Genomic DNA, 71378 nt, shown 5'->3' with positions numbered 1-71378 from the left:
ACCTTGTCGTCTGCTACAAGCTCTGCAGCGGGGTCGTAGATTTCGCTGCTGCCGTCGCAAGTAGACCCCTTGTTGCTGGCAGGGCTGGCGAGGCTCTGTGATGAAGATGGTATTGTTGTTATAATGGGGAGTTATAATGAGTAGTCTCGATAACCTGCGAGAACAGCGCTGGATGCGCGCCACCCCTTCTTATGGTTTTGTCCGTAGTAGCTTTCAGAGCAGTTATTTCCAGTCACCCACCACGAATTCCTTGTGGAGTGTAGTCGACAGCCGCTTTTTCCGCAGAAACAGCTCAGTCAGAACTTTAGAAACGACGCACCGGAACGTTTTCCTTTCGCGGTAAAGCAGTACGCGGCACAGCAGGCAACCGTTGTTGCACTGCACAAGCATCGAAACATCGCAGCGAGGATTTCAGCAGTCAACAATCCATCGAACCACATTCCACATCGATACAAAAATGCGCTACACTAGCACTTGCGAGGCGCGCGCATGAACCGGCCGCAAGCGACTGAACCACGCAGACGCCGTGACCATGCAGCCCTGCCGTCAAGTGGAAATCCGCCTCGACGCGGCGGCGGCTTCAACCGCGCGTTGCCGAATATCAATGTTGGAGTTCGTTATCTTTGCTGACGCTTTTCCCGCCCTTTCCACCCTGCAGTCAGTGACACGTGGCGATTTCCGAGGCCCTGTCTTGCAATTAAGGGTCGTCAAATCCCTTACGTATGCCTGGCGTGCGGCTACGCATACCCCGTCTCCGCGATCCCGTGTTTTCCCTCGGCACGTTCTAGTTCTGGTAGTAAATAGCCCGAGGTTTTAAACGTGATAACTTGGCCCCTTTTTGTCTGGTACTGAGGCACAAATTTTCCTCAGAACCTCTGCAACAGAAGCTTCAAAACATTCCGGAAGCTCTAAGGCGTGTGTTTTAAAACTATTGCTTATCTTTCCGCGAAAACAGGAAGTTATCATTTTTTGGTTGGTTAAGCTTATAAAAGTGCCTCAGTTATGGAAAGCTGTAATGTTATTCTTCGCATACAGCGCGTACGCGTAAAACAGCTAGTTCGCGTTCAATGCCCTGCGTTGAATACGTGCTCAATGCCCTGCAAACTGGCCTCCAATGTATTTTAAATAAATAAATAAATGAAGCTCAATAAAATTTCGGCTCACTCTGTTTATCAATTGAGTTTCTATTTTCCTGCTTTAATTGTGCGAAACATTTCGATGGGGTGCGTTGGTGCATAATGGAAAAAAAAGCTGCGGAAGAAGACGCGACGCAGAATAGAAAATACACACGACGTCGTGCCATAATCAACTGGGAACTTTATACAGAATCAGAAATAAATTATGTAACAATATGTGCATCAATCAGTTTGTATTATTGGGGTCTACATATTTCTGCTCCTGAATAAAGCTCACAGTTGCTAGTAGCGCGTTGTCCTGTGTTTTTCCTATTCTGCATCGCGTATTTTGCAGTGCCGTTTTTCCGTTATGTATCAAAACCAGCTCGTCCGACATTGCATCGTGCTGCTCTGGTTGGTTTCAGTGCTACGTCCGCTCCAAAATCAAAACGAAATGTCTAAAAATTGTGAAATAAATTGGGCTGTCCCAGGGCAGAAGCCGGTGTAAGTCATTGTGAGATGCGCTCATTATTTTGTGAGTATCGAACAAATGACGTCACCGTTAACATCTTTCGACATATTTTACTGCGGAGCAGTATACCAAGAGTTCAAAATTATGCTTTATGGTTTTCTTAAAACTGAGGGCACGCGAAGACAAATAAGTTATGTGGCCAGGGGGACACAAAGTGAGATGATAATTATCGCTGTCAGCAGCGCTATTGATTGAATAATTAACTTTTGTGGACTGCAGTAAGTGGGTATGTTTCTATTGAAAAGTTAGATGCAGTCGAGTTTCTACACAGTATCAGTTGGAAGGATTCTTCTAGCATGTCTGTTTTCCGAGATATCCAACTCTAAATTTTCGCATGATTACGCATGCAAGAGAATTAGTATCAGCGTCTCCCCGATGTCACGCTAGAGCTCAAGTCCTTTCAAGTTTTATTCAGAAAATTGGCCAAGAAGTACGCTCAGTCGCAAATCAGAAAGAAACGTGTTTTGTTTTGCGCACACCGTCAACTGCGTCTAGCTTCGCAGGTAATCCTTCTTGAAAGAGATGAAGGACACTAATTTTTTTTCTTCGAAATTCAGAAAGGTTTCTGAGAAAACATCGCGGAGACCGAGGACAACAACGATCGGCATATCATACCGTAAGAATTCAAATATGTCACGCCCATTAAATCAGAATTCCGGTTAGCTTGAACTTCTCCGTCTAGGCGTAAAAAAACTTAATTATGTGTTACATTGGAAATGCAGAGCACATACCGTAAATTGAAACGATCCCAAACGTTTTCATTCGACCCTGACCCGATAGCTGATTGCGCCAGACAACAATTAGAGATCCCCTGAGCCATACAAATTAAACGCCGAGTTTAAAAACGAGTATAATGTGTGTTCCAAAACGGATCTGAACCTTTTTTTGTAGCTTCATACTGCGTTCCGTTACAGTGTGTTAGTGTAAGTTGATGAAACTTTTGGAGGACGAGACGCACAAGCAAACCAATTCGGTTCAGACTATATATAAAGCATACTATATAAAGGGAGAGATAATTAGAGGGATACGAATTTGGTTGAGTGCATTTGGCAGATCTCCTCAGACAACGAATGCAGCCTACCACTGTCCCTGAAGGAGAAAGTGTATAACAGCTGCATCTTAACGGTACTCATTTACCGGCTTGAACTTGGAGGCTCACTAAGAGGGTTCAACTTAAATTGAGGATTACTCAGCCAGCAATGGAACGGAAGATGATAGTGTAACGTTAAGGGACAAGAAGTGAGCGGAGTGGGTCGGGGAACGAACGCGTATTAAGGATATATAAGTGAAAATTAAGAAGACGAAATTCGTGTGGGCAGGGCATGTACTGCGAAGGCAAGACAACCGTTGGTCATTGAGGGTAACAGAGTGGATCCCTAGAGAGGGCAAGCTTGGGAGAGGGCGGCAGAAGGTTAGATGGGCAGAAGATGAGATCAAGAAGTTTGCGGGGATAATTTGGTCGCAGTTAGCACAGGAACGGGATAATTGGAGATCCGTGGGAGAGGCCGTTGCCCTGCAGTGGGCGTAGACGGGATTCTGTTGTTGTTGTTGATGATGATGATGATGATTATTATTATTATTATTATTATTATTATTATTATTATTATTATTATGATGATGATGATGATGATGATGTACATCATTGAATTTCAAAGCGATGTATGAAGTACGGACAAACAATTTCCCGCCGCTCGCAGTTCAACGTGCTGGTGTACAACCCTGCAAGCATACCAGTGTCGCCGTACGTGAGGATACCACTGGTACATAATGACACCATTCCCCCGATCATCAAAGGACCCGGGGGAATCAACATCGTTGGCCAGGTATATGCTACGAAAGTAAAGGCGTCTTCCCGTATTTGTCCAGTGTGCGGTGAGTGAGAGACACAGCGTTTCTAAGTGAGGAAAAACAAGAGCTCTTCACCCAGGATTTTGTGTCGTTGTACACGGACATGGTGCGCTACGGGCAGAGTAGCCGCTTTACTTAGACCAGCAGAATAAGCCCTGGTACTAATACAAGGAGTACTGAAACTACAGACCTGGTTTTGGTGATGATTGTGGGTGTTTTACGTGCCAAAGCAGCACTTTGGCGATGAGGCGCGCCGTGGTGGAGGGCTCCGGATTAATTTTGACCACCTTGAGATCTTTAACGTGCACTGGAATCTCGTCACACCGGCCTTTTTGCTTTTCGCCTCCATAAGAATAGCGGGCGCAGGGGCAGGGAATCGAACCCTTATTCTTACGGTCAACAGCAGCACAACGCCTTAGTTACTGAGCCCCCGCGGTGGGTGAAACTATAGACCTTCCTTTTAAATTGACACTAAAGTGCATTCTCCAGAGTTTTTTTCTGCAAAGCAAAAGCAAAAGGACTCGTGTGTCGAGATTTCGGCGTCCCCAGGTGGTCAAAATCAATCCTCCACTTCGGCGCGCCTCATAGCCCAGGTTTTGCTTCGACGCGTTTAACCCCGTCATTTCAATTTTGTTCCTGGCTGTAATAAACGGTTTAATTCGTAATATTCATTAGTTGACTATTTAGCGGGAGAATAATTTCTTATCATCTGTAATCAGCGGCAGAAGAGGAGATGTCATGCGTCGTTCGCAGGCTCTGTGCAAAGCGCGGTAACGACTGGTTGCCCGATCCTGTTTTATGGTATCTCAGCCTTCATAACTGCTGTTTTCACCCATTACATGGGGGAAAAAAACTTTCCGCGGTTCACGAACTAGGTATACGGGTCGCACAAGGCAGCAATGCGCTATATTTACCCTGGCGGGACTCAGTGGCCTGTCGTCATGGCTGACGTCGGCAACTTCAGTGGGGACGACGGTGCAACGCATCACTTTCGAAAAAACTCTTTGAAAAATGCAGGTAAATCGGCAAAAAAAAAACATGAGGCATCACCTAAACGCACTCAAGTTCTTAATCTGGTGCGGTACGTAGTCGGCCAGCGTTTGTACACCTCTCCAAGTTTCCCCAGCAATGATGTGCCCTTGTGGTGTTCTGGTGCCGGAAGCAATGCCAGGATGCCATCTGTCAAATATTTTCAGATGTCTATGCGAGCTTGTGCCCGACTGCTTGCAACGATTAAAGGAACCATGAAGAGAAAACACAAGTTTGGTTCATTCAAAAGATTGCCTCGTTATAATCATAGTGACACCACTTTTAACGCAAACTTCGCTTAAATAAGCTGCATAATTAGGAAAAAAAGGAATGGCCATGCGACCCACCAGCTCATTTCCCGCAACAGAACCTATGAAGTCATACCAGACAGCTCTGCAATTGGCGGAGGGCGGCGAAAGCAAACGCAAATTAGGCAAAGCTTATAAACTTGCCGAACGAGATATTTGCGCTTAAATTTAGGACACATTCTTTTTTAAAGCCCTAAGAATGGTTGGACAAACAGTGGAAGCTACGAAAGCACACGTAAACATAGAAGTACCGATGCGTACTGCTGTTGGTACTGCGCGCACTATGCTTGGTCTAGCTGCATAGGACTGCGGGGCTTTGGGGTTCTTTCAGACGACACTGACCGATTGACGCAAGCGACGATGTCTTACGTGACCGTATTTGTCGAGCGAGCACCATTTTTCACGAAACGATTGTCTCCGTGAACAAAACAAGCCAGGTACAAATACGTTCACAAGCAAACCAAATGCATAAAACGGCTTGCCGCAGTGTGGTAGCGCCATCTAGGTTCACTAACGGTAAACAAGGCACTGTGATGTCATTCAGACCACGAAAGCGCACGGTTAAGCGGGAAAATCAAAATTTTAACTTAAATTATTTGATTTCTCTGTGAATAAAGCATCGTTTGCATTCGGACAAGCGCTGGGGGCACTATAAAACACGAAATCTTTCAAATAGCACAAACTTGTGTTTTGTCTTCATGGCTCCTTTAAAGGCATGACAATACCCTCCGCAGTCTAAAAATTGGGACCAAACGTATATGCACACATTATGGTTTGCAATATGATATGTAACACGAAGTTCGAGCGATACATCCCCAAAACCCTAGTGCCGGACCTCTAGGTCTTAAAGGGACCCAGAAAAGCTTTGTGAAGGTGGCAATCAAATGTATTCAGGTGGTAGAACACATAACGGGGGATTTTTGAGCCAAGTTAGAGCCCCATACGTTGTACGGATAATTTGTAAACAATTTTTGAAGATCGCCTTTCTGAGTCCATGAGCGCGCCGCCGCAGTGAGCCGACCGCGGCTGACGCAACGGCGAGGCGCCCCCCTGATTCGACCGATCGTCGTTCTCCGGCAACGTCCCTGCCATTGGCTTCCGGCTGTTCTTCCTCCTTCTTGCGCGGTCCCGAGGCAAAGGCGGGTCTGCAGCGATTGACGCGTGCCAAGGCGCAGGAATGTAGCTAGCGGAGAACGGAAGTCGAGCGTCGCGATGTCACATGGCTATTCCCAGTGTTCCCAGCTGCCTTGAAAGAAGCAGAGAGGGAGGACGAATCGATCGGCAAGGGGGGAGAGGTGCACTTAATCGCTTCTTGCGCAGCTAATACTGAATGTAGATCAATAATTCCAACGGCATTGCATCGCTATATTGGTACTACGCGACAATAAATGCCTTTTATAACTTTTACAAAAGGCATTTCTGGGTCCCTTTAAGTGAACATTGGAGGAGACACGTGAGGCCATAGCGTCTGTGTTCCAGTGTTCTCCTTCATATCGTACACCATACACTGCAAAATGATTTACACCCTCCAGGGTGTTTCTTCCTGTCTATAACGTACACCCTCACACCGCAGCCAAAAAAACAAGAAAAACACCCTTGCAGGGTGTTTTATCGTCTATGACACATTTGCACCCAAGCAAAAACGTGAGAATACACCTTTTAAAGCGCGTTTTATGGCTAATTACACCATTTCAAAGGGCATTTCTTTTTGTTGTTTGACAAGGCGTAAGGGGTTTAGTTAAAAAAGAAAAAAAGGTTGTAAATCATTTTACAGGGTAGTATGATCGACGCACAAAGTTTAATCCTTTGGTACACTGGTATAAAAGACAACTTGTAACGGCCGTGCTTTGGAGGAGCTGAATAAGCTTTCCATTCTAAAAAAAGATAGACTAAAGGAATTTTTTTGCGTGTGTGCGGTGTCATTTGGGTTTGGGGTAGGTGGTGCCCCTGCCTCCACACCGACACGGCATCCCGGAGAGCTTGAACGAGTCCGCGTCGTCGCTGGTGTTCCAGGCGAGCGTAGGGCCCCTGGGTGCCACCCTCTACCGTGTCCGAATCCCGCAAAACGCTCCGCTGCTGAAATCAGACTTCCTTGAACTTGAGGAAGCTGGTTCCTTCATCGAGAACGAGGTAAGTACATAGCATGCACGGCGCCGAGTCCAGTATGCGCAACTGGGGGTTCCGACTAAGCACCTCGGAAGAGAGCTGGGATTAGCTAGCGAGACCACTTGGAAGGAGACGATGGGTATACAGGTTCCTGTGAATAGCGTTGCGCAAAAGTGGCTAACGTTTAATACTTGTAAATCTAGCTACCACAAGCGAAAGCTGAAGCGCACGCAAACATGGCCCAGCCGGTGCGTCATACATGGCAAGACTGAGCGATCAAGCGCCGGCAAAGCGCCGGCAAAGCAGACACGTGGTACCACAGTGGCGAGGTTCCCAGCAAGCGCAGCTGCGACGGCTCTCCGCAGGGGAGCAGGTGGTTTAACGTTACTCCTGCCACACTGACCCTTCGGCGGCTCAAGGTCATGGTGACGCGATGAATGACCTCGCGAGACATGGCGTAGTAGAGCTTTCGCTTTAATACAACGAATTACGGAATTTAACAGCACACGCTGCTGTACACGAGAGGTGAACAATTGGTGGAGCACTTGAGCCCGTGCGTGTCGGCGGCCTTCATAGTATGCGCGGTGCATTTTTCGAGGTAAAGGGCGCAACGTAAGCTCTTGTCGCCAAGGGTCCGGGCAGCCGGACAGAAGTAACACTTACTGGATGTAACGGCGCTACACCGCATGGAGAATGAATGGAAGGATGGACGTACGAAATGGGGCTTCAAAAACTTTCAGTCTCGTTCGTGCGTCTTATAGGACGTGTACATTAGTCATGATAAGACAAACACATACTGTAGATGCGTCGCCCGAAATTCATTACGTTCCATGCAGTCCTCCAACATTAGGTGACGAATGTCCGGGGTCAACGTCTTCGTGCACGCATACACAAGGTGGTTGGGGTGGTGACCCTTCCGCGTGGACTGTTGTGGTGACTCCATTGATGGTATGTTCACCAGGTTATGTATCACCCGCCTCACCCGCAATGAGATGACCGCAACAATATAGCCTGAGGCTATTAGGCTACCGTTGCGCGATCAGGTCTTCCGTCAATGCATATCCTGAGCGCGCTCGATTCAAGAAGACTTGTTGCGCGCGGGGAAGACCGGGAGGTAGTCGTTCCGGGTGTGGCAGCGCAGTCACTTTCAGCTCTTGTTTTCCACGCCCTCCCCGGCGCCGATGCTCTTTGTCAGAGTCGGACTTGAGCACATCGCGGGCGGTGGATAATCGGACAGGAAGAAGCTTCGCCTGGCAGGTGATGTGCCCGTTTGTTGCCGGGGTTTCCGGTGTGCCCAAATACAACGCGGATGGTGGAAGTGGTGCTGGTATAGAGTGTAAGGTTTTGACGTGACCGCTTAGTGTTGTAAGCAACAGAGCGCAGCCAGGAAGGTCCAATAAGTCGTCTCATGGCCTCCAAGGTACGCTCAGGGTGACACGTTGTGGTGCCTAACCAATCTGGCGAAGGATCCGGTGACCAACGGAAGTTCTACTGGGTTGGAATTGCTGGTTTGAAAGGTATCTCTCCATCAGATTGTTGAAGACCCATCCTAATAAGCCTCTCTGTGGATGTACTCACGGGGCGCGAGGTAAGTACATAGGTTCTCAATAGAACGTCGACCAATCTCACGTCTATCTTGCCGAGAAGATAGGTGTGACGTAAGAAATCCTCGAAAGAACAAAATCATGGACCAAACTAAGGGTATCGGCTTCGTTGAGGCCTCGCTATTTGGTGGCAACCCGTCTGATCATGTGCGTTATTTGATCGACTGTGTCTTTAAGCAGGTTGTGTTGGTTTGAGGCGCTGCAGGGGTACGACACTCTTGCGTGATAATTTGGTAAGTATCCTTCACATACCGACATCTGCATTATCACATGCTGAACATGCCCACGGCGGTTATTCAGAAGAAAAAAATCAGTGCCCTTTAACTCTGTGAAGGATGGCCAGATGAGTTGTGCGTATTCCAAGAAGTAAGCGAAACAGACACGTTGTTTGTAATATGCGATTGGGTATGTCTTCCTAGTTAATTTGCTGAGTGAAACTTCGTCGGACTAGAGTATTTTTTTCCTAGTGGACAATCATGGACTGTCCGTTTTCATCCCGTAGGTTCACGTCTACTGACAGCAAACAGAAATTCCGCAATATTTACACCTCCAGCGTGAACTACAGAAGCATGAAATGTAGATTAAACTCGGCGTAATATTAGAGTCGTCTTCGCGGCTAATTGTAATATCACTGCTTCGGGAATTCTGATCTAATTGTCAGCTACCATTCCGTACGATTCTGTTCGTGTTTGTGCAGAGATACCGCATCGTCTTGGACCATGAGACGGGTCTGATCTCTAGCGTCATCCTGCGCGAGCCCAGAGTGTCCGTGAAGCTTGGGCAGTCGCTCGCCGTCTACCTCTTCAAGTCGAACCTGGCATTCAACGCTCCTGGCCACTACGTGTTCAGCGCCGCTCGCGAGGCGCAACGTATCAGCAATTTGGGGACCTACCGCACAGTCAAGGTCAGGGCCACGCTCCCCCGTACAGAACATACCGTATTAGCACGATCCTAACGCGCACCCGTTTGTAATGTGCAGTAGAATTCAACACCCGGAAACCAAAAAAAAATAAGTTGGCGCCGATTCTACCACGCACATGAGATAATGCCATCAGCAGACGCCTCAAAATTGCACAAAACATTTAATTGAACCTAATCGGCCCACGCTGTGGCCAACGAAAGCCCTTCCGTCAAGCTGTTAATTAAAAATGTGGTCCCTCTGTTTTCGCCCATCGCGAACACATGACTCTGGGAAGATGCACTGGACGCTTCCCTGTTCCCTTCCGTTTCGCCAAGATGATTTCTTTACATCTAAACAAAGCGTCAGTCGTTCATTGAGCAGCTTCGTCTTGGTTTCGAGTTAGCTGCTTCGGTTTTGAGGTTTTAAAGCGAAGCTTTTTATTTCTACCCCCCAAGGGTTCTTTCGCGACCATTGGTGTCAACAGAAAACTCCCGCGAACAAATAATAGAAGTTGCTGGTACCGCCACGAATCGAACCTGGAGCGAATAGAGAAACGGAGCGAGAGCCCGTTGTCTTGCCCATTGAGCTACAAGCCCAAAACGAGACGGGGGAGACTAACGGTGCACTCACCGAGCACATCTTCGGATTTACCCCCTGTGTCCTCGCTGAATGCCACGTGATAGCGTCCTGCAACTTCTCGCGCCGCTGTACGCTCCACTCACGGCACGTGTAGCGGCCTTGTGTGCGCCTTGCGCATGCGCTGTGACTTCTAACCAACGCACGCATAGACAGACAAACAGACAGACAAAGAACTTTATTCAGGTCCTGAGGAACTGCCTTGGACCGCCCCTATATAAGGGGAGTCCGTCACAGTCGCGGGCCGCTCCCACGCAGGGACCGGAAGGCCGTGACCCTCCGCCCTCTCGCAGGCCCTCTGGACAGCCCGAAGCTGAACCGAAAGGTCGCCGCTCTTAAGGGCTTCCTCCCAGTCCTCTTCTTTGGTGAACTCTGCATCGCGTAACACAGGACATTGCCAGAGCATATGTGCTAGTGGGCAGTGCGCCTCCCCGCAGTTCGGACAATGCGGTTCTATGCTGAGAAGTGGCTAAACCTTCCCCTCGAAGGGAAAGATCCCGTTTGGAGCATCCTGAATGCCGACGATTGCGTTCGAGTGAGGTGAGGGTGAGGAAGCGGAATAGTCCTCCAAGAAAGTTGATAATGAGTCGTGACCTCCTGGAAGGTGAGGAGCGAGTCCCTGTACCTCCCGGCGACCCCGCCTGCGAATTCGCCGGGACCGCCGCGGTGAGCGAAACCTCGCGCACGGTCATGGGCAAAGTCATTAGCGTTGGGAACATCGGGATGTACGTTGGCACCCATGTTGGCCGGGAACCATTTTATGGTGTGAAATCCAGCAGCGCCTTCGCTGCCGAGGATGGCCGCTGCTTTCGCGAGATCGAGCCCGAAGCGAAAGCCCTAGCTGCGGACCGCGAATCTGTAAAGATATCTGGACGCGATGGGTCTTTCATTGCTATAGCAATGGCCATTTGCTCAGCCACCGTTGCCGATACATTTTTAACTGAAGCAGGACATAGGAGTTTGCCACTATGGTCTACCGAGACCACTGCGAAGCAGTCGGAGCGCTCGTACTGGGCTGCATCGACGAAGATCGCGAGTTCCGGACTCTCCGCAACCGAGGTCAATAAAGAGCGGGCCCGAGCTAAGCGGCGCCCTACATTGTATTGCGGATGGACATTTCTTGGAAGCAGACGAAGTGTAATCGTACTTCTGATCGAGGGCGATAAGGCCACTTTACGCTCGTTAGACTCGTTAAGACCGCAGCCAATGGATTCCAGGATGCGCCTACCAGCCCGCGAGGACGATAGACGCACGACCTGAGCCGTCTTCTGGGCCTCGATCACCTCCGAGAGGAAATTATGCATGCCCAATTGCATGAACTTCTTGGTGTTTGTGTTGAGAGGCAAGCCTAGAACTCGCTTTATGCTTCTGCGCATTGGTGCATCGATTTTGGCCTCCTCTGTTTTGGACCAGTGCAGAGCCGAAGCGACGTAATTAATGGGGCTCATAAGAAACGCATGGTAGAGCCGAAGGAAATTGCTCTCGCTCAACCCCCCCTGGCGGTTAGAGACTCTGAGTATGAGCCTAAGCATGTTCTCCGTCTTGGAGGTCATGCGGGCTATTGTCTTAGAGTTCCGCCCCTTTGACTCCAGTAGAAGACCGAGGATCCTGATGGAGTCTACCCTGGGGATTCTCTGCCCATCCCGTGTGTATATAGCTATGGAAATCTGCTCTAAAGGAGTGAGGTTCCTCATCCCGTGTCGAGTGGGTCTGTAGAATAATAACTCGGACTTGGCCGGTGACAGGCTCATTCCCAAATCGACTAGAAAATTTTCCGTTATGTCTAATGCCTGTTGAAGCGCCTGCTCTACCTCAGTGGAACGAAGTATGTGTATCGGATAACGGACAGATGAGAGTGGAAGCCAAATGGAACCTCCTCAAAATATTACTTGATGAGTCTCAGTCCAAGGGTACTCAGAAATTGGCTATCGACAGAATCCTTAACAGCCAAAAGGCAAAGGGGGTGTCCGAAAAGGCCCTCCTGCAGGGGTTAGCGGACAGATATCTTCGTCTGGGCCCTTCCGGGGGCGCGGATTATCCTCGTTACCTGGGGGTAACGGTGGAGGAACTGGACGCACCTTTCACTGAATCCGAAATTTGGGTCGTCCTACTCGAGCTCAACGGGCGCTCTGCGCCGGGCCCGGATGGAACCTCAAATAACCTCTTACGTAACTTGGACGGAAAATCTATTGCGAAGTTAACTGACGAAGTCAACAAAATCTGGGAGATCGGGCTCGTTCCAGATCCCTGGAAGGCGGCTTCGGTGGTGCTCATCCAAAAAAGACAGGCAAACCTCTAACACCGGACAACATGCGGCCCATTTCGCTTACGTCCTATGTGGGCAAGGTGGCTGAACATGCGATTCACAACCGGGTTTCCCGATACATAGAAAGCCAGGAGCTGTTTCCCCACAATATGGTAGGATTTCGACCTGCACTATCCACACAGGACGTCTTGCTCCTTCTCAATAAACAAATTATTGACAACTACACCAGGGATACTAGAGGTATACTCGCGCTAGACCTGGCTAAAGCTTTTGATAATATCTCGCACAAATTTGTGCTTGAGGCGATCTCGGATATGGGCCTGGGACAACGTTTCCACGTATATGTTAGCTCCTTTCTCAGGGATCGCAAGGCTACCATCCAAATCGGTCAAATTAAATCTGACGAATTTACCTTGGGAGCGATAGTCACCCCACAGGGTGCAGTCATCTCTCCACTTCTCTTCAATATTGCCGTGAAGGGCCTTTCGGAGCGACTGGCTACGGTGCGCGGGACCAACCATGCTCTCTGGTCGATATCACTGAGTGGTGCACGGCATCTCACTTCTCCGTCTCTGCCGCCGATCTCGTCGCCTCCGAGGGCGGCGACAGAGACGGAGTAGAAGTGAGGTCGCCTAACACCGGGTTTGAGCTTCCATTAATTCCATAAAAACAGAGTTTCCACTCATGTGCTTACCCATACAACTCAACCAACCGCCGTTCATGAATCAACCATTGGCTGAACTTTAGCAAAAATATCTCCTTGAAGTAATAAAGGGTGTGGTTAAGTGCATTTCACTTGTCTCTGATTTCCCTCTTTGTAGAGCCACGTGTGTGAATTGATGTGACGTCGCATGGGTAAGCGTTGTGGGCGCCGTTTACAGCTTCGCTTTCCAACCACCTTCACAGGTTGGAATGGCGCGCATTTTTTGAGGTCTTGCGTCCGATTGTAACACGCACGTTTTTCGAGGGCCTGTTTAAAAAGAAAGAAGCGCGGTAGAATCGTGCAAATACGCTACTTGTCCAAACTATGAGTGGAGTATGCAGCTGGGAAAAAAGATCGCCCCTGCCCACAAAGCTGAATACACAGCAGACAATACTGTGGCGGTAATATTTCGAGATTTCAAGGAAGGAACGTTAACAAGCTACAGCGAAGAATGAAAGTGACACCTAGTTTCAATTTCTGTTCACTTAGCATTTCCTTTGCAATAACAAGAAAATAAAATGCTGGAAGGAGGGCTAAAAGGTGGTCGCAGTGAGCTTGCCGGGGATCTAGCTCCCTTTACAAAGCAGTGCGGCTGATAGCGAACAATTCCGAAATTATTTCTTTTTACACCGAAAAAGCAACACCTAGGGAGAAAAAAAGCATCATTTGTTGTTGTTTTTCATCCTTCTGACGTTTGGCGTAGAGATCATGGCATAGCACACTTGCAGTACAACACGAATGCAAAAAGTCGTATTGTGCATATCTTACAGCATTTTAGCATTTAGCTACGTTAATAAAAAGATGAAATTCACCCGTACAAAAGTACCAAAGTGCGAAGGAATACACAAATTCATCACATTGATACCAGGTTACAATGGCTTACAATTGACACCAGGTTACAATGGTTAAAAAAGTGCTTGAACGAGACGTTTACATAAGCAGAGCGTTTCTATTTTACTAGATCTGGAGGCAGTGTTTACACTTGTCAACATCGTTGAGGAAAATAAAAACACAAGGCATATTTGAGGCAACACACCAGTACATAAGTGATATTTTCACTGTTCTTTTACTTAAAAATGCATAAACAACTTAAAAGAATACGCCGTCGACCACAAAACAAAAAGCGCTGGCCGTGCCACCTCGTGGCAGTGTTCCAAGTTCAAAAGTAACAAAAGGCTCCAGTAAATGGCGCGAGCAGTGGAACACGGCAAAAATGAATTGGCGAGAATGGGGAATCGATCTGCTGGCGTTGAAAAGTTCTATGAAGCTTAGCCTCGCGATTAGGGAACACCAGGCAGCTTCACTGTTAACTTTTTTTTTCTTTATTGCCGGTCTTCGACAATGCAACACAACATAAAGGTACAACAGAAAACACACAATCTGCAAAAAGGCCGCCATGCCATGGTTGACTGGCGTTGTCATTTAAAATTCCCTAAGCATGGCGAGGGGTTCCACCCTTGGCAACCACTCAGGAACAGAAAACTTCGCTCTCTGAATTTCAATTAACTGGGAAACAGTTTCGCGGAAATATTGTCGCGTCGGCCGCACGTCTACATCACAGATGAGCCATGCCATGCGCGACCGCCAAATACTGTGCCGGCTCAACAACATGACGAGATCGTACGGCACCCCATCCTCCGTATTCCATGGGGGTTCAGTGGAAAGTCCTTTCGAAGTGTCCTTTGGAGGACATCCCATAGAAACACTGCTGCCCAACAATGGAGAAAGACATGCTCCACCGATTCCTGTTGTTTGCAAATAGAGCAGTCAGTTCCCCGTGGCATAGAAATCCCCTTATCCTCCATCCATGTTGCAACTGAAAGCGGGATCAGTTTCAGTTGCAACTGCAACTGAAACTGATCCTGGTGATACTTCCATTCGCTTAACCCTTTTTAGAACATCTTGTCCTGGGCCTGCACAGAACATCAGTGTTCGCTACGTTAGGCCAGTCAACAGGGGCTATTTTTAAAGACGGTAGTCTTTCTTGGGCTAGTTAAACCCAGAAAATTTGGTTTGTATGTCTGTCTGTCTGTCCGTCTGTATGTCTGTGACTCGATTCAGCCACCCGGCCAAAGTAAAACAAGGCCTGCGCAATAGTCTTATATAGTCACCGCTAAATGTGCCCGTCTTAATCCGGTGTAATGTTCATACTTGTCAATATTGTTGAAGAACAACAAGACATTACGCAAATATAAGACAACAAATTAATACAGAAGTGATATTTGCAGCGTTCCTTTATAAAAAATCATACACGTTTGATTTGTGCGAGATTAAATACTTCATCAACTACCGAAATTCACTTCGCCGTCGCTTGCTGTCGCCTGCGCTATATAACATCTGGCGGCATTTTAAGATATCAAGTAGCAACAGTTACGAAAGGTTCCACTAAATAGGTTGCACGTTCTGCTTGGAACGCACGTGGACTAGGGAAACGTGGTACTATAAACATTGAAGTAGGGCGCCTCAATTCACGCGCGTCTCACCGTACGGCAGCGCTGGCATAGAGGCACCCGGCCTGGAGCAGTGGAACGCGGTAAATTTAAATAGGCTTAAAAAACCTTTAGCGTGTTTCCCTTGGGAGGAGCGCGACGCAAGAGGAACAACATGAAAGGTGAGCGAGAAAGCGAAGGGAGGCATTTACTTAGCAAATGTCGACAAAGACTATCGTCTTGTGGCGATATTTGCAACGAAAGGAGCAGATACGCGGCCAATTTTTTTTATGGATACGCCACGTTTGGTGCGGCACCCTCTCTTCACCTTCGTGTTACACTTTACCTCGTCGTGGGAATGTGTCTGCCAGTTTCTCGTGATATGTGCTTCCGCAGGGACCCGTGGTTCAAGAGGTTCATCAGATCTTCAACTACTATGCCTCGCAGATGATTGCACTGCAAAAAGACAGCCCGTTCATCGAGTTCACGTGGACAGTGGGACCGCTGCCGAGCCTGTAAGACAACGCATGGACGATAACGTTAACACCAAGCGTGTGTATCATCATCATCATCATCGGCCTGTCTACGCCCACTGCAGGGCGAAGGCCTCTCCCACAGATCTCCAATTACCCCGGTCCTGTGCTAATTGGGACCAATTTATCCCCGCAAGCTTCTTGATCTCATCTGCCCACCTAACTTTCTGCCGCCCCCTGCCACGCTTGCCTTCTCTAGGGATCCACTCTAGTACCCTTAATGTCCAACGGTTATCTTTTGTTCGCATTACATGCCCTGCCCACGCCCATTTCTTCTTCTTAATTTCTACAAATATGTCCTCAACACGCGTTTGTTCCCCGACCAACTCCCCTCTCTTCTTGTTTGATTTTGATTTGATTGTAGGGTTTAACGCGCCGACGCAACGCAGACGATGAGACGCGCCGTAGTGGAGGGCTCCGGATTAATTTTGACCACCTGGGGATCTTTAACGTGCGCCGAAATCTCGAACACACGGGCGTTTTTGATTTTCGCCTCCATCAGAAAAGCGGCCGCCGCGGCCGGGAATCGAACCCACGACCTCGTGCTCAGCAGCACAACGCCTTAACCACTAAGCCACCGTGGCGGGTCTCTCTTCTTGTTTCTTAACGTTACACCTATCACCTTCCGTCCCATTGCTCGCTGAGTCGTCCTCAAGTTAAGTTGAACCTTATTAGTGAGCAAAGCTTGGGAGTGGGCTAGTCGATGTTTTAACATCTTGAAGTGCAGAGGTGCGCTGTCTGACACGAAAACGTAGAACAGGGGGAATTGCACAGGAACAGACGAGGTGAGGCGCAAACTACCAACTGTTTATCATGAGATAAGGGGTGGTTACATATGATGTACATAAAAAAAACACACACAAAAAAATAATCATAACAGAACGCAGCCCGTGGCATGATATCTATTCCTCACTTATGAATCATATTTCACGCTTCCAAAGCCGGATTCAAGGGCGCTAACGCATCCTCCCTCCACTCCTGACAACATTGCAAATGCTTCATAGATTTAGCGGGTAATCTTGCCTTCCGAGCCGGACAAGATGGTGGTCCCCTCAAAATCGGGCGAACAACACTCATTAACATGCGCGGCGAGATGTCCATTTACCGCCAGTTTCGCGCAAGCGTTGTGATGTTCCCGCAATCTGCCGTTGAGACAACGGCCTGATTGCCCCACGTAAGACCTAACAGAAGAGAGGGGGCTCTTCTATGCAATGCCCTCTGCGCAATTGACAAACTTGTGCCTGTGTCGTGTGCCACATTCGAAACATTTTTTTTCTTCTTCTGATTGTCAGCCTTGCCCAGTTCCTTTAGTTTTAACGGAGCAGAAAATACCACCGGGATATTATGTTTGGCGCCCACTTTTTTTAACCCTATGAATATAGTTCAAGACAAGTGGTCAAATTTTAGGTATTTCCTTGCTCTTTTCAGAGCTGTTCGCATTTTTCACCTTTTTTAGCACTTTGTCTGCAACCGATACACGGAGATGTGTCGGGTAAACACCCCTTTTCAGCCTTGTGCATTGGCAATCTAGGCTGTCCATCACTGTGTGCGAGCACGATTTCGTGATTACTTGCGTGATGCAGGAAGTTGCAGGAAGTTAGAAGTTGCTCCTCGAGGACTTGGCCTCACTTGGTGTAACAAGATGTTGCCTCTACGTTGTCGATTTTTTAGTATGTATGCCTACACGAACAAACCTAGACAGTCCGTGATTCGTCAGGATGGCGTCTTCTTCCGCCGGGGGGAAATTGTCAAAAAGGACAGGGCATTCCCCAACAAGCCAGTGCCTTGAACACATCACGCACCAGCAACAGCGCCATTCTTTTGGCATCCCGTCACCTATCATCACTTGCAGGATTCCGAAGAAGATCAGCTTGCTCCGCATCGCCCCTCACGGCTTCCTCAGTGTTCGAGCTCTCCTGTGCACCAATGAACCCCTTTACAATATATATACGTTCTCAAGGAAACGCGAGCTTCGCCGACATAAATACTGCCGCTTTTATTTTCTTCTCTCACTACTGCTCCCTTTTTGCGCGGGACTGAAGCTAAGGTGATAACGGTATCCTCAAACAACCACACAGAAAATGCCTAAGCACGTGTCAGACGGGCAACGCAAAAGAAGACAAATGAAGTCTTGGGGGAAGGCATTCGCCCGTTATTTTTATGAAATAATGGTTTTGAACAGAAAATACAATTGCAACAGAAAATCTTGCAACAGTGATGGTGCAACTGACCGCAGTCGTTCAGCTCGCACATATACGTTATTTCCCCCCTTTTGTCAAGCTTGGTAAACAATGTGTAATCGACCTCACCTTAAGTGAAAAGTCATGTGTTGTGCAGGAGACTTATATGCCAGGCAAGGCGAGGAGAATAACAATGTGAAACGTTTGCACGCAGAAACAGAAGAGCAACATTACGTGCAACGTGGATTACTTAGTGAAACTAGCGGACAGATTCCATTCTGAATTGAACACTAACAAATTTAGGCAAGGCGGCAGTACTATAAAAGGTAACTTGGTTCTCTAGCTTCAACGGTAACTAAAGACGTGGCGGCGGAAAAGTCGCCTAGGGGGACGACGGAAGGGGACACTGAAGAAAACGACGGAGTAACCACGGATCATGGAGGACGTATCGAGGAGACAATGTACTGGGAAAGTCTTCAAAATGATTCTTAGAATGGCACAGGAACTTAAGAGTACCCCTAACCTGGAAAAATGCCTACGTAATGTTTATTCGCAGGGAAGGTGATGTCAGAGATCTTAAAAGGACCATGAAGACAAAATGCAAGTTTTGTTCATTAGAAAGGCTGTCTCGTTAGAATAACACTGACACCGCTTTTAACGAAAATTTCCCGCATATAAGCTACATAATTAGGAAAAAAGAGAATGTCCATGCGACACCCTCGCTACTTTTCCGCACTGACTTATGACGTATTATGGGCAGCTCGCTTGTTGCGATTGACTGAGGCCGATGAAGTCCATCGCAAATTAAACAGGGATTGGGATCTTGCAGAACGAGCTATTTGCTCTTAAATTTAGTGCACAATCATTTTACAGCAGTAAGAATAGTGGGATAAACAATGAATGAATGAATTCATTCAGAAGGAATGGTTGAACGCCTCACGTAAACATAGAAGCACCAGTGCGTATTGCGCGCATTAAGCCAACCATAGCGGCACAGCCATCCGGCGCGTTAGGCTTGTCAACCACGACAGCGGCCAATTGGAGTAAGCGACATTGTCTTACGCGACACTGTTTGTCGAGCATACCCAATGTTTCACGAAACGTCTACTATCAACCGTAAAAAAATAACCCAAGTATAAAATCCGGTCAAAAACAAAGCAAGTGCGGACAGCTGTCCTTATCGGTATCGTAGCGCCACCTGGCACGATGGACGGTAAACAAGGCAAAAAAGACGTTTCGCCATTCGCTGCAGCCTTAGTCAACATACTAATAGTCGTTCTTTGGGTACGTGCTTTGGATACGTCCTCGCTTACGTGACAAAACACACGATGAAGCGGGAGAATTTATATTCTGGCTAATTTTTTTTAATTTCTAGGTGAATAAAGCATCGTTTGCTGCCAGACACTAAAAAACGCCACATCCTTCGAATAAAACAAGCACGTATTTTGTCTTCATGGCCCCTTTCAGATTTACACCACCATCAGCCTACTTTATCTTGTATTCAATTTGTTCACCAAGATAACAATTCAATAAATAACAGTTGAGGCAAATAAGAAAAGTTTGGGGCAAGAATGGATTCAGACACTCAGCAAGGCAGGAGCTGGTAGAAGCCCATGGATTAGACCTTCGTCTTGCAGGACGTAATTCGGTTGATACTGATGACGACAACACCAATGATGATTATTATGATGATGATGATTCAATGTTTGGATATTTTATTTCCATTCCACAGTTCCAGAAGTAGTGACATTTTGGGGTGTGACGTGGTCAGTCAGTTCGAGAGCGACCTCGTAAACGAAGGGTTCTACACTGACAGCAATGGATGGAGAGACGTGCACAGAACGTGAGTATTGGACGTTCTTTTTAAGCTAGATGTGCCCTTGAGGGCTTCCGTTAATAGATACACTTGATCCTCCAATGCCATGAAGTGCAGTGCTGTTAAGACTTAAGTTACATACGGCGAAGTACGGTCTTCCGAGTCCTGAACAAGGGTTCGGCAGTATTTTCCCGAGGTATCCCCGGGAAGTGCAGAGCATACATTCATTTCATTGCCTAAATGTGTTTGCTGATGGAGATTTTTCGTCTCGTTTGACAAGGTGAGTCTGCGTGAGTTGACTAGTGCCAGTTTAGTTCTACGAGCCCCAACCTACGTGGAGCCACGCTGGGACTAACCAAGCGAGCTCGCACGCGTTGTACGCTGATGTCGTCACAAAACGGTTTCCGTTCACGCAGCGTCTAGAGTGCCGATAAGGTCTCTGGACACACAGAGCGTGCGTGAAACCGCGCTAACATTGCGTCAAAACGGTTACTTGAAAATCGCGGAAAAGAAAAGGTTCTAAATAAGACAGTATACACGCATCCATCATGAAGAAGGCGTACAATTATTACTGTACCTTTATCTCATAAACCACGTATCGGTATACATCGGTAAAGTTTTTTTTCGCATAATATATGTGGACGCCTTTCACGTGCTCCAGGCCCATAAAATCAGCCTCTGCTGAACGAATAAAGATTTATTCTGTCCCTCTCGCTCTGTCTTTCTCTCTCTCTCTCTCACACACATAATAGGGAATCTTAAGGGACAATTAAGACAAAATACTAGTGCGGTTCATTAAAAGGACAGCTAAGTCGCGACAATAATGTTACCAGTTTTAATGCAAACTTAGAAGAAATAGTTGGGATATTAACGAAAACATGTCAAGCGGTAGCGACTCCCTAGCAAATTTCCGGAAACTTTTCTATGACGTATAAAGATCTGGTTTATGCGATTGACAGCCGGCGAAGTGACCCATCAGTGAGACACATGACGCGGCGATTGTAGTGGGACCTCTAGTTATATATGTATACGTTTGAACGCGTCACTTGAATGCTAACGCGAAGTTAACGCACTTAAAATTATGTTTTTAGCGATGGCTCATATGGCGTCACCCCTGCCCATAACACGTTACTGTAGCACGAAATTTAAAAGTTTTCAATATTTCTTGGGTTTCTTTCTGTTAAAAAAAGGTATTCCGTGGCTGAAATGGAACTGAGTGAAGTACTGAAGCCTAGCTCTGTCAAATATTTATTTATTTATTTATTTATTTATTTATTTATTTATTTATTTATTTATTTATTTATTTATTTATTTATTTATTTATTTATTTATTTATTTATTTGTTTGTTTGCTCTCAAGGCAATGCATTACAGAGAGGAGTGGTGAAAAAGTTTAACAAACAATAGAACACAATGGAGCAACATCAAAACGGGTACGCGTGTAAGGTCATCTTGAAGTTAGTAGTGTCGATGATTGTGGCGATGGAAGCAGGTAGGTGGTTCCAATCCGAGCTTGTTGTGGGCACGAATGAATTAAAATGAAGATTTGTCCGGCTGCTTGGAATTCCAACTTTGAAGTGATGATAGCTGCGGGATGAAATGTAGGACAGCGGCGAAAAAAGTGAGTTACTTAGAGAAAACATAGAATGATAAATCTTGTGGAAGGGGCACAGGCGTGAAATTTTGCGGCGAAGTGATAAGCTGGGTAGATTCAAAGTTGATTTCATGTAAGCTACGCTTGCCATACGGGCGTAATTTGACAAAATGAAGCGTGCGGTGTGATTTTGAATGGTTTCTAAGCTTATATGAATGTGAACCTGTGGGTCCCATACAGATAACGAATATTCAGCTTAGACCTTACTAACGTTTTATAAAGAAGAAGTTTCAACTGCATGGGAGCTATAGAGAAGTTACGTCCTAAATAGCCAAGAGTACAGTTAGCATTATTTTTAATATTGTCGATGTGACTATGCCAGGAAAGGTCATCAGAAATTGTAACACCAAGATATTTGTCAGAGGTAACTTTGCTGAGGGAAAAAGTATTCAGTGAGTATTCAGAATAAATATCACAGGTTCGACGTGAAACTCTCATAATCTTGCATTTAGAAGTGTTACGTTTCACTAGCCAAGTATTACACCAAGAAGAAACGTTATCACGATCAGACTGCAGAGTAAGTTGGTCAGCAGGGTTTTTAATTTCACGGTAAATCACACAGTCATCAGTAAACAACTTTATGTCAGAGGAAATGTTATTAGGCAAGTCATTAATGTAGGTTAGGAACAGTAACGGCCCAAGAACGGATCCTTGCGGGACGCCAGAAGTTGCGGGTGAGAAAGGGGAGTTGCATTCATTAGCAGTTACAAATTGGGAGCGATCTGCGAGAAAACATTCGTTCCATTTTATAATGGTAGTATGAAGATTATGTTTACTTAATTTCAACAGACGTAGTTTATGGCATACGGTATCAAACGCTTTGGCAAAGTCAAGAAAAATACAATCAACAATAGAAGAAGCGTCAAGAGCAAGGAATTGGTCGCTAGTAAAGCAGAGAAGCTGGGTTTCACATGTATAGTTTTTTGCGGAATCCATGCTGATGATTGCTGAAAAAGCAGTTATCTTCTAGAAAAGCGACGATGTGGGAATAAATGACGTGTTCCATTAGCTTACATGGAAGACTGGCCAATGATATGGGCCTGCCGTTGGTGGGGTCATGAGCGTTACCTGATTTCGGAAGAGCAACCAACTTTACCACTTTCCAACCGCCCGGGAGGCAATGAGTTTCCAGGGACTGTGTAAAAACCTTACATAGAATAACAGATGAGCATACAGTGTGTGAGAAGGAGAAGAGACTCCCAGCCTGCACCACCGACAGAGGTACTATGCAAAAACTTTGCACAAATGCCGTCCTTGTCATCCTTATTAAGTGAATAATCAATATAGAATCAGTTGAGAGTCCGCGCTTATATTGTTTAACTTCATTTGTGCCCTGTCCTCGGCGCTGAATTTATAGTATAAATAATTAATATGTTATGCCAAATTTCAATTTCCCTATTGCATCCCTTTTTATAACAGAATGAGTATTGTACTCTCTCTCCGTCATTCTATACGCAGACTAACCAACATGGACGATCGACTGCCAATTCCTTCTAACTACTACCCCATCACCTCTTGGATCTACATCAAAGTAAGATTCCTGGTAAACGGCTCCATTCTGTGGGAATGTCGCGATGCGGTCCGAAGGAGGACGTTACCCTTCTTGTAGCGTCAAGTGAGGCGCAAAACCATAAACGCACGCTACACATGTACAATAAACGGCTTAATTCGTTTCCGATAAGGTGCAGTACCCAACATGCTATACATGCCAAACGTGGGTTCACAAGTGAGAAAGAAAAGTGCACTCAATACACGAACAGACAGTGATTATTTGTCGGCCGAAACACGCACGCACGCACGCACGCACACGCGCGTACGCACGCACACTCACGCGCGCACGCACACGCACATAGGCGTGCGCAGAGTTCTCGATTAGGGGAAGCAAAGTCTTACCGCTGCGCCCCCCCCCCCCCCCCCCCCCCCCCTTACAGCAACTCCCGACCTCTTCCCACGGAAGTCCTAGCGGTCCGAACGCAGTGCAAAGAGGGATAGTTATAAAATTTTGATTTCAATGCGATGGAATATATACACATACAAAATGTTTGGATACAAAACAAAATAGATGGAACACATAAAAAATATTTCTGAGCAGAAATTTTTACTTTCATGTGTTAGATCGGCAAGGTATGGGGCAAATTTGGCACCCTCCTTCAGATGATTAGGAGGGGCGGCCGCCCCCCCTGCCCCCCCTGTGCGCACGCCTATGCACACGCACACACACACACACACACACACACATATACGCACACGCACACACGCGCGCAGACATACGCACGTACGCACGCGCACAGGCACACACACACACGCGCACACAACACACACACACTACTAGTCGTAAATACTAGATTTTTTAATCTAAGGATCTTTATCGTGCGCCGAAATCTCGTACACACAGGCGTTTTTGCTTTTCGCCTCCATCAGAAAAGCGGCCGCCGCGGCCGGGAATCGAACCCGCGACCTCGTGCTCAGTAGCGTAACGCCTTTGCCACTCAGCCACCGCGGCGGGTAGTTTTTATTGTTTCCCCCAGAAGGAAAGCCATTCGATAGCGGTGACATTCATGTGTCGTAACATAAGGGTGCAACGACAAGACATTGCAGAATGCGAGATTGGGCATGATCTATTAAGTGGGTTTTATGGTATACCCAGTGAGTGTAAAAGAGTAATATTTGGCCCGGATATTTCGCCGCTACCTACTTTAACAGCTTGATGAGTTTGTCACCGTTTCGGCTGCAGACCTTGAAAAAAAGACGCGGCGCGTATGTATCTGTTAGCATTTCTGCGCCACCGCGACTGGGGGTTTCACTGCTTGTGTTCACGCGCGTAGTTCCCACGTATTTTGTGATATGCGGCACCGCGAGTACGGCCATTCGTGAGAAGCACGTGCTTTGCTCATTTTAAAGGGCGCAGGTGCGATCACCATAAGCTCGGACGCCTGTCGCGTTTTGACAGATCATCCTTAAGGCATTGTAATTTCCCTTTACATACCTAACCCAGTGCACAAGCGCTTGGCTTTGTCTTGTGCCTATATGTATCGACATGTCCGTTAGATTAGCTTTGATATCTGCATCTTCCGACGCCGCGACAGCAAAAAGAAATCTTTTCTTTAGCTATTATTCGTCCAAAACATTAAACGCAATGCATAAATTAGAGACCAATAGGGAGGAAAACCACAGAGCACGTAAACATGTGATCAGCGTGTCTGCATTTCATACTTACCCAAAATAAGCAAGTTGGTTCGTTTGTTCATTTATCGTAAATTTTTGTAGTGCAAATTACCGTTACCACTGAACTTGGTCTCAGTCGGTAACGTTGGTTGGTGATCATTCGCAGGACCTTGGCAGGGACCTTCAGATGGTGCTCTTTCCGGATCGACCCCAGGGAGGTTCAAGTCTTCGAGTGGGACACTTGGAGCTTATGGTAACTAGTCGTAGTGCCCGCGCTTGTGTGAAGGTTACCTCAGAGGGACATTGCATTCGACGTTATGGGACAGAGCAGATGGGTAAGAGCAAAAAAGAAACACACACAAGGCGTGCGTCCATCCTATGCGCACCTTTGTGACTTGGTCGGGGAAGTGTTCGAAGCCATGTGATAAGTATACGAGGTGGTAATAGAGTGAGCGACCACTTTCTCGTCTTCGTCTGAAATAGCGTATCTGAAGCGGAATGTAAATTAAGCTCCGTGGTCACTGGGCATTATGCGTAAATTTGGGTTTTCTTGGGGATTTGTGTGTCCCTGCTTTCTCGTGAATGAACGCCTCAGCTGATGTTTAGCCCCCATGCACCCAGTCTGCGCATGTTTTCCTAGTTCTCGTGTCCTTTTGCGCTGGCTAATAACGTTGCACTAATGGCATTAAGGACCGAATGTTCCATTTAAGACGTTTCAGCGGTCACGGCAGAAACATGGCCGGACATTTACGACTACCCGTTTTGCTTTCTGCTGGAACCAAATTTCATCGCCAAAGGAGTTTTGTCCGGGGCGCCGTTTCCCTTGCAGTTGCACCGAAGGCACAGCACCAGCGACGAACTCGGGAACAATGAGGTGCTGCACGAGACCGGTGTCGACGGTGAAGGTTTGGTTGCGAGGGGAACACACCGACTATTCCTGGGCACCACGGCAGAGGCCCAGCGTCTCTTGCGGCCTGAGGCATTGCAGCTCGTCTACCGACCCCTGCTGGTCTTCACGCCTTCGCGGTGGAAGCCCAAAAAAGATTGGGTGCGCATTTGTGAGAGCGAACCTTTCTTCGGTATCCAACGCTGACAACAAACAGCCCTTACAAACAACGGCAATCGTTCCCTCCCATCGGGCACTTTACCACCACCCGTCAAAAAAAAAAAAAAAAGAGAGGTTCTTGGGGCATTGAAGTCTCCTTGCATGGTCTAAAGGCAAAAGCCTGGGGTACCATTGTGACGGGTGCCTTTTATATTCATGTCCACCCGTCTACACAGCGGCCACGCTATTGTATTATCGTCAATCCACCTTAATACCACATTTCTGTCGATCAATAAGTAACTTTGGTAACTATTAATTTCGTATACACAGCTGGCTTGTTGCCTTCTTTGGGTCGCGTGGATTTTTGTACCATTTCAGGTATATTTCGTACCATTTCAAGTCATTAAGGTTCATCTTCCAATAATAATTATAAGGTTTTCGCATTAATACCATATCCAGGCCCTTCACACTGCAGCGTTTACACCAGAAGTGTCACGCGCTCAGCTGTGACAGAACCTGCAGCACAGCTGAGAGGCACGTTTTACCGACACACACACTTATTCGTTTCAAAAATACACCCTGAAGGCATTTTAATTTCCGCCTTTGGGGTCTTCAAGTAAGTGCGTACCTGTTTACCGGATTTTTCCCGTAAAATTTATTGCATGGAGAACGTTCATATGGTGCACATGTTTACGTAGATGGCCAATAAGGAATTCGAGATGTCTATGGAAATAACTACTATTCGTCGCAGTGCGCGCTAGTGCATGCACAACGCAAAGGTTCATTGGTATGCCGTCTTCATGGGTATGCCGTATACCGTTCATGGGTATGCCGTATGGCGAAGTGCGGCACCGCCTGAACTGGTGAACGTAGTGCAGGTGAATCGAACGGACCCAAAAGACGGGGTGCATTAAAGCTCACTCAGCTTAAGTTCATGTGGCTTCAGTATGACCAAGCTCAATTGCTTCTTTTTTTTCGTTCCAGTTTATGGGCCTGCGGTCTCTGCTTCCGAGCACGGTGCACATTCTGACTTTAGAGAGGTTGTCGGCGACACAAGTGCTGCTTCGCTTGGAGCACCTTGCACTTAACAACACCCCCGTCTTTGTCGGGATCACCGTGAGTACAGATGCGCTGTAATAACACTTTCCTCTTAAAGGAGCACTGGCACGAAATTTCCGTGTAACGTTTTTTTTTTTTTTTTTTTTTTTTGTTGCCGCTATGGGTGCCTGCCAGCCAAGTAATCATAAAATGCCACATTAGACGAACGATCGCAGCGTAAATAATTGTTTACAGCCTCGTTTATTTGGGTCACTTTCGGTTTCGACAAAAGGAAATATGAGGTGGCCGCCATGACAGGACGGCGCTCATGACGTCACCTTTCTTGTCGCACCACTTCCGGTCGGAACACGCGCGCGCGATCAAGCAAGCGCTCGCCCAGACCGGCCTTGTTCTCCACCATCTCCACACGACCGCGCAGCATGACGTCAGTCCCAAAACCGTGACGTGATACACACGGCGGATCAGCACGCGCCAACCGCAGCCAGCGCATTGGCCGCGTCACGGGAGCCCTGGGGCGGTATTCTCGTAACTGTCCCTTTTGAAAACGTCCCCTTTGAGTCCCTTTCATCGTGACGTACTTCCGGTTAAGCAATGGGCGTTGACAGTAGGTTTGCCGCGCTTGCGTTACGTCACTTCCGGTAGTTTGCTTTTACCGAATCAGGGCTCGCCAAAAGGGACACTTTTGAAAGGGACAAAACTCGAGAATACCGCCCCTGATCACTAGTACGGATTCTTGGGCAAGTTGGTGTGGCGATCTTGATGAATTCATAGCGCAAAAAGGACGAGGACATAGAGAGAACACACAACACAGCGCTAACTTCCAACTCCATCAGAGTTGGAAGTTAGCGCTGTGTTGTGTGTTCTATGTCCTCGTCCTTTTTGCGCTATGAATTCATCAAGACCGCCCCTGATGTCGGCAGTTTGGGGCCAGGAGCAGATGGCGTCATGCTGATACCGATGTTGAAAGGGTATTCGTTCTGAGATTTCTCGCGTGCGCAGATTAAAATGGATTTAAAATATGTTATACTGAATTGTTACTGTTGAAACTTGCTGGGAGATATCTCCATGCACAGGGGAGGCCTTTTACATAGTTATCTCATGTTTCAAATTTCGCATCAGTACTCATCTAACAGGCGCAATTCTGGAGCAATTCGAGTGGAACTTGGTGTCAAGTGCGAAACACGGTAACGAAAATGCCCCGAAAAGATCCAGCGAGACCCGCTGCGGTAGCTCAGTGGCTAAGGCGTTGCGCTGCTGAGCACGAGGTCGCTGGTTCGATTCCCGGCCGCTTTTCTGACGGAGGCGAACAGCAAAAACGCCCGTGTGTACAAGATTTCGGCGCGAGTTAAAGGAGCCATGAAGAGAAAATGCAAGTTGGTTTTATTCGAAAGATTTCGTGTTTTATAGTGCCCCCAGCGCTTGTCCGGATACAAACGGTGCTTTATTCACTGAGAAATTAAACAATTTAGGTTAAAATTTTGATTTTCCCGCTCAATCGTGCGTTTTCGTGGTCCCAAGTGACATCACGGGAACCGACCGCTCTGCAGCCTAGAGTACCTTCATTCACGCATCCGCCGTACAGGGTAGAGACACGTAACGCTGGCGCCGCCATGTTCGGTTGCTCGCTCGCCGCCGAAGCAAGTCATTGTGTCAAAACCGCGCTAAAATTATCGCCGCAACGCGGTTTACTGAAGAAGTTTGAATCATATTGTCTGTTTCGCGTTGCTAGGTCTCGTGGGAAACGAAAAGAACGCGTTGAGCCCGTTGGCCCAATTGCGGCGGCACGGGACCGTTCAAAAATCGTCTCCACCCTGTACAGCGGTGTTGGTTTGTTCCCGCGTTTCTTTACGTTCCGTAACCTAGATGGCGCCACCATACCGTGGCAAGCGTTTGGTTTGTTTTTGCCCGCATTTAAACCTGGCTTGTTTTTGTTCTGGGAGAAAATATTCGTTCCCTGAAACAGTGCTCGCTCGACAAATGGGGTCACGTAAGACACCGTTGCTTGCGTCAATCGGCCAGTGCCGTCTGCGACAACCCCAAGCCCCGTAGTGCTGTGCAGCTAAACCAAAGCATGCTGTGCGCAGTACGAACAGCAGAACGCATCAGTACTTCTATTTTTACATGTGCTTTCGTAACTTCCACTGTTTGTCCCATCATTCTTATTGCTTTGTAAATAATGTGCCCTAAATTTAAGCGCAAATCGCTCGTTCGTCTAGTTTGTAAGCTCTACCTAATTTGCGTCTGCTTCTGCCAGCCTCCGCCAATCGCAGAGCTTAGCCCATGTGACATCACAGGTTCTGTTGCGGGAAATGAGCTGGTGGGTCGCATGACCATTCCCGTTTTTTCTAATTATGTAGCTTATTTGAGCGAAGTTTACGTTAAAAGTGGTGTCAGTATGATTCTAACGAGACAATCTTTTGAATGAACCAAACTTGTGTTTTCTCTTCATGGCTCCTTTAAAGATTCCCAGGTGGTAAAGATTAATCTGGAGCCCTCCACTACAGCGCGCCTCATCGCCTGCGTTGCGTCGGCGCGTTAAACCCTACTATCAATCAAGATCCAGCGAGTGAAACGAAAGCCCGAGCTTCCGTGAGATCAAAATGCGATCTGAAAAAAGGGGCAATGAAGCAGGAGTGGGCTATAAATACGGGAAGACGTATGGACATCATCCAATGAAAATAAACGCCACAGACAGCCCGCACACACGCTGGTTCACGTTATCACTGCGGCTCGCACAAACCAGGCGACCAACAAGAACTCTGAAAGAGCACATCTGCGGGTGTACCAGCGGCGTTTTTGCCGAATTCCTTGTGATAGCATCACGTTACCTCTCGCGCTGCTGTGCACTCCGGCAACGCACGTGTAGTGGCCGTGTGCGCGCCTCGCGCATGCGCTAGGAGAAAGGAATCTTCCACCAACGCATGACACCCACTTCGCCTCTGCGCCGATCTCGTCGCTGCCATCGGAGGTGACAGAGACGGAAAAGTGAAGTCGTTAACACCGGGTTTGAGCTTCCTTTCATTATATAAAAAGTTTCCACTAATGTGCTTCACCAATACAACTCAACCAACCACCATTCATGCATAACGCATTGATTTGACCATAGCAAAGGATATCTCTTTTTTTCAAGTGCATTTCACTTGTCTCTGGATTCACTCTTTGTAGAGCCACGTGTGAATTCAAGTGACGTCTCATGGGTAATCGTTACGAGTGTCATTTACAACTTTGCTTCCCAATCACCTTCACAGGGTCGATTGGCCCGCATTTTTAAATCTATACTGATTAAGGTATACCTCGGGAAAGTGTTATTAATAGTTTGATTAAAATTACATGTTAATCATTCATTATTACAGAGGTGTTTTCGTTATTCGCAGCGGCTTCTCTCGGGCCTACGCCTCGAGCGAGTACAACCCTTGACCTTGGGCGCCAACCAGTTCCTTCCGGGTCCGAGCCGTTACGTCTGGGAAAAGCAGAACACTCCTCGCAAGTCACGGCACGCAAGCTCTGCGGGCATGGCGGCCCCCGAATTGGTGAAGATCGCCAGGAGCGGAGACGTTGCAGTAAAGCTTCATCCGGGAGAAATCGCAACTTTAATGGCAAACGTGGCCGCCGACTAATCACATTCGATACGCCACTCCTGTGGCGTGAAATATCTTCCAATTCCTCTAAAGCATGATTGGTTGTATGAAACAGGACGTCATCCCTGCGTGGAACTTTTTTAGAGCATGGTTTTCATCCGCTGTAGATTATGCGACATCAGCGCCGCGTGGCTGGGCAGCTTCACCTGGAGTATGTGCAGTCACCTTTAGGTTGATTTAAAATTGGAATCAAATTCTGTTATGTCTGGGGTGCATGTAATTTTCACGTGCACAAGCAAAAACACCTCGCAGCAAAGCCCAATTCATCGCGAATGTTCAGCAGAAAATGGGTGCAACTTGTTTCATCAACTTTCCCCCTAAAATATGACAATTAGCCACCACGATGACTATCATCACTAGTTTCATTTGCTTGTTTTAATTATTTCCCACTGAAATTTTAAACGCTTCATCCAATTCATTGTCAATACATGGGTATCTGCAGGATAATGATTACAGGAAATGGCTGTAACTTTTGCTTTATCAAAACTTTCCCAACGAAACAGATGACAATTCGCCACTCTATCTTGGCTGCATCATAACGCTGAGTTTTATTTTGTTGTCATAACTCATAATAAACGATTTCGTATTAGCCCTGCCTATTCTGTGGACCAGACAGAATAATGCTCAGCTTTATCCTGAGCTACTGCTAAAAGGAGTCCGCTCGTCGGCTTCCGTGGCGCAGAAATGGTGTTGGATGTTGGCGCTAACGCCCTTAGTTCGAGTCCAAGCAGATATGTAATTCTTTCTTTTTTTACAGTAACCTGTTCTCTCAAGTCAATTACATGCATTATTTATGTTAATAAGTGTGGCTTGGTATCCTTTAGGTTGCTTTCGACGAATACCGTGTTATGGTGTACAGAATAAACCTGAAGATTAGCCTGTGGTCTGGTCCACGGAATAGTGCTGCTCATTATCCTGTGTTCATGATCATCATCAAATTGCCAGTGATACGCACTGCCTTTCGTATCTTAGTTCAAAATTTTGTTGTTACCCACCTCCTCCACGAAGTGGAACAGCTCACGAATTTTTTTCCAAGAAAAAAATCACAAAATAACATTCGTTAGGTGTTTGCGACTAATTCTGTGCATTCCAGAAGAGTGTAGAAGGCAAGTGGGGCCAAAAGTGCAACCTGTAGATATCTGCTCCATAAGCATCAAGTACCCACTTGAACACCCCCCTATATAACGTATTTTATTCCCCAGCTTGTTGCTCTGACGATTCCTTTGGGGAAACAAAGAGTGGAGCCTCTGTAAGCTGAAGCATTCATCCATGCACTGGAAGTTAAAGCCAGAACAGGCTTTAAAGGGGGCCATGCAGACAAAATAAAAGTTTGTTTTATTCGAAAGGTTTTGTGTTTTATAGTGCCCCCAGCGCTTGTCCCGAAACAAAAGATGCTTTATTGAAAAATTTTGATTCTCCCACGTGTTTTCACATCTGCAATGACATCACAAGAACCGGTCTGCAGCCAATTGCAGAGCCCCGTTTAGTTAGTCAACCTAGATGGTGCCACCTCACCGAAAAGGGCCATTTTCTGCCTTTGCTTTGTTTTTGACAGTATCTGTACCTGGCTTGGTTTTGTTAAGGTAGAAAATAATCGTTTCTTGAAACACGCTGTTTGCTCGGCAAGTATGGTCACGTAAGACACCGTCGCTTCCGCCAATCGGCTAGTGTCGCCCGAGACAACCCCAAAGCGCCGCAGTGCCGTGCGGCTAAAACAAGCATTGTGCGCACAGTACACATCAATACTTCTGTCTACGTGTGCTTCGTACTTCCACTGTTTACCCAACCATTCTTACTGCTGTAAAAAGAATGTGCTCTTAATTTACGTGCGAATAGCTCGTTCAGCAAGCTTGTAAGCTGTCTAATTTGCGCGTACGTTGCGTGATGAGCCGGTGCTCACCCTTGTGAGGAGCAATGATGCGACTGCGCTTAGCGAACTGTTTTACCCTATTTATTTCTACGACTTCCTTCATGCCTCCAGCATTTTCACTAAAAAAAAATTTGGTACTCTAGCGCAATAAAAACAGGAAGAAATAACTCTAGGACACATGCTACTAAATTGGAACATTGCCAAGAGCATTGCGGGAGCCAAAATTAAACTCGAGCACTCTTTTCAACATAATTTTGAAGGAAGAAATACAGGTTTGCTCTCACCCCCACAACACTCGCTTTCCGGCCCGCAGTTCACTTATTTGTACAGATGTAGAAGTTCGACGCCTTTGAATTAGTGTTACTACTCGCCGATAAAGGTATGAAAAGGCTGCAAGTCTGCCTGCCCACCCCACCATCCACCTAGCTAATACGAAGATGGCTTGCTCTTACAATTTCCCAGCAATGACGAGTCCCATGCTGTTCACTGATTCATATATGTGTACGATGAATTGCTTGCTGGCTCAATGGGCCAGGCAGGACGTTTGTAGTGCTGGATGTAAACAAACGTTTTGTTTCTGGCTACATCAGCCAATTCCATGGCCATTATTGGCTATTTGGTTTTGCAATGCTGTCACAAGACAAAAGAATTCAGTTTGAGGGCAACTGGCTTGGCCGTCGCTCAGTGAAGTCGCAAGTGGGAATGTGCCTTTACTCTGCACCTGAAAAGTACATGGCTTCGAGGTGGAAAGCTCCTTTGGTAACAGCTTGAAATAAGGGGGACAATTCCAGTGAAACCTCATGGCCAATGACCAGTATAGCAACTCACTTTCCTTCTTACAAGCAACGAGGCACTCCCTCGATACGTGCAGACCATGGTACGCTGTGTACAGAATTGCAATGCATTGTGCAGCCATTTTTATTGGAACATGTATGTGTACATATGAACAAGATATCTCGCGAATAAAACTGTTTTGAAGTTTGCTTACTCATTTACATGTATTGTTCAGATTTGTTTTACCCCAGGTCTGAGTTCGCAATGATGCAGTCCACCAATACACGATAGAGAACATTTTTTTTTTCAGACTCCAAAATTGGCAAAAACAGGTCTTCTGTTGGCTTCATATGTTAGGGCTGAGAAAAGCTACCTACAAACAGTGCAGCAACTTTTGCAGTATTGTCACTTTGGTCCCACAAGGGTGGTAGTTTAAACTTTTATCGTGGCTTGAAATAAATAAGACAATTTGCACAGCAATGCTGGTTTTCTATTTTTAGTAATGGAAAATAAAGCCTGTTCACATAATAAATAGTCTAGACATAATGTAACTGCATTGCCTTCTAGTATGTTGTGGCCCACACAAGATGGTGCAAACATATCGAGGAAAGAAGAACCAACTACACAGGCAACAAATATGGCATGAGTTTTTCAGTTTATTGAGGAGCACCCATCAGTAGTCCCTGTAATGAAAAAAAAAAAAAGGAAAAAGCAATGCAAACAATGTAATAAACCACATCAAATTGCAGAAGAGTTCAAGCTTGGGATGGTAGGCAACTTTTAAGGAAAGCGACATTCTGCCAGATGGGACAGGAAGAAAAGCAGCACAAGTGTTTGTCTACTCCTCTTCCCATTCCACCTGATGCGAAGTCGCTTCCTTTCACACCCTAACAAATCCACCCAAGCCAGCTTACTTGGGGATGTAGCCATCTTTTTGTGCCAAGCGTGTGATGCTGTCATCGGACTCCCCCTGCAGGTACGATGGTATGAACAAAGCGTAAGAACATCGCACATTTGCACCAATGAACAGAAAGTGAGCGGGCCACCACGGCAAACTAAGCAGTCGGGGAAGCAAAGATCTCGCTCTCAAAGAACTTGTGCATGAAACCTCCCAGATGTTCAATCCCTCCGCCATCCACCCGTCACTCATTCTTTCCACGTGACAGCCACGAAAGCAAGTGCACATTCCTAAAACTAATGTGCAGTCAGTGAAGCGCTGTTTTGTTTACTCTTTTTTTGATCTTTGACACCCACACTGGTAGCCATGTGCTCTCAACATGGACAGTCTTCCTTCTGTAAGATTTTTTTTTGGCCTGTGTGTGTGTATACGAACTCACTGCAAGCTGCCGAAAAAGCGGGCATAAAAGGGTGCAGCCCTAGAAAGTAGTAGCTGCTCTCCAAGCAGCAAGGTGAAATTGCACTCGATTGTTTACGTCACCCCGGGTCACCTGACAGAATGGTGGACCGGTACTGCCCACGTGCACATATCGCTTTTAGAAAAAGGTCCACTCTCATTGTTGGACTTTTTGTTTCCTCGATGCTTTGGTGAACCAACCATCATCTCAAGCAAGTTCGAGAAACAACGAAAAAAAAAAAAAAAAAGCAGTGCAACTAAAATTTTTGTGAGAACTTCTATCAACCTGGTTTCAAACTGCTCCTAAACCTCAAAATACGTACACGGTGACAGCACAATACACCCACTCACTATGACCCCAAAAATTGCAGTTTTTAAAGCGAGAGCTTTCTTGGTAGGAGCGATGGCATCCAATCAAAAAATGAATGCCTTTCCCCCTAGACCGGTTGGTCGACCAAAAAGCTCTGATAAGATCTCTGGACACACGGTGCGTGTGTGAAACCAAGTTTCCATTGTGTCAAAACGGTTACTTGAAAATTGCTAAAAGGGAACGATTTTAATAAGACAATGCATGCATACATCATGAAGGAAGAGTACAATAGTATACGTTTACCTCATAAACCACACAGTGGTATGCATTTAGATTGTTAGTAGACGCGTTTACCTAGTGTGAGAAAAAAAGTTGCACGAATTCATTCTTCGTTTGCAATTTGGGTCTTTAGAGGTTTGACGATCAATTGGACATAATTTCAGCGAAGGTTTTGACACAGTTTTGGTGTTAGAAAGCTTTCACGCTGCCCTCAATTTTCTGCGAGAACGAATGGTAAATGTTTCGTTCAAAATAGTAGCTAAACTGTGATGCATCAGGCGATAAAACATTTTGTACACACAAAGGGATTTGTCCTTGTAGTGTCTGGCAATGCTTAATCGCAATCCTCAGTATTTAGTTCGTTTGCAACCATGAACACTGTCAAGAAAATAAGAAATTGAACTGCACACAACTACACATTTTCAAAGCCTAAATACCTTTAACCACAGTTCACAACTGTTCTTCAAACATCAGCAAAAGCCAGCTGGCTGACAGAGAAAATCAAGCACTCCTCTGTCAAAAGATGACAATGGTTGAATGTGAGGATTTTTTTGCGAGGGATTCTCCGGTTGTCGTCGGAGTTTGGGCTTCGACCCGTTGAGCTTTGACTTTGACTCGCACACAGCTTGCACTTTTGATCACACCGGCTTTGACCCCTCACAATTTGATTTCGCATGAAGAAAAAGCTTTGCGCACAACCATTGTCATCGTTAAATGGAGGGGTGCATATTCTGTCTAATTTTGCTATCCATGCACCCCTCCCCAAATGAAAGCTGCTTAGACAGTGTTGGAATAGCACAATTAGATAAATTGACAGCTTTATTACGCAAGGGGCCCAGGTTCAACATGCACCATGGGAAGAATTTTTCACTTCACCTCACCCACGGTCATCACCGCCAGAAATCATTGCACGGATGCCACCAGTAAGACATGGGAAGCCTCGCTTTAAAACTTTTGTCCAGCTACTAACAAGGCCTGTTTTGCACTTCACACGCTTCCTCACATATGCTGTGTAACATAGCATCGCCTTCCCTCTCTTCCTCCCACACCTGGCACCCTTCCGCTGCCCTCTCGCTCCTTACATGACCAATGCAAAAGATGTTTAGTTTTCCTGCATTTGCACTACTCACACGCCTGCTGTCCCCGCAGGTGTCCTTTTATCTTTCGCTTTGGTGTGCTTGCCCGGGCACTTTTTTTTTTTTCACCTATCAGGAAGAACCAACACAACAATATTCCTAAAACTACGCTCGTACCGTCATTTATATACCATATTTTCGTAATTCTAAGCAGCCCCCCTACTTTCAGAAGGAAGAAAAGTTTGCATGCGAACCTGAGCCCCCTCTTTTCTGCGAGGAAGCGTGACTTTCCCAGGCTGTAGAGCTAATACAGCCCAGGCCGCCAACGTGCTTTTTCACTCTGTTCTTGAGTCCTTCACTGCGCTTGAGTCATTTAGAGAGCAGCGGCTCAAGCAGTGCTACACAGTCGAGTTGTAGTAAGAGTGACCAAGGGAGTACTGGACGTAACCGGTGAGTCTACTGCCTGTGCCTACTTTTTTTTAATGTTTGCTATACAAAACATTATTACTTGTGCCCGTCTCATGTCGCTACTGCCGCGAAAAGTGTGTATGTATGGGAGGGGGAGGTCTTAAATTTTCTTCACATCTAAACACCCCTCCTCACTTTCGGGCATTGCAATCTTGCGGTACTTGTATTTTCCCTCGAATATTTTTGAGATTTCCTTTACTGAGAGAAGTATATGCAGTGCCTAGGGTTGCCAGCTTCCACCGAAAGAGGGAAAGAAAAAACCCCTTTGGAGGGAGAAAGCGTTGTAAACAGAATGTTAAACTTGGTTTGAAAAAACACGTCATGTTTTTTTTTTTTAACCTGCAATGCCGTTACTTGTGTAGAGTTCTTTTTAGAGAGAAATTGACAGGTTTTGGCTATTGCTCTGAACGTGCTATAAGGAAAATTAGCCGTACATACTTCACCCATTAAAAGCTCTTCGCATCTGAACCGCAGCAACAGCATTTTCGCTGTGTTGTCCCCCCCCCATCTTGAGGAGCGCGCTTGCCCCCATATTTTCTCTGCTCGCGTGTCTTTGCGCACCTTGTCGCCACATATTTATCGCCATAGTTGCCAAATTGACACTTACAATAGGCACAAAAAGAGAAGAATAATCACAACACAATTTCAAAAAAAAAAAAAAAAAAAAATCCGCCATGTTGGGGGATTCCAGGCTCTCCGGATAACGCTGTGTACACGATAGCAAGGGGTTAGCGACGCGCACGTCGGCATTTATCGTTGTCCAAGATGCCCAAATACTGCCGTGTAACTTGCTATGCACAAAGATGATACGAGGACGACCACGGAAATAGCGTACACATCGTGTTTTTTTATTTCTCAACGGAAACATGACTCGAGCCCCGCGTGAAGTTACTTGCGGGCGTTGACTTCCCTTCTCGCAGTAATAATATAGCTACATCGCATGCATAGTCACGAAACGAATAATATGTGCAGGACTAAAAAGGTGCCAAAGTTAGCTATTTTCTAGCCCTGTATTTGCCGCGGAGCACTCCTCCCTGCTGGTAGTTAAGGCGCACTGCATCGGTCAGCTCGTATACCTTATCGTGCGGGTAGAGTTTGGAGTCAGCGGCTCGTGCTTTGCGTGCCCGCATTTTCTTTTTATTCTGGACGTTCGGTAGGGTTTTATGGAAGTACTACGCAATCTTTCGTTTGCCAAACGTTACAGAAAATAAGAAATCCGCGACAGTTACAACCTTCACGTAGCGCCATGAGTAGCGCAAGTAACGTACGTAGTAATTCTGTGTATCGGTCATTTACCGCTCGTCGCCTGCTGTTCGACCGTAGCCTATTTTCCCAAGATCAAATTTTTCGAGCGGAATAAGGTTTTCGCATTGTTTTTTTTGCTAAAGCCTTTGCGTGCGCTGAGGACGCTCTGCGGTCGCCGCGAGGCACGTGCTCGGCAATTTATTGGCAATTTTTTACCGCGTTACACGCCACACACGTTACGCGCTACACATTACGGCCAGCAAGAACAGCTCAGCTGTTAAAAAATGCCAGGTATGCAATTTATTTTGTTGTGTTTTTTTTTCTTCTTTTGCGAGTTTCCTCTGCATCCCAAAGGATCTATAGTGCTATATCGCGAGTGCCCCACCCTCCCCCATTTCAACCTCAGGACAGCCCGCAAGTTTCCCAGCGTTTCAGGAATGACCTCCTAAAAAACCCACCGGATGCGAACCAACACGGATGTACTTTCAATGTTTGAATTCTCAAAGTCAAAAAAAAAAAAAAGGAGAACAAACGCGACAGCCTCCAACACATTCTGCACTGGTGCCTCCCTGCTGCTTTTTCGATGCATAATGCGTGTTTACGAAGTCGCCCGCAAATGTGGGCAACAGAGAATTGTCCACAGATCACTCGTCGCTCATTTTGCTGCGCTTAAATCTGAATATAAAAAAAATCGCCAAGCCGAGAAAGCCCCTCACACGCTCCGTACCAAGCAATCCCGCGATCGCCATCCCCCAACATGGCGTCGTGTGCTCATTTCGTTTTCTTCCGGTAGATGGTGGCACTTTTGCATAAGGTCTATAGATGGTCAGTATTTAAGCATTACTCTAGCCGGGCGACTGAATCAAATGAACAATTGAGGGACATACTAAATTTTTTCCCAGAAAGACTGCCGCCTTTAATTGCTGGGTGGATTATCATTTGGAACTGGAGCACATGTGTACGTTGTGGCATGTGTTACGGTTTGGCAGTAAACCATCTATTTTACGGTGGCATGTTTCTAAACACACCGCATCAGCATGCTTCATTTTTATCAGCTGCAGTGCCTCCTCTGTGCATTAGCGAGCAGTAACAGAAGCAAAAGGACTGTCAGTCAGAAAAATGAAGCAAGGAAATCGCAGCACTAGGCAATGGATTTTGACATTCGCTGCAAACAAGCTGAGAATGACAGAGAACTGCTGTCAAGGTACACAAATACAAAACTTAAAGACAGCAGTTTCTGAAATCCTCTCTTGCAAACCATGTAACCAAGGGGCTGGAGTGCTTTTGTACCTCTAGAGGTACCGTTCCACGGGCATCTTTGTGACATTGCGCTGCTAAGTACGACGCAGTTACTCCAATTCAAATGAGCAGCACAAACGGACCCACGGTGCGCGGTCTAGATAACAGGAACTCACCATGCGTCGGATGGCCCCGCAAATGGCGTAGGACTTGGTCTCGCCCGTTGCCCGGCCCGAGTGCTCGTCCACCTACAACACAAATGTCCACTTTGAGCTCTAACCGGAAACTCGAGCGGAAGCTCCGTGTCGGAAGCAAATCGGAAACAGATACGCTATAAAAATTAAATTAAGCGTGTCCAGTGAGAACACATTGGTTCCTGTAACGCAATATTTAGGCCCGACGGCGTGGCCAAGCACTGGTTCTTTCGAGTACACGCATAATGTCTGAAGTTTATCTTTTAAACGGTTGTCCACACCTCATTCACTCAGCAGCTGGAAATAAGCTGAAATGCTACCTTTAACAACGCGGGGTTACACTGAATGGGAATTGACGTTTTCTAGTAATCTTACTCGAGAAACGACAGCAGTCAGCAAATACGCAACGTAACGGCGCACGGCAGAGGACAGTGAAATGTGAAGTGAGCGCCGATCACTACTTACAATGGCCAGGTTTATCTGGATGGAGGCATGGTCCTTGGCGTGGATGATGCGGTTGCTCGTGGAGCTACGAAAAAGAAAACAACGACGGTGTCATTTTTCCCCACCTCATACGAACCTGACCTAGATTTGTGCCACGCTACGTGCTAGAACATGAACGACGACAGCCGCCAAATCTTTGCCGGTTGTGGACGTCGCACAACACGTGCACTTACCACTTGCGGGGGATGTAGAGATCGACGTACTCTCCGGAGTCGTTCTGCATGATTGACTGACCTAAAGAGATTCGCAAACACTGTTACTAACGGTAGAAGCGAATTACCGGCTCTGTAACACTAAATAATGCGAAATAACTGCCAGCAAAATTTCAGCTACTTACAGAAATGGCGTCACCTCGGAAAAGGACTGTGCAATTCTTTTCTTTGAATAACGACCACTACAAAAATTGTGGCGCTAGCAGTTGCTCAATATTTTTGTAAACAAAGTTAGTTAAATAAATATTATTAAAACCTTTGTTTTAACACAATTTTATTGTTTTATTACTAAAAAAATTAAATATTTTTGTACAACATTACTTTTTGTACATTCAATATTAAAAGGTAAGTGTATGCTCTATGCGTCTAGTAAGATCACTGACATGTTTTTACATTCATCCAGATTCTAACTCCTTTTTGCAGCACGTGTTGATGTTGCGTTGGTCGGCGATGTTTTCGTTCGCCTGCAACTTAGGTTAATTAGAAACATTTGATAGTCCCTGCATCCAACACATTTACTGTAAGTGCCAGCTTTATATTCATCATTTGTGCCTAATGTAAGACGAGCTATTTGTAACGTCAGATCACGCGCTGTCGCTGTTCTTTCAGGACGTGCTGTCACCTGTAACAAATCAAGATGGGTAAACCGAAGAAAATAGGAGCAAAAAAGACCAGCTCCTTCAATAAAGGAACACACAGTTTGAACCCAGGTAATCCCTTTGTTACAAATATTTGATCCTCTTGGCAATCCGACGAGTTCTGTGGTTTCGCTTTCAATCGAAATCGTGCGTCTTTACTTTCGAGCATCGAGCCCTGCGGAGCTGGCTCTGAAAGTAAAAGTGGAGCTGTCAGTTAATGTTTTCGATCGATCTCCGCTTTTACAGACCGGCCCAAGAAAAGCAATGACACCACGATGCGAGATAAGTCGACGATCAAGCGTCTGCTCATGTACAAGAATTCCAGACCGTACAGGCAAGTTCCTCCTTACCTCGACCTGCTCTGCGCAGTAAAGCTCATAGGAGCAAACGGCTTCTGCCTAATTTCATTTGCATGAAGGTAGATCTTTGTACCTTCATATGGGACACCTACATGCTAATCTTCGAACCAGATCGCCTGCAAACAGATTGTCTCTTTTTATTTGAACTTCTCAGAATCGCCTCAAGCTCCGTGGGATTGGATTAGAAAACATTTATTGAGCATAAAAGTGAATGGCTTTCTCAGTCCAGATAGCCGCGAGCCAAGCTCTTTTCTTTTTTTTTTTTTTTCTTATATCTACAAGAATCTTATATCTATCTATTGCGAGAGCAGTTTTTGGGTGCCCTGGAACTACTCAACACTACTCTAGACGGGCAAATAAAATACAAAAATTAAAATACGGCTCTTTTTATTTCAGAAGACCGAGAAAGATCTTAATTGTGTACATAAGTCACGTTACATGGTTAGAGTATACAGGAGGAAATCTCGAACTCGAAGACTGCATCAGGCGTTGACAATTTGAACTTTGTGCAGCCTAGTCTCCTTACGAGCTGTTATGTGGGCTGACATTTCTGTCGTAATTCCCGCGACATCTTTGCAGAGACCGCAAGGGAAAGATAGTGAAGGCCGCGCCGTACCAGTCATGGGTGACACCGGGCACGGTGGCTCGAGTGGCGCCGAACCCCAAGTGGTTTGGCAACACCCGCACTGTCAGCCAGCCGGCGCTGCAGCAGTTCCAGAAAGAGCTGGGAGAGGCCATGCGGGACCCGTACCAGGTGGTCATGCGGCAGAGCAAGCTGCCTGTCAGCCTCCTCAACGAAAAGGCCAAGGTACCCCTCGTCGTCTCTCTGTTACAGTCTTACCACCGTTCTGGCCCACTGGCCAAGGCATTGTACTGCTGAGCCCTAGGATGTGCAACTGATCCCGGCCACCGTGACTGCTTTTCTGATGGAGGCAAAAGTGAAAACGCGCCGTGTCGAGATTTCGGTGCACATTAAAGGCCAACTGCACTCAAAATTTCGACCTCTTGAAGACACTATTTCCGCATAATCTGCCTAAAAAGAAAGCAAGATGGAAAATACAACAGCTAAAATACGCGCATGGATGCCACAAGCGGTCAGCAAAAATCAGCGATTTTGAAGCCGAAATCGAGAAGAGCGCAGCTATTCAAGTGACGTTGCAGCCGTCCAGCGAGTGGCCCTACGGTCAAGCTTGTGAGCAAGGGAGCAAGCCTGTGCGCGCAAGCTCTACACGCGCACGGGGAAGCAAATGGGTGAAGCGTTTGCAGCAGAGCTCGACTGGTTCTCCAGCTGCGTGGCTGGCCAGAGGAAGAAGCCCCGGACGGTTGGAGCGTCACAGATGGCTGTTTACGCGATCCGCTGGCAGTTGCAGCGTGGTCCGCGGCAGAACTCTTTTAAACGCCTCTGACTGATTGACGAGGCATTTCACGGCGCCACCACTCGTGTCCCAGCTGATGTGGTGGTACTTACTACTGATTAAAAATAAATTTGGTCGAGGTGAAATTTGAGTGCAGTCGGCTTTTAAAGATCCTTAAGTGGTCGAAAATTAATCCGTAGCCCTCAACTAGGGCGCACGACATAGCCCAGATGTAGCCTATGCGTGTTAAACAAAATTTGTTCCAATTCTGTTAGCTTATGTCAGGGTATGTATTTATCATGGCAACTGAGTTATCCTGCTGGTATGCGCAATGTTGTGGGAGATATCTCCAGATGGGGCATTTCTGTGTTAGGTGATGTCAAGCATGTGAACGGCTGTGCATGTGGGACCTTGGTGCACGATACCTCAGGTTGCCTAGAATTACCGGGAGCCCTCTCTACAAGGATGTGTCTCATCGCCCAGCTGTAAATTTGGGGCATGGTGTGTGAGGGATTCATACAATGGCATAAGTGAATACGCACGTGAAGCGCACATGCTAACAAGTGCAGGCCGGTGTTGTGGCAGAAATCGAAGTAAAATAAATATACGCACTGTTGCTATTCAAGTCGAGCCAAAAACAGTTCCAAATCAGTTGGGGGCAGTGAAATCACGTCGCATGAAAAGGGAACTCCGGCTTTACTGCTGCGGAGTAGACACGGAGGTAAGTTGCGTCAGTCGAGACGCCCAGATGTTGCACAATAAGGCTTTCTAAGTTGCCTTTCTTTGTCGAAGTTCAAACAGGGCCCGACATGGCTTGCCTGTATTCATGCCCATTTCCAGAGGTGCCAGTTAAGCTTGCTTGCTTAGCAAACAAACATCTTTCCAGAATGCCAGGGTGCACATACTGGACACGGCGAGCTTCGAGTCGACGTTCGGCCCGAAGGCGCAGCGCAAGAGGCCACGCCTGGCAGCTGAGGACTTGAGCGTAAGTGAACCCTTGAGTGTAAGTGAGTGCTTGTCCCTGTCGGTGTTTCTTCCTTCGTGCACCTGAAGAAAGAAATTTACACCCTCGTTTTCAAGGATAGACTTTACGGGGTTTGCTTTCTTGTGTGATCTTAGCCAAAAGGCCGAGAAGAGGGAAGTATTTAATAACGCCTTGCCTATGGCATTACCGTGTTCCTGGATGGATATCACACAAGAAAACAATTAATTAATTAATTATAAGGTTTAACACGCCGACACTACACTAGTGGTGAGGCGCGTCATAGTGGAGGGCTCCAGATTAATTTTGACCACCTGGGGATCTTTAATGTGCTCCGAAATCTTTAAGAATCCCCAGGCAGTCAAAATTAATCCGGAGCCCTCCACTGCAGTGCACCTCAATTCCTGCGTAGCGAGCCCCTAAAGTACAGAGCACTTTAGGGGCTCGCCTTGTCTTCATAGCACACTCGCTGGACTCAAGTAGAGCCACATGGTGTTTTATCATAGCGGCTGTCGTCGTGGTTTAACCCAGAGGCTTCGAAAGCCAAGTGGTTTATATATTCATAAGCGTTCAAAACTCGTGAACCGCTGGCTCTTGTCATAATCTCCCCGTTGTTTAGCGCAAAGAAAACTGCAGGTACATTTGAGGCAAAATATACGCAATTAACCACCAGTGCCCGCATTCATTTAGTTCGGAGCGCTCGTTGGGTTGGTTTTTACAGTAGTAAGCAAAAAAAAAAGTGGCAGTGCAACGCCGGCACGTGCGGGAAGAAAAGCAAGCACAAAAAGAACAGAACTCCCGCTGGCGCAGTTTCAGGCCAGAGCGTGTGAGCACTGGGAAAGCGGGAAATTTGAAATGCGTTGGACAGGAAGGAGACAGGGTGGGGAACAGCGTGATGGGTGGTAAGAGTGAGCGGATAACGGTGCCACAGCCCATTATGGCGAATCAGTGCTCTGCACTTCTGACCGCTTTCACATCGAGTGGAACGGTTTTAATTTTTTAATTTTCATCTGGTGCCAGCGCATGAATAAATTTGAAATTTGTTTTGTTCTGTGCTACAGGACGTGCGGTTCTGCATGAAAAACTAGAAAGTGAGAGAAATTAATGGTCTGGGTCTGAACACTCCCTCTCCCTTTCATCTTCCAATCAGGAGTTGGTTCAAGCTGCAGAAGGCTCCCAGGCACAGCACTCGGAGACTTGCAAGGATACGAACGAAGACGAGCTCAAGGACGCCAAGCGCCAGGAAGTGATGGCCAAGGGACAGTCCAAGCGCATCTGGAACGAACTCTACAAGGTGGGGGAAGAACAGCATGCGTACCTACAGCTCCCCATCCTGTCCTGTTTCTGAGCGCAAGCTTGCTTGTCGATTACAGTTTTTCTGGGTTCGGGTTGCAGAGTTTCACCAAGGAGTCACAAGTGTTCAAGGTTGAATACTGCATTTAGCCTACTCTGTCAAAGCTGCTTCTGAAAGGGGCCAAGAAGACACATTAAAATCTCCATTTGATTTGAAAGAAACTAGCCTTTGGTAATTTGCCCAAGTCAATTCCAGCCGTGAAAGATCTCTTTTTAGCCACAGAAAGATAACAAAAACGGAAAGTTTGTGCTGTGTGATGTCGGGAGGAATGTAATTGGGGGAATACTGGAAACAGTTATCAGTGTTAAAAAAACTACTTTTAATCGTCAAGTAAACCCTGTGAAACTTGTCAGTATTGCTGCCTTTCCCACACTGATTTCAAGTATTCCATTATTTTTTGAGTCCGTCAATTAGTTCCCAAGGTAATTAGACATAATTAGCCATTTTTGGAGGAACAATAGACCAAACAGCGTTAGCCATAAAATTGTAATCTTTATATTTTCTGATGTTATGCACCCTGGTGAATGCAATAAGAGCATCGGTTTTTTGATGCACCGCTTGGAACTAATTTTACAGCTCATTTAACTTTGATGCTTGAAATGGGCATTCGAAATGGTTCCTTGCCACTGGTGCCACCAAAGTTTAATGAGCTGTAAAATCAGTTCCAAGTTGTGCATTGAAAAACCGCTTCTCTTATTGCATTCACCAGGGTGAATTATCTCTAAATATCTCGGGAACCAATTGACTGACTCAAAAAATAACGGCATATTTGACATCAGTGGGGAAAAAGCACTAAGGCTGGCAAATTTCACAGAGTTTACTTGAAAATTAATGGAAGCTGTTTTAACAGCAGTGTCACCCCTTAACTGCACATTAGCATTGAAATGATACGACCAAATCACCAGACTATAAAGCCCGCAAGGGCACCCATGGTGTGGTCTTCATTTCTTGTGCCCGTCTGGCAAGAATACTGGCAAGAGCGTGTGTTGATCTTCTCCCCTTCTTCCCCGCTCTCCCTGTTCCCACCACCACCACCACCACCGGTGCAGGTGATCGACTCGTCAGACGTGGTGATCCAGGTGCTGGACGTGCGGGACCCCGAGGGCACGCGCAGCCCCTTCATCGAGCGCTTCATGCGCAAGGAGAAGCCCCACAAGCACCTCGTGTTCGTGCTCAACAAGTGCGACCTGGTGCCCACATGGGTCACCCAGCGCTGGGTGGCCCTACTCTCCGCCGAGTTCCCCACCATGGCCTTCCACGCCAGCGTCAACAACCCCTTCGGCAAGGGCGCCCTCATCAACCTGCTCCGGCAGTTCTCCAAGGTGCCACACTGTGCCCCACGCTTTTCTTTCCCTTTTTTCTTTTTTTTCCATTCCAGATGTCTTAACTTTCACAAAGCATGCTGGTTGGCTGGACGATGCTTAGTCCAGTCAATAAGGGCACACTTGGGAGGAATTGCATCTAGGAGATGCAGCTAGAAATTTAGTGCCGCACAGCAGGGGGCTTTGTTGCCATTTTTAAGTTTCTGAAGCTAAATAACATAGTGATTCAAAGTTTACGCAGAACGCTCATTTGCTCGTCATGCTTGTGTTTGTTGAAGTCAATGTAACATAGTGCAAGTTTTCCCAGTGACTGTCTTTATTTGTCTGCTTTATCCAGCTTCCGTAGAATCCTTCTAAACTGGCCTTTTAAGAAGCAGAGAAAACAATGATCGCAGTTTAGTCTTAATTTTTGTTACTCATTTACGTAGTTGATGTGACACAGCAGTGGGCAACTAAAAATACAGGGGCACTTTGCTTATAACAATCAAAGACCTTCACTCAGGCTTGTTAAGCATTGGTCACCAGCAATTGAAGTCTGTTAAACGTCCTACTGAAATAGTTGTAAATTGAAGTGAAATGAACTTCAGAAGAGTTGAAGCTTTGGCTGGTTGGTACAGAACTGTGAAAGAAAATGACAGCACATCGAACAGGACAGGAAGAGAAGTAGAAAAACGATTGCGCTTGTGTCGGATCCGTCTAATGCTCTGCCGCTTTCTTTCAAACAAAGTGAAAAGTTGAATGGAACTGAACAACAAAAAGAAAATGCATCTTTTTTCTTTTGCGAACGATTTTTTGTAAGCAGCCGAAAACGAGTATGTGTGAAAAAAAGGTGGTCTCTGTTGTTCTCACCCTGGCCAGCTTCACACAGACAAGCGGCAGATCAGTGTGGGCTTCATTGGCTACCCGAACGTCGGCAAGTCGTCGGTGATCAACGCACTGCGGTCCAAGAAAGTCTGCAACGTTGCACCCATCGCTGGCGAAACCAAGGTGTGTGTGGGTGCATGGTTTTAACGGGCTAGCTGTGTCAACTTGCAGGTAGGTCAAGTTGTATGCATTTGTGGAATGTGTGTCTGTCCTTAGCTGTGCAGAATTTGAAAGCATTGGATTAAGGGGGGGATTCTGGTCTTGAGGATGCTTTTGTATTTTAGCATCCTGCGCACAAATATGCAGTCAGTTTTTGTCTACGGGGCGTAAAATCAGAGTTGTGCAACATGCTATGCTGTTCTGTTTCGAGCGATTATTTCATACAGGATTTGCAGAGGTTCTTCAAAACCTTGAAACCCGTGAATTTAGGAGTGTCAATTTCAAGCCCTGGAAAGTCCTGCAATTTTTACATGGTCCTTGAAAGCCCTTGATTTTTCCGGAGAGAATCAATGGCCCTGTCTTTTCACAAGAATTTAAAGTGTTTGTCATAGATTTTAGGTGTTAACAAATGTAAAGAAGCATTGTAACAATCAAGTTTCAGTGTATTGTGTGAAATTACAAGTTTGGTGGATTTTCATTATTACAAGGCAACATTGGGAGCAGGCACTTGTCAATCCAATCCATATCACAATACAATCCAGTAAAAGCCAGCTTCTGTTCTCTATCTTGCATCTAGCCTGTGGACGCTTGCTCATTGCATGTTTACTGTGCCTCATATGCTCCATCTTCGTTTGCTTTTACGTGCAAATGGTGGACGTGTACATAGTTCATCCTGCCTTGAAGCTACACTTGCTCGATTTAATTTCAGATGATACTCATGCTGACAAAGCAGGAGATGCAGGCAACATTAACGAAGTTTTGAAATCAAACAGCCTCAGAAAAACCCAAAGAAATAATAAAAACCTGTAAATACCAGCCATGAAATAAGAAAAAGCTGGGGGAGCATTTACGAACCCGTTAGCACCCATCTAGATGTGCACTCATGTGCTTAGGTATTGTGCTATAAAAAACTTTTGCATTGTGTTGGAAAAGTTATAAATAATCCCAGATAAAACATTAGATGGGGACTGTGAAAATGTGTTTTCTGGTCCTTGAAAGTCCTTGAAAACCCCTGAATGTTTGCTTTTGAAGCCTGTACGAACCCTGTTCATAGTATACCAATGAAATATTAAGGTGCCCTTTATCCCTTTGTGCTCTAATAGGGCCAGGGTGTGCAACTATACCACAGAAGTAATTTTGGCATTGTTTCGCAAACACTGTAAACTTACTGAATTATCAACGTTTTCGTTAAACGGGGCGCATAGAACCTTGTGCTAGCGAAAAAGAATTCTATATTTTTGTGCTTTTATTGCGCTGTTCAGTTCATAAGCTTTTGAATGCAGCAGGAACGAATCAGTTCTGGGCAGTAAATCCCAATATTTTACCCGACAGTTGACCCCGTGGGAAAAAAACTGGTTCTGAGAAAACAAGGCGCGAAGTTTGGAAACATGGGCAAAATTTGTCATTTAGGCAACTTCAAATGGCAGCAACTTTGTAAATACTTATGGTACTGCTGTAAAATTTTGCAGGTACATTCTTGGGAACTGTAGACTGCAAATAAAGTTAATACGGAAAATTGATTTTTTGGCAAATTTTCGCTCCTCAAGACCGCACTTGTCCCCCCTTAAAAAATACAGAGGTTTCTTTATTATGCTGTAAAAAAATTAATTGAGCTGTTTTCCTTGCTACCTGACAAAAATTCACAAATGAAATGACCATTTCGTAAGATTTTTGAGGAAAAAAAAAATTGTGTCACATGCTGCAATCAGTTATTTCTCAGCAGGAGGTAAGATCAAAGCATGTCTGTCATCTATGCTTAAATGCAAACGTTGCCATCCCGTTCCTTCGTTGTCTTAGTGCTGCTGATGTGCAAGATATCACGTGCCCGCCTTGGTGCAGGTGTGGCAATACATCACCCTGATGCGCAAGATCTACCTGATCGACTGCCCTGGTGTGGTCTACCCAACAGGAGACACGGACACGGATATTGTCCTCAAGGGTGTGGTGAGTGAACCAGCAGCTAGCAGGAAAGTTGCGCCTTGGGCTGTGCCACTTTCTCCGAGCCAACTTCACCGCGAGTTTCCGTGGGAGCTGTCGACTACAAGCTAGAATTAGTAGTCAGTTCCATGAAAGATTGGAATTTTCTTTCCACTGGAAGCAACAGTGATGTACGGCTCTCATTGGAAATTTCATTCTGTACTTTCTGTACTATCATCTGCTTCTTATGAACTCAGGTGACAGACAGCCGAGTTGATAACTCTCAGTAAAAAGTAAATCATAAAAACAGCAATAAAATTAAGGTAAGCAAATGGTTTTACAATTTTCTACTTCTTCAGTTACAAATCTACCCTCCCGCACTCCTCTTTTAGTTCTAATCATTGAGAAAAAGCTAATCAGTGGTAAATTATCACAAAATAAAAAATAAAACAATAGTAGATTTGTCTAGTAAGGTCTTCAAGTGCTCTGAAAATTTTCAGTTGAGGATCCCCTTGTAAGTCATCAATGATCTTGCTCCCTCAGGTTCGTGTGGAGAACATCGAGGATCCCGAGGACCACATCGAGGCTGTGCTGGAGCGGGTGCGTCCAGAATACCTGGTCAAAACCTACAAGGTCGAGTCGTGGGAAAACGCCCAAGACTTCCTCGAGAAACTGGGCAGGCGCTCGGGCAAGCTTCTCAAGGTAGGAAACGTCGCAGACTACTACTACCACTGACATGCACTCACTCCCAACGTACTTTTGTAGAGCATTCATTGCACATGTCCTTCATTACTCCTTTTAAACATTTGTAGGAACATTTATACTTTTTTCAGGGTAACCTCATTACAGGAAAAAGCTACAAGGCCTGACCAGGGCAAATAAGTAGTGAGGGGGTACATCACACGGTGGTATACACTTCCCATTTTTTAACGGCGAAGCTGTTTACAAATTGTAATTTTTCGTGTTTGCAGTTATAAATACTAAGAAATTGCTGAGCACCCGCATGTGAGCGCAGACCTTGCGGCGACCGCCCGGCAGTCAACAAAACCAAGAAAATGCCCGGCGCTCGTGTGTGTGTGACTCGCGGTGACCGCCCAGTGTCCCCTGTGCACATTTGTCAGGCCAAGCATACCCACTTAGGGAGATTAACCAAGATTTGCAAAAAAAAAAGAATTCCAGCATTCACCGTAATCGTGGCAACACTTGCCCGGAACGTGAAAGACACGCCATAACGTATGCCCCTCCAAGGCGATGCCCAAAAATTATCACTTCCAAAAAAACGAAGGAAGCTCACACTTATAGTAACAATGATGGGGTAGAGGTCGTTGCGGCAGCAAAGAAGAAGCAAATCGGCTGTAATCGTGAAGGTTGCGTACGGCTTTGCTACCTTCAAGTCTTACGTGTTGGTGTTAGCTTCCTTCATGTTTTTGTTTTTGATATCGACCTGAATATTTCGTTGCAAGTAGTTTCATTTCTGTTGCAGAAGTATCTATTGATTGACTGCTGGTGCAACTGATAAGTCTGATAGCGCAAACCACTATTTATTATGTTATGGTTGTTGACTATAGATAGACTGATTGGTAGTCCTACAATACCTGCCTATAGCGTTGTGTCAAGACGTGCAAGCAGCTGACATCCTGCATGTTGTACTTGCAGCAGGTGTGTCTTAATATTGGGGCTGTCGATAGTTTCGCATAACTAGACATCTGTATTTACCCTGCAGGGTTAAGTGATAGCTGATGGGATGTAAATTCTGGTTTGCATGGGCTTTTTAAAACCATGATGCCTGACCATGAACTGGGGGGAAGTTGGAGACCGATATGCTGCTCTAAAGGATCCCCCCTCGCGTCAAACACACCTTTAAAAAAATACAGCTTTTCTTGTGGCATTTTCGGGCCCCAGTTTTATCTGTGCCTTTCCCTTTCTCATTGGTTTGTGCCGCTGTTGTCAGTCTGCGAAAACTTGCTCAAGTTTGGCCAATCAATGTGTTAGTTCACCTTCCCTTTCCTAGCTGGCAACTTCAAGACGTGCTTGTCTGTACACCACTCGGCCTGCTCCTTTTTTCCCCCCCTTGATGCTGTGCTGCAAGATGGGTGACAGAAATCGGCGTTTCGTTGTGCCGTGCGTTGTGGCAAGTGCCTCACTTGCTCCCCATTCGCCAATGCAGGGTGGAGAGCCGGACATTAGCACGGTGGCCAAGATGGTGCTCAACGACTGGCAGCGGGGGAAACTCCCTTACTTCGTCAAGCCCCCGGGCGGAGGGGTAAGTGTGCATGCCTCTGCCTCCCATGATGTGCACTGTGACCTCTGAGAGATGTGTGCTGAACAAGGATGTGCGATCAGCCTGCTTCAGCTACTGCTGGTTGAGTCTAGTCTGAGCTTGTCCAAGCTCATTATGTGTCCAAGCTTGGAGGTAAGGGGTTAGAAGAAGCAGCGAGACTAAGTTTCTGTCAAGGCTAGGTGGGTGCCTACATAAGGATTGGAATAAAAACATCTTCAGTTACTGGAAGTGAAAGAATAAAACGTTATAGAGCATTTAAAGGGACACTGAATACAACTAGCTAGTTGGTTTCAAATGAAAATGTGACTTTCCAATAGCCATTTTAGTGTTGATTCGGGGCTGAAAGGTGCCTTAATTGCTGAGAAATGGTAAATGCTGATCAAATGTGACACAAACTGCAGTCGCTGTTTGCATCACGATAAACTGGAAGCACTTGAAGCAGCAGTGGTGAATAGCTGTGTCGAAGCAACCGAATACAATGCTACCACATGCTGAGCGGTTTGGTCAGTTTTCGGTCAAATCAGTCATGCTTTCCCGAACTCCCTCTGTCCTTTGCAGCTCTGGATCATAACTAAGCACAATGTTCCTTCATGGGACCCGTGATCAGTATTGAGGCTTTGTTGAAGAAAAACATATTGTGCTTTTGAGGCCCCGCAAATGTTGGCATTGAACCAACCACTCGTTTGTAGTTTGCATGCTTCCCCAAGAAGCAGCACCATAACTCAAAGTATGGACTGAGTAGCGCTATCCAGCAGCAGCCAGGAAAGATGTTGCACTCGCCAGCAACTTGCACTTCTGGTACAAGTTGCACGGTATAGACAATAGCGGCGGCAGCTGTACAGTTGAACCTCGATATAACGAACCTCGATTTAACGAAATTCGCGATATAACGAATTTTTTCAAGTTTTCTATCAAAATTTTGCTTAATCCATGTATTTCTATCTCGATATTACGAAGTAATTTCGTGCGGCGCTTTCGATTTAACGAAGTCATGGCGAGAAAGGAAGAACGAAATTCCGGTCGAGGCACATTTATTTTGCCTCTCAGAGCCTACATTGAAAACATTCAGTACTCACATTAACTCTTAAAAGGCTAAAATGAAAGAAAAGCGTTGAATTATGCGGTTGACAACAATTAAAAGCGATGAAAGAAGCTGCTCAAAAACCGTTAGCGGCTATGGACGGTTTAATAGTGCCGCCACCATTTTGACGTCTCCATCGTTGCCTACGCCAGCGCCCTCTATGCTTAGGCTGCCGAAGCCTACTTCAAGTGTTTTTTTCTACGCGTCCTTGCTCACGGTGCTGCTGCTCTAGGTTGTGCTCGCTGATAGCCACATTAATATTTTGTTCGTCCATCATTAGATGAGTCTTATAAGCAGCATGAGCACTCCAAGGGAAAGAAAAGTGTTCCGAACAAGAGCCCGAGGAAGTGTCGGTGAAACCGAAGGCCACCGAAGTGATGGATGCCATCGACGTTCTGCGGAGGCACGCAGGGGCACTGGAATGTTTAAGAGCAAGCCTTGTTAGCGCTGTCAGCAAAGAGCGTCTTGTAAAGCCCACCCTGGTCAAGAAACGCCAAGCACTGCTTACGGACTTCTTCACTACGGCTTGAACATCGAGTGCTGGTGGCAATAAATTGCTCTCCGAACGTGGTCAAAACGTGTTCATTAGACAGCTGCGATGCGGAGAAATCGGTTTCTTTAGGGCTCAGCGGGCATAAAATTAATTGCTTAATCAAATTTGGCCAGAAGATATTTAATGTAAGCTTTCCGCTTTAGCGGGAGCACGTAAGCGCTGCTCCACAAAGTAAAAGCGTTTCGTGTGTACTCCGCTCAACTCTAAATCATGGCTTTATCTCGAGTGTCGTGGTTGCATCACGCGCCCATACTGCAGAGCCTTTGTGCATGAAAAAAGTCCTTCGAAAGCTTTATAGCACCCTTCCGCAGTTGGCCCGCCGCACCCCTCAACACCACGCCTAAGCCTACCACCGAACGGAAGAAAAGAGGCGTAACTTCGAACCAGCACCTCGCCAGGGTGAAGTTCACGGGGCATTTACGCGGGTTCAATTGACTAACAGCGGCGTTTAGTAGTGACCGAAATGAAAAAAAAAGAAAAAGTGGAAGCCTAGTCTGTTATCATATTTAATGAGGCGTTGCGGAAAAAGCACCGGTTTTACGACGACACGAACTACTGTCGGGTATCCGAATTCCATTGCCTAAGTGTTGAAGCTCTTAATTCACACAATTTTCGCGGCCACTTTTAGTACAAATTTCGCTTTAAGTTAGAGGTAACTACATAGCAGTTGTTTCTGAGCGATGGGCAAGGTTTTGAAACCTCAATAACTGGTTAAATTAACTGTAAAATCGAAACCTCGATTTTACGAAATTCTCGATTTAACGAAATTTTCGGCCGCAAGTACGACTTCGTTATATCGAGGTTTAACTGTATACACGTTTTCATTATTTGCTTTTTTATTTTTTTAAAAAGATACGCGTAAGAGTGGTATATTCGTATTCTTAATGAGGTAGTCTATCGATCTAGACCAAGTTGTATTTGACCTCAATGTCCCTTTAAGTGCTCAAGGTGTTCTGTAACGTGAATTGCCTGAGCTAATTGTCTATGTATAGCATACATTGATAATTTAACTTTAATGTCTATTTATATCATGATTGTATCATATGTATATCATATCATGGCCTTTCATAATTACACAATGTTGTTGCCACTGCTTCTGTCAACAATGCCTGTAACCAGTGGTAACCGTTTGCAGCCTGGTCCTTTTACCCAATTTCCAGCCATTCCGGTCTGCAGCTATTTTGCCAGTTTCAGGCACCGCAAAGAAAAACACAAGCTGTGCAAGAAAAACTCGCAGGACATTTTTTTTTCTTTTCTTTTTTTTTTTTTTTTTTTCCATTCTGCTTGAAACTTCTTTACCAATATTTGTGCAGCTGTAAAACCGCTGCAGAAATATTGGGTTTTGAGACCAGGGTTTTTACTACAGGTTTTGCAGAGGAAGTTTCCCTCCTGCCTGCTTTTGTTTTTCTGTCACTACAAACGGCACAGTCCTTGCTGCTTCTGCCTAGGAGCTTGTAGATGAAATGGCTTGTCCCATCTAGTCTTTACGCGCACTCCATACGTGCAGATGAGCCCCGCTTTTTGGCTCGAGCCCTCAGATCACCCACTAGCTGTTAGATGAGGTTGCGGCGGTACTGCAGGTTTCCCTGCTCTTTCTCGCCATGATTCTGCAGCTGTGTGCACCTCTAAGTAAAACCTCTAGATGCCAGAGAAAAAGCTTTAGCCACCATTTCGTTGCCTTTCAACAAAATGCGTAGCTCACAGAGTCATGATCCCCACGGTGCTGTCTCCACCGCCTTCGTGGTCTTCGTCACTTGGTTCTGCCGGATCACTGTTATCACTCACTGATGGAGGTATGCAGTTCTCTCCCTCACTGATGTCACCACCGCTTTCGCTAAATGCACCGCTGTAGAACTTATGCAATGAGGAAGCGGCCATGCTTCTCAGCGAACAACCGTGGAATCCAGAAGGCCCATGGTGAACATTGTGCTGCATCCAGTGCTAAAAGCAGAAAACATTAAGAAAGTTCACTTATTCCTCGAGAGATGGTGCATCATGTATACGAAGTATGCGGGTGCATTGGAGTGAGAAAAGTCACGAAATTCAACCTTATCACCCATATCGGGCATATCCCGGCACTCAACTTGATTGATTGATTGTAGTGTTTAACGCGCCGACGCAACAAGGCAATGAGGCGCGCCGTAGTGGAGGACTCTGGATTGATTTTGACCACCTGGGGATCTTTAACATTCACTGAAATCTCGAACACGCAGGTGTTTTTGCTTTTCGCCTGTATCAGAAAAGCGGCCACCACAGCCGGGAATCTAACCCGCGACCTCGTGCTCAGCAGCACAACGCCTTAGCACTGAGCCACCACAGCTGTTTTGCGTTGTCTGGGAGGCCCCGACAATGGAATACAAAAGGTTAAGGCTCATGCCTGAATCTAAACCGTTTCCTTCCTCCCCAGATGGAAACACATGATTCAAAAACCAGGGTGCACAATGCAGTTTAGAACAGGAAATTGCATCTTAGTACTAGCAGCAACCGCGTAGTGGCCACTAAGCAGTCCACACCATCTATTCCGTGATCCAAAACCCGTCGTTCTCTTTCACAGGAAGAGCCAGCCGCGACCCAGGAAAATGCGGCGCCTTCCGGTGATGTTGCCATTGCAGCCAAGGTGCGCCAGGACTTGCACGAAATCAAGGTTGGGCCAAAGTTTGTGCAAGAAGACCTACAAGCCCCGGAAACCGAGCAAGGGGTTCGGCCAGCGTCCACCGAGTCTGGTGTAAAGTCCGAGGATCCATCTTCCGTCGGAGCATCCTCAGAAGGATCCCAAGATTCGCAAGCACCAGACACCTCCAACAGTCAGCCTAGTGGAGAGGAATTAGAAGCGGAGAAGAAAAAGGAAGAGGAAACGCAAGTAGAAGGTAGTGCAGAAAAGGCGGCTGTCGACGCTTCCCCTGAAACAAATGTCGATGAAGAAAAAGGGGAAGGAGAAGTTGTGGAGAAGTCGGAAGCATCACCAAGCGGAGCGACTGCAGCCGCTACCACTGATACAAGCAGCGGCAGCAGCAAGTCTCCATCCCGGAAGCGGAAGAAAAAGCCTGGCGAGGAACTGGAGCATGTGGAGCTGTCTGACCTTGTGGGGAAGAAGATGCCCAAGAGCCCCTGGGCGCAGTTCTTGCCGAAAAAGAAGCCCAAGAGCGAAACGGATGCTGTCAGTGGGGCCGATGCGGCGAGCTCGGAGCAAGCTGTTGCAGCAGAGCATGAGGAGATCAGCTTGGACCAGGAGACGGAGAAACCGGCCAGGACTCGCATGGTAGGTGCATGTTTTCAGAATTGGGTGTTACAGTTGAAGGCAGGTTAAAAACAAATAAAATTTGAAGAAAATCTTCCCTCCCTCCCTCTTCCTTTTGTATGGTGAGTTGAAGAGATATATACTTTCTCCGTTGACCTATTGATCACCCTCCTTTACATTCATGGTTGTTTGTGTCCTATAGTATCTCACGTTATGCATACAATGATCTCTGTGAATTGACGGACCCTTATACGTCTATTTCCTTTTTCCTCTTCCAAGCGAACGTGGTAAGAAATGGATAAGATGCCCGACTGCTAGCAGTCCTGTTGACAGTCTGCTGTTAAAAGCAGTCGGGGGGAACGTTATGGTAGGATAAACGGCACAAATCTAGTGACGCTTCTGTCTTTTTAGCAAAAGATGGCCAATCAAAATAGACCGTTGGACGTACAAGTTCCTTGTCACAAAAAGCACAGTTCTTTTTCTTTCTTTGTTCATTGATCAGCATTCATGTGCAACCAATTTGATTTATTAGTTCTGTTTTTTTTGTGTGTCCTCTAATAATTTTTTTTCCTGATTTATCTTAGCGGCAAGCTGTGCATTACCAAAGAAAAGAGAAGATTGGCAATGGGGAAAGCGGTTGATGGACAGCTCTAACTCCGCACCCATCATTGTGTACGATTTAATGGCTTGATTGAGGCTGTGGCAGTGAATTCAGATTATTCAAAATCAACTTGAATATGGAGACTGTTCCAGTTGTCGCCAGGTTGTTGTCGCAGTCCTGCACGTATCAAGTGGCTTCCCGTGACTCGAAGTTTACTTTATTTAAGCTTCTAGATTGTCTTTGAAATCAAATAGGCAAGATTTCTTTGTTATTGTCAAAGCTGTGAGCTGATGGTCTGGTGTATTTTGTTCTTTTTTTCTTTTGTTTATCTTCCCGGGGCAGGTGACCAGCAGTGGCACATTTGTGGTGACTCCTCTAACAAAGCAGAAAAAGAAACCTCGAGATGATGACGACGCCCCCTCGAAACGGCTAACTGGCAAGGAGGTAAGTACCCATGGGAATATTGACAGAACGGACTGCTAAGCAGAGTTAGCATCATATCAAAAGGGTTCTCAAAGTCATTGCCAATTTTTGACATACCAAACTCTTACAGGTATGTTCTGAGTGACTCGGAATAACACGCAAGTGCATGAGTGGTTGGAGAATCGAGTGAGAGCTTGAACAAGTATTTTCACTTTAACTTGCGCGTGCCAAGTGTGAGTGAATGTTTGTGTTAGAACAGCCTTTAAAACAGCCTTTAATTTCAGTAATTTTTAATAGCAGCGTGCAAATATTTGGAAGCTGTCAAATATAGAAGCGAGTAACGCGATATTCAATTCCGCTTCCAACGCAATAGAAGCATTATCAAATATTGTCGTAGTGTTTCGTAGAAATATGTTTGTTGAAAATATTAAAAAAGTTGTTTCAGTGAATTCGGGTGTAATAAGGAGGGAGATGGGTCTTGGGGGCCGAAAAATAGTCAAAAACTCATTTCTTGGAAAATGGCATTTGCAGCATCCACAGCCATTTTTCCATCAATCTGCGATTTTCCTCATCATAAGGCACCATATCTTATTGTAAATAGCATTTTAAAGTGCGTTCTACAGTTCACGCAGGATTCCATGGTGAAATGGCGCTTTTCTTGCAATACAAAGCTAGCATTTCGCCCTCGAAATCTCAGCACCCAAAGCAAATACACCTGTAATGTCTTTTTTTTTTTTTTTAATACTTAAGTGTGGAGAATACAATGTTGGGAACAAATTTTTCGAATGGAGGCTTTGGAAAATTATTGGGTTCGATTGCATCACCTCTGAGCCATTTCTGGCAGAGCATGGAAGGAGTGAAGTTCAGTGTGTCGTAAAATGACCAAAAAAGCTAAATCAAAAAAAGTTTTTCTGACATTGTATTCTTTAGTCATTTGTCTGCCTAGCCACTGGGTAACCACCATTCTGTATGGAGTGGTTATTTTGTAACTGTGACCCAAAATAAATCATCTCAGAAAATATGTCAACTTGCAAAAACTCTACTAATTGTAGATTTGAAATCAGCACAAAAAGCTCCATAATGTTGTGCAGTTTCATTACAATGGGTTAGAAAATTAAAAAAATAGCTCTAAAACCAGTCTGCCCCTTTAAATGCGCCCCCTTAAATGCTCGAAGCTCATGAAAAATATGTTCTTTCCAAGAAGTTTGGACTAGTTCGGCAGTGGATGTAAATATCGCACTTATGTACCTGCAATCGACCACTACAAACATGCACTGGCTCCTCCACTAGCAATCTTTGACTTTCCCACAAAGCACCAGTGATGCGCAGCTAAAGGGTGCCTAGGAAGTGCCTGTTATCTTCTTGGCATTGGGCCTGTTTCAACCCTGTGCCCCTTTTTGCGCCCTGATAATGTGGTGTCACTCAGACTGCCTTTTTAACACACTCTAGCCTAGCTGCGTACTCACACAGTTCCCAAGCACCCCACTGTCTGATGAAATGATGCACGAAGTTGATTTTGTTCTATACCCCTAATGTCCCTTTATTTATATGGCCACCGATAAATCGGGCAGTCTGCAAAAAAAACGAATTCACGAAAAGTCCATTTTTTACCGAGCGGTGTTAAAAGATCGTCGATCTGTTACGGTGGGGTACTACTTTGCCATACTGATAGGTCAGCTTGCACGCCGAGGATTGTTGAAGCGGCGATGCAGACAGCACAGCCGACCATATGCGACTAAACGGCCCCCGTTGTGACTGACGATTGACTTCTTTCCTCCGTGCAACTCGCGGGACGGTGCAGCGAACGGCGCCTGCTATTCAGGATATGTGTGAGATCAGCTTGCGATGTGCGTGCTACGCAGGTTCAAAACTGCAAAAAAAAAAAAAAAAAAAAAAGAAGTGGTGCGTGCGGTTTTGGTAACTTTTGACTCGCAATCAAAAGAAAAAGTCTGGAAGTTTAAAACATCTGGAATTTTGGTTGGTGCTATACATTGAGTCTATGAAGCGCGTGACAGTGCCATGGTATAGTCCAGATATTCAGGCAGGTTTGAAAAATACACGTCCGAAAAATCAGTCGGCAACGGTATATATATACAGTCAAACCTCGATATATCGAACACGGGTATATCGAATTATTGCCTATATCGAACACTTTCTATATCACGCGGAAAATCACATGCATTTTTAATTTTTTATTTCGAACTGGGATGGACATGAAATGGGTATATCGAACTCCGCCACCCTAGACTGCCCATACCGCTCGCGCTCTGTTGACAGGCGGCGAGCTATCCCGCAGTACCCTCGAGGATAGTAGCGGTGGCGCGATGGGCGTTCCCGACTGCTGCGCATCGGTTGCGCCGAAGCAGAATTGGGCGGTGCAAAAGAAGAATGCGAGCTTGAAGAAACCTGGGGCCAGCTGGAGCGCTTTTTAGTGCTGAGCCACGAAGCATGTGCATTGTTGACTTTGTTGACGGTGACGACAGCACCGGAACGACGGCGGAGTTGATGGATGTGGAGATGCTAGCGGACGTTTCTACTGAGCGCACAAACGAAGACGCTGCCGAGGTTGTACCCGCAAGCGCTGATAGTGCCCCGCTCCCAACTTCGACCGAGGCTTCAGCGGTTTTGGGCCTACCGAACCGGTACTGCAGCGCTATAGAAGGCACCGGCTTGTCGCTTGTGGAATATTTGGACTACGTTGAGGAAGTCGTGTATGACACGCCAGGCTACCCTGCTGCAGTACTTTAAGCCAAAATAATAAATACTTTGAAGCACCAAGTGAATGTTTACTGCACAGTTCGCTCATTTGGTGATTTGTACCAGTTTATGATGCGTTTTTTACGTGATTTTATATATCGAATTCTGGTTATATCGAACTATTTCGCGGGCACCGCGCTGTTCGATATATCGAGGTTTCACTGTATGGTGATTCAGAATGGGTCGTGAGGAGTTCACTGAATGGACACAGAAATGAAAGCCAGCAGTTAAGGATGCCAAGGAAGGCAAAGGGGATGGAATTCATCTGTTCCTTGCGCTGGAGTGCATTCAGTTCTTGCAATGAAAAAAAAATATATATTGGAGAAAAACATGCTCCCTGGCTGGTACCCAAAGCTCTCTGGAGTAGTCCGAGTAACGCTGTCTACCACCCCCAAGCGCAGGAAACAAATGCCCTAACATACATAAATACCCGAGAAAGTGGAGGGCAGAACAGCCCTGCCGGTAGCGTAGTGGTCATCGCACCAGACGCATATCCTGGAGGCCATGGGTTCGAATCCCACCCAGCCGGCATTTTTTCTACACTTTCTGTCTTTCAAAATTCATCTGTTTCAATGATAATAAATGACCTACCGCATCCTCCCCTTTGCTTTCCGAGGCATTCTTGACTGCCAACCCTTATTTCTGACTTAATTCAACGAGCCCCTCATTTCCCCTTCTGATCCGCTGTGTGTGTGTGTGTGTTTAGGTGTTCCAGGTGGGGTGTTCCACCCGGCGAGCATGTTTTTCTCCACTTTCTTTCTATTTCAAAAACTATATCTGTTTCAAGAAGAGTAAATGACTTACCACCTTTCCCCTTTGCCTTCCTTGGCATTCTTGACCATGTGCTGTGTCGAAGCTAGTTTGCCAACTGAGCATTCACGCTTGTTATCATGCGCTTGCCCCAGTTTTGGTCTCGACTCTTTCTTTATATTCATGTTAGATATGACGTGACCTTCATGGAGCCCATATTTAAAACTCTTGCGTGCACAAGAACATTTGCCATTCAGGTGGATTTTTAAAAATAAATTCACACGTTGTTAGTGCCAAGAAATGGACCAGCGAGCAAGTGCAAAGTGGGGATGCAACCACACCATGAGGGCATGCCTGCAAGCACTTAAAAATTTGGCTAATTTTTCATACACAGAGGTGAACGGCAATGAAACTGAAAAAGGGGTTTCCACTGAACACGCTAGGTGGCGTCAATCAGAATAGCGCCGTTTCTACTTTTTGTGGGAGGTTTGAAAATCATCGTTTACCTGTGAACGATGCCCTGTGGCATGGTCACGAAAGAGGGAATACATTTCTAACACCTGTAATTCAGCCGAGAGAACTCGGAACATAGCCTAACACATTGTAGACTCTTGTTTCTGGTAAGGTAATTAAGCAACGCTTATAACTCACCCCAGTTTCTGCAGCATCATTCTTTAAAAGGCATCACTAGTTTAATGTTAGTCATGGAGGGCTGTAAACCATGGCCTTTAATAAAGGAAAGATACAAAGAGAGGGAAATGTGTCGTACTGGGAAACACTTGGTCGTCGGCTAAAGTGAGAGGTGACATTGTGAATGGACACTCTGCTCCGTGTTTGTGTTTTCCAGAAGCGGCGAAAGATGCAAGCCAGCAAGGTGCGCAAAGTGGGCCACCACTTCTACGACTACGCCAACGTCAAGAACAGGAACCGAGCCAAGGCGCGCAGCAACCGGCAAAACCAGCACCAAGGAAAAAGGACAATAAAGGCGACCTGATTTGTCTTCAGAGCACTGCACCATTGTGTGACGCAACGTCGGAAGAGGGGAAAGGATGTTAACATTAGCGCAGATCAGTCATGGGCACATTACCAGCAAAAAGTAACAGTTACAGTTACAGAATTTTTAAAAGTAACTTGTTACAGTTACAGTTACGGCAGAAAAGTAACGTCGTTGCTTTTCTGTTGCTGTGTAAAACTAAATAATATATTGCAAAAAACAAATGATAGAGTTTGTTTAGTATTAACATATGAAGGAGTGCAGGTAGTCAAAAGTTTAGATGAAGGGAACCCTAGACGAAGGGAACCTAAAAGGGGCGCACTGAAGCACAACGCCAGCAATCGTTCTGCATGCCTCATTTTGTTCTCATGCCTCATTCTGCATGCCTCGTTCTGCAGACCGCTTTTGCTTATGCACTCTCGGTGTCGGGGAATATTTTTGCAAAACTCGCTCTAACTTAGGATTAGTTCTTTCCCAAAGTTGGCACCGAGAGCTTACCTCTATTTCAGAGGTCTACTTCTTTTTTATTTTTGCTCGTTCAGGACAAAGGAATAGTTTTACACATCCCCTCTAAGGCCGACCTCCGACCTCGGTCTTCTGCAGAAAAGATCATCCATCCTCGTAGCGACCTTCTCTCCTAAACTGCAAAACAGCTGTGTTGTGGAAAAGTGAAAGGTGTTTTCTAAATGTAGGTGTGTTTTCTAGATGCAACAGTGCTGCATCCTAGAAAAGCAAAAGAACCGCTTGTCTTTAATGTATATCTACCAAAACTCATCATGGGCTAGCATGTTTTCTAGATGCAACAGTGCCACATCCTTGAAAAGCAAGAGAACTGTGCGTCTTTAATGTAAATCTTCCAAAACTCGTCACGGGCAAGTGTGTTATGTTTGGACCACCCTTCTTAACCCAAAGATAGGGTGCGAAGCACGGTGAACGCAAAAAAGAATGTAAGCGCACAAGCAGAAGTAAGTGGAGCATGTGCACATGCATCTTCTGGTAAAATTTATATGTGCAAAGTTCTGCTTAACGGCAACAATGACTGCTTCTATCGTGATGGCGACAAAAACCTTGCAACCAGTACAGTAATCCCTCGTTAACCAGGAGTCCTAAAATCTGCTGAAAATTTCGAGATAAGTGGAGGTTAGAGTTAAAGGGGGCAAATACATGGCACCTATGAATGAATTAATTAATTTATTGGTAAAATGGAAAGGAAAGACCACCAGCAGGCATAGTTTGTCTCACCTAAGGGTGGACACCGGAACGCCTGCTGGTGTGGGGAACACAGGTAGGCATGAAAGGGAGGGGAGAGAGAAGGGGAGAATACATATATACAGGGCGGATAGGGACATATATGTACGATATGTACAAGCTAAATGCTAGGAGCACTAAGCCCACACATGCACATGCACACACACGGGAGAGAGAGAGAGAGAGAATAACTAATTTGAATCCACTTCGAAAGGAGGATGTATAACTTCTCCTCTTCCTCAGGTGGCACAGGGGGAAAAAAATCCCCGCCACAGTTCAGTCTAACGAGGGGCACGGCAAAAAAAAAGTTTCGACTTAACCGATATTTCGAGATATCCGAGTTCAAGTTAATGAGAAATTACAAATTACAGTATTTTGAGAATATAGAATTTAATTTCTTTCTCATGGTTCGAATCAGCGCTAATAACTTATGCAAGCTGGTTATTTTATGACTACCTATTTTATAACTACTACAGTAGAACGAGTATTTCCGTATGCCTACCTCAGTGCGTGTTTGTCTCCTTGTTTATATAACATTTATTGTCATTTTAAACGCGTGTCACAAAAGTCGTTAGCGGTGGCGTAGGTCGTGAACGAAAAATTGGCGTGAGTTAGAAATCCTGTAGCGCCACGTGGTGAAGCCCCCGGGATCGTAGGTGCTGGCCAAACACGAAAATGCAGGAGTGAATATGCACAAAAACAGGGTGCCTGGATTACGGCCCCCAGTATACTCCAGGGACCGTTCCGGGATGCTCTTTGCAACCGTCATGAAGCGGGGGGCGAGGACGAGCACCCGGCACCATGAGCGAAAAATTTATGATGATGATGATGATAATTAGTGGATCTCCCTTTGAATCAGGGCGTCGGTTGTCAGCAACTGACTGGCCTCTTTTATTACGCTTTCAGGCCCAGCTAACCTAATAGATTTGCTTCCTCCCTCCCATCTCCCCCTCTTCCCTGTTTTAAACTCATCGCTCCCACCCCCCTTTTTTCTCCCCTCACTGTTCTAAATTCTCATCCGTATGATTACTCCGCCTGCGTACCCATCCCTTCCCTACTTTTCCTCCACCACCACTCCAGTCGCCTCTTCGTCACCTCTATGGCCTTGAAGTTGAGGTTCCCCCTCACCCCAAAGCCTCCGCCAGCGTCGTTTCCCCCTCACCCCGCGGTGGTCGTATCTCTGTGCAGCCCCTGACAATATGGTCTATAGTTTTCCGACCACTGCCGCAGCATGCACATGTTTCATCCTGCTGCCTATAGCTACCCATGTATGCCCGGGTTCTCAGGCACCTCGCCCGTGCCTCGAAGAGCAGCTGCCTCTCGTATTGCCATAGAATCCCTCCTTCTTAATTTTCCGTTTCTCTGCTCTATGTGTACCCAGCGTTTTTTTCGCTTGCATTCTCTGTGTCCACTTTGTCGTCTTTGCTGCCTTTACCTACTTTTTTAACTCTTGTGTAAACCCCACTTTCCCCTGCCGACTTTCCGTACCGCTGTGTCAGCTGTCTGGTCCTCCGTCTCCACCGCGTGTCCATTTACCTCCAGGCCCGCTTGGGTCTCTGGTTTCATGCACAGAACCAAATTTGCGAAAGTTAATCCTGGTACCATGACCACTTTCCAGACTCCCCTTTACCACCTCGTATTTGATGTATCCCCAGAGGGCTCTATGCTTCGTTCAGCCATACTCCTGAATATTTATACTCGTTCACCAATGATATTTCTACTTGCTGCACTGATACTGTTTTGTGCTCCTCGCCGTCGTTAAAGACCATGATCCCCGATTTTTCTCTGCTAAAGGATAGCCCTAGGTGCGTCGCTTCTTCACCGCATATATCCATCAAGCCCTGCATACTTATCCGGTTGTCCGCCATCAACAATATGTCGTGTTCATACATTAGTCCCGGAACCCGTTGTTCCACCACCTGCCTGTTTTTCATGTATGATTAGTCGAACCCCAGCGTACTGACTTCTAGCTTTCTTTCTAACCCCGCCATGTAGATTATGAACAGCAGCGGAGAGAGATGACATCCTTGTTTCAAACTCTTGTTGGTGTATGCAGGCCTATTGTATGTTCTCCCCTCCCACACTATTTGCACTTTGTTCTCCCTGTATAGCTCCCTGAGTAAGCTAATGAATTCTGCCCCCACTCCCTCGTCCTCCAGGATACTTCATAGCCGCTCCCTGTCTACATTATCATACGCCGCTTTAATGTCCAGAAAGGCCAACCACAAAGGTCAGTTTTGCATCTCCGCCACTTCTATGCATTGGCTTACCACAAATGAGTTGTCGTCTAGTCTTCTGTCCTTTCGAAACCCATCGTGAAGTTCCCCTAATATCCTATTTTCTTCCACCCACTGCTCTAGTTCGAACTTCACTGCCTGCATTGCTAACCTGTACAGCACTGACGTGACGGTTACTGGCCTATACGAACTCGGGTTTGTCCTGACTCCTTTGCCCTTGTACACTAAGTTCATCCTGCTCATTTGCCACGCGGCCGGTATTGTCTTTTTTTTTCTATCCTTGTTCTGATGGCTTGTAGTAGCTTTCCCTTGCTCTTTGGTCCTAACTGGTTAATCAACTCCATCGGTATCCCATCCATACCTACCGCGGTATTTTTGGGGACCTTTTGCTCTGCTCTTTTCCATTTTTTTTTTCAATGAAAAATAAATGAATTTCAGCTTGTCCCCATCTATCTCCAGACATTCCGGCCTAGCCGTCGCGACATCTCTGTGTCGCTGCAGGGCCTCTTCATCCACCTTACCGAACTTCTCCGTGATTATTTTGTGTAGGTATGCCAATGCTTCCTCTCCCTTGAGCATCTGCCCCTGCTCGTTTTCTATAGTACCGCCTTCTGTGGGACTCGTGCGTTTCCCTAATGCCTGCACATGGTTCCAAAACCTTTTCGGGGCTCGTGGGTGCCGCTAGCATGAAAAGCGAATGATGATAAACACTATACATAGCTTGCATGAGATGTTACCACAGCCCTCTCTGGAGCACTGTTCTCAGAATTCCAAGTGCTCCTTGAGATGAGAGCGGCAGATAAGCAGGGGTGAGACAGCTGCGCATATTGCGCACTTTTGATACAAATCTGCTTTCCAGCGCCAGGCTGCTCCAAAAGCTTGAAAATTGCGAAAATTGCGCCAAACTGCTCCAAAACAGTCTGAGCCAAGGATTTTAACGCTCCCGCCAGTTTCAGTGGGGAAAAATGCTTACTGACGGCATAATTTTCCAGCACCCCCAAGGTTATCCTGTTTGTAAAGGTTTAATTGATTGATCATACAATAAAAAACTCGCATAAAATTGTCCCCAAGATAGTTTTTCGAAGGTCACCATGTCGGGTTGCACATGGTATATTCTGTGAGTTTTTTGAAGTTTTCCCATGGCAAACAATTGCAAAGTCCTGTAGATAAAATACGTATGTGTACTCAGGCGACAAACTATTGGTGAAAATTGATGAAAAGACGGCAATTTTCGGAGCGCTGTATCTGCAGAACGACATTACTGGGCGCCGCCATCTTGGTGTGGTGAATATTGGAAAACATGGCCGTAGGGCGAAGCAGTTGCTCGTGGTTCAGGCAGAGTGCTCGTCGCCGATTTCTACTGTGGTTTTGGTTATGGGGGTGGCTGAGTTTTCGTTTAGTCGTTTGATCTGTTGAGGGAAGTTGCGTGACTCGAAGAACGGGAGTTCATCAAAAACAACGTGGGGCCCGTGAATTCGCCGTGTTTCGGCCTCGAGTGAGAGGCGCGATGCATGCTTGAAGTGAAATTTCGGACTCATTGCGGTGTTATAATAAAACGCTGAGTCATTGCTGCCTTTGACAGCAAGCTTGCGCGTGGCGGAAATGAGACGATCGACACTGCAGAAGTGGCGGCGCAGGCTACATCGCCGCAAAATGTTCAAGCAGTGGCCGATAGCGGGACGGGCTATTATTGCACGCTAGTAATAATGGCAATCTATCTTAAGTGAAATTTAATGCCAAAAGGGAGGTGGCTAAACATACCAACGTTATTCAAATTGCGATCGTAGTGAATGCGCACCTTGGGGATTGAAATGGGAGGGCTGGTGGGGTGCGACGACTGTCACCTCGCTTGCGCAACTTTTGCCCTGCCTCTACAATTGTGTGTAAAGCCGAGTCTGGGATTACAAAAATAATAATTTCAGCATTCACATGATAATGAAAATGCCTTACGATTGCTTAGTTTTTCGATTCGATGTTTTCAACGGCACTCCATGCTATCTATGCATAGAGCCTAAGAATTTATAAATGGCTTGTAGAAAGGTAGTGCAGTTCGTGCCTTGTGATACTCTAGTAGAAAAAACTTAATTGAAAGGCTGTTTCAGTTGGTCTCTTTTTTTTTTGCCTGCTCAAAGCAGCTCTGAGCAGCTCCAAGCAGCTCCGTATTTTATTTGCCTATAGAACATCTATGGCGGGAGCAGTTTTGGGCTGCTCGGAACTGCTCAGAGCTGCTTTGAGCAGGCAAAAAAAAGAGACCAAGTGTTATGTACGTTCAAAACCCATTAAAAAGTTCACTCCCTCCCTCCCTCTACCCCCCCCCCAGGTTGCCAAAAATTTCATTTTTAGGCTCCTAAGGGGACGTAAGAAATGTCATCATTCTGCTCCAAATCAAGGTTCTTCTGCTCCAAAATCGATATTTCGCTGCTCCAAAAACTGCTCCCAAATCTGATTTAGCTGTCTCACCCCTGGATAAGTTTACGGCCTTCCACCGTGCAACCAGTGCTTCAACATGGCACCTACGACAAGCTATGTATAGCTTTCCACACTCAGAGGCAAAGCTGAAGTATTTAGCTTTTTGTAGCAAAGCCGCCTACGGCTAAGATTCGCAGCATGTGGAAGAAATTCATAAAGGAAATAAAAATGTCCTAGGGACTCCATATTTTGATACAAGACGTCTTGTATTGACCCTGGAAAAAAAAATGGCGCAGCTTGCTGTAGTGGTGCAAGGCTGGAGAAAGAACAGAGCTGGGGTCGACCTAGCTTCTCCCCACACTGACAGCGGATGCCAGTCGAGAGGAAGATGCATACAGAGCAAGTATATGCATGGTCCTCGAGCGGCAACCAAAGACTAACGTCGTCGCCGCCGACCGAGACAAGCCCGCTTACGTCGACTCCCTCCCGCGAAGGACGGACCCCGTCCCAACTGACCAAGAAACGTCACGTGGGCAACACAACGGCCTCCGGCTCTACGGGGAGGGGGGGGGGGAGGGGCGGGGGAAGCCGTGTAGCGACCGGCGCGCCACGTGTCCGCCGCGCCGAAGACGACGACGAAGGCGGAAGCTCCTCATGTGCCGCAAGCCCACTTAGACCAAATTCTTCCTTCTGTTCCATTATTTGGCATTGGATTGGATTGGAAAATACTTTATTTACAAAGATCCTGCAGTAGGCGGGGGCCGATTTACGGCTCCGCCTCAACGCGGCCTAACGTTGCATCCCCTTTCGCAGCCCTACTGAGCACTAGCTCCTTTCCGGAGCCCATGCCTTTCAAGCGCGGTGAAGATCTGCTGGATGGCCCATTTTTGATCTATATTGCTGGCTGACTCGATGACTCCTTGAAGTTTCGCTGGATACTTCTCGAAACTCGCACTGTCCGGTTCGGTGGCACAGTCCCACATAACGTGCCACCGGTTGGCCGGTCCCTTCTTGCACACACTGCACAGGGCCTCGGGGTATTCATCCGGGAACATCTGATGTAACGCTGCCGGTGATGTGACCGACGCTGTCTGCAGTCTTCTTAGCCACACTGCTTCCTCGCGACCCAGAGACCGATGTGGCGGCAGGTACGCCCGTCTCGAAAGCCGCATCGCATGATTGATTACAATGGAAACATAACTGTTCTTGGCCAATCCCCCTAAGTGGGTATGCGCCATTTTTTCGCCCACCACCACCACCATGCACAAGCCTGGACGACGCCGGGCGCTCGCTCCTCACGAGGCGCACAATCACGTGTGTGTGCTCGGTATTTATTATTAACATTTATTTATTTTTTGCTGAAGCCACTGCGCGAAGGTCGTTTCGGTCTTCTCGCACCGGGAGGCGGAGAGGGTGTCCTTGGAATTTTTTTTTAGTTTCCTAACGCCAACGGAGCAAGCTTTGCTGTTAAAATTCATGGCAGCAGCAAACGCTTCCGGCAAGGACAATGAGCATCTGCGCACTACAGGTTTGTGGACAACAGATTGGGGAAGAGTGCCGTGTGCGCCCATGTATGAATATACTCATCACATCATATTTATGTTGAGAATAAATGAAACCAATTACTTCAAAGAAAAACATTGGCTGAACTTTTATCCGTTGTGTTCTCCAATTTAAACCCCGAAACATTTTTGATTCCCTTGAGCGGTCAATGCAATTTCGGGACAGCAGAGGAAGACGACGTCACCAGCCGACCGGTCTGTGGACATCCTCTGCTGCCTTGCGGAGTGCGCAGTCCAGCGACTGAGTCGACAGCCATGCGATCCATGTGAGTTGAAGCCAAGGCAAGGCAGCGCAGTCTTGGGAGGAGGAGGACAAACATTTTATTGAGCCTTTAAAGGCCCCTTAGGGGGGCGTGGTGACCGGCGTACCGGTGACCGCAGCAGCCAGCGCCGTGACCACCCGTTGGGTAGACAGGTCGGAGCTAACCAGCGCCTCAGCCCAGTGCCCACCGTCTGGGTCTAACACCGCCGCCACGCGTAGGCACGCAGCAGCCATCTTTAAAGCGAAAGCTTTGTTAGGGGGACCAATGGCGTCCGGTCAAAAAGCTAATGCATTTCCTCATAGACCGGTTGCTCGACTGGAAAGCACTGATAAGATCCCTGGACACGCGGCGCTGGCGTGAAACCGGGCTTCCATTGTGACGAAACTGTTACCTGAAAATCGCGAAAGGACGGTTCTAGATAAGACCATTGTACGCGCATCCATCATGAAGGAGTACAATAGTATACCTTTATCTCATAAACCAGGTATCGGTATGCATTTAGATCGTTCGTAGATAGATGCGTTTACTTAGTGCGCAAAAAATTGTCGCATGGGTTCGTTCTTCGTTTGAGGTTTGGGTCTCTGAAGATTTGACGATCGATTGGACGCACTTTCAAAGAAGGTTTTGACGCACTTTTGAGGTGACAAAGCTATCGCGCTTCTCTTAGGGATGGTAATGTTGTTCACCTTAGTGTGCTATGTGCGTAGCATAAATAAAGACAGCCATTTTGAAACGGCAACCGCAATATCTTCCTTTTACGTGAAGAACTTCGCAGTTGATTTCCTAAAGTTATCCTCCCACGGTCAGGCTGCCAGGCTGTAGGACTCGGAGCCATTTTAACGGAGTATGGGCATTTGTTGATCAAGCGACGTCATGCAGTACGTCTGGTACGGTCCAAAGCAAAGCACCAAGGTTTCGGAGGCTATAACGATCTACTGGGTGAATCGATTGTCCTCGAAGATTGAGTAGGTTGTGCGGATGCTGCAGTTGGCGGGAAGTAACGGTAACCAAATGAAAATTTCGGTCAGGCTGAATAGGTCCAGGAAAAAAATGGGCCCATCTCCCCGCGAGGGGGACTCGAGTAAATGCGTCGCATGGGGGTGGGTGTATTGCGTTAACGTTTAGTGTTTGGGGGGTTGGTGCTATCACGTGTACACCACGCAGCTATCCCGCCGCTAGCACGCCGCTGAGTCGCCAACGCACGCCGCTGACGACGTAGTTTGAATGAGTCAAGGATATAAGGCGCGTTCGTAGCCTTTGATTCCGTGTCGGTTTTGTGGCGCAGTGGGAAGAGCACCATGTACCTCGCGTTCCGCCCACAGGTAGTGAATGCGTTGTATCAGCAGCTTCTTGACGTACTTTGAATGAGTCAAGGATATAAGGCGCGTTCGTAGCCTTTCATTCTGTGTCGGTTTTGTGGCGCAGTGGGTAGAGCACCATGTACCTTGCGTTTCGCCCGCAGGGTCGTGGGATCGAAACCAGGCGCCGGTAACTGTTATTTCTTTTTATAGTGTAGGGGGAGGCTGGCTGCTGCGGACGCCGACGCACGGGTGACATCGTGAGTTATACAAATGTTCTGCATTTAAAAAAGACATCTAAGGAAGGTATCTGGGATGTTTACACTCGTGTGATGAGGGGATACGTGAGGTTTATAATGGGTGAAGAGGGAATCCTCAACTCTGCATGTGTGCCCTTGGTAACGGATGACTTCGCTGGAGGAGCGAATTTGGTCTCGACGTCCGACATAGTCCGACACGCGTGTCGGACGGCTTGTATCGGACGATGTCGGATGAAGAAGAAAACAGGCTTAAGCCATGTAAAAGCAGTCTGGATGTAAAAGCAGTCTGGCATTGTCGGGTGTGGTGACGTCACTGACGTGACGTGCCACCACTGCAGATGCGACATCCTGAAGCTGACCTTCCACTTCGTGGTGCTCGTGA

At 46.4% G+C, this 71378-nt stretch overlaps 2 protein-coding genes across 3 annotated transcripts; one reads left to right on the top strand and one right to left on the bottom strand.

The window, feature by feature from the left end:
* Window positions 1–33846: 33846 nt before the first annotated feature.
* Window positions 33847–40260, bottom strand: Rps21 (ribosomal protein S21). Of its 2 annotated transcripts, XM_077690589.1 has the most exons (6): window positions 40217–40260; window positions 40053–40113; window positions 39841–39904; window positions 39358–39429; window positions 34125–34180; window positions 33847–33893 (listed from the first exon to the last, which is right to left on the bottom strand). In XM_077690589.1, the coding sequence occupies exons 2-6, from the start codon at window positions 40100–40102 to the stop codon at window positions 33884–33886; spliced, it is 252 nt and encodes an 83-aa protein (XP_077546715.1). In that variant the 5' UTR covers window positions 40103–40113; window positions 40217–40260; the 3' UTR covers window positions 33847–33883. The 2 variants fall into 2 exon arrangements, with proteins under 2 accessions (XP_077546715.1, XP_077546714.1); XM_077690588.1 differs by lacking the exon at window positions 40217–40260 and having other exon boundaries at window positions 40053–40210.
* A 205-nt stretch (window positions 40261–40465) lies between these two features.
* Ns2 (nucleostemin 2) lies at window positions 40466–61731 on the top strand. Its single transcript, XM_077690586.1, has 14 exons — window positions 40466–40611; window positions 40701–40801; window positions 40976–41063; window positions 41668–41896; window positions 43330–43428; window positions 44576–44719; window positions 45829–46101; window positions 46960–47088; window positions 48964–49068; window positions 49585–49743; window positions 51209–51304; window positions 55511–56215; window positions 57138–57239; window positions 61573–61731. The coding sequence occupies exons 2-14, from the start codon at window positions 40729–40731 to the stop codon at window positions 61717–61719; spliced, it is 2349 nt and encodes a 782-aa protein (XP_077546712.1). The 5' UTR covers window positions 40466–40611; window positions 40701–40728; the 3' UTR covers window positions 61720–61731.
* Window positions 61732–71378: the final 9647 nt, after the last annotated feature.

The sequence above is a fragment of the Haemaphysalis longicornis genome, unplaced genomic scaffold, assembly GCF_048455015.1.
Source record: "Haemaphysalis longicornis isolate Haplotype H1 unplaced genomic scaffold, Haemaphysalis longicornis Haplotype H1 scaffold_10, whole genome shotgun sequence".
NCBI classification, from domain to species: Eukaryota; Metazoa; Arthropoda; class Arachnida; order Ixodida; family Ixodidae; genus Haemaphysalis; species Haemaphysalis longicornis.
The sequence above is the reverse complement of the archived record's forward strand: the minus strand, read 5'-3'. Positions and strand labels throughout refer to the sequence as shown.

Excerpts from the sequence above, each read along its gene's own strand:
- Rps21 (XM_077690589.1), bottom strand. The coding sequence starts at position 40,102 with ATGCAGAACGACTCCGGAGAGTACGTCGATCTCTACATCCCCCGCAAG. Across the intron at positions 39,430-39,840 it reads TCCAGATAAACCTGGCCATT|GTGGACGAGCACTCGGGCCG; the intron begins GTAAGTAGTGAT and ends TTTGTGTTGTAG. Across the intron at positions 34,181-39,357 it reads GCGGGGCCATCCGACGCATG|GGGGAGTCCGATGACAGCAT; the intron begins GTGAGTTCCTGT and ends TCGTACCTGCAG.
- Ns2 (XM_077690586.1), top strand. The coding sequence starts at position 40,729 with ATGGGTAAACCGAAGAAAATAGGAGCAAAAAAGACCAGCTCCTTCAAT. Across the intron at positions 44,720-45,828 it reads TCTGGAACGAACTCTACAAG|GTGATCGACTCGTCAGACGT; the intron begins GTGGGGGAAGAA and ends CCACCGGTGCAG. Across the intron at positions 46,102-46,959 it reads TGCTCCGGCAGTTCTCCAAG|CTTCACACAGACAAGCGGCA; the intron begins GTGCCACACTGT and ends CACCCTGGCCAG.